General features: G+C 33.0%; 4 protein-coding genes and 1 long non-coding RNA gene across 5 annotated transcripts; 1 reads left to right on the top strand and 4 right to left on the bottom strand.

Moving 5' to 3' along the window:
- Positions 1 to 13,543: 13,543 nt before the first annotated feature.
- LOC123670208 (histone-lysine N-methyltransferase KMT5B) lies at positions 13,544 to 18,468 on the top strand. The gene is made up of 3 exons (XM_045603717.1): positions 13,544 to 14,149; positions 14,245 to 14,574; positions 14,656 to 18,468. The coding sequence occupies exons 2-3, from the start codon at positions 14,254 to 14,256 to the stop codon at positions 16,432 to 16,434; spliced, it is 2,100 nt and encodes a 699-aa protein (XP_045459673.1). The 5' UTR covers positions 13,544 to 14,149; positions 14,245 to 14,253; the 3' UTR covers positions 16,435 to 18,468.
- A 4,251-nt stretch (positions 18,469 to 22,719) lies between these two features.
- On the bottom strand, positions 22,720 to 24,358 carry LOC123670207 (RING-box protein 1A). Its single transcript, XM_045603716.1, has 5 exons — positions 24,123 to 24,358; positions 23,997 to 24,024; positions 23,295 to 23,416; positions 23,136 to 23,221; positions 22,720 to 23,047 (listed from the first exon to the last, which is right to left on the bottom strand). Exons 1-5 carry the CDS (start codon positions 24,213 to 24,215, stop codon positions 23,035 to 23,037), a joined length of 342 nt encoding a protein of 113 aa, XP_045459672.1. The 5' UTR covers positions 24,216 to 24,358; the 3' UTR covers positions 22,720 to 23,034.
- A 1,190-nt stretch (positions 24,359 to 25,548) lies between these two features.
- LOC123669900 lies at positions 25,549 to 26,607 on the bottom strand. Its single transcript, XR_006745822.1, has 2 exons — positions 26,537 to 26,607; positions 25,549 to 26,210 (listed from the first exon to the last, which is right to left on the bottom strand). It is a non-coding gene; the product is annotated as an uncharacterized LOC123669900 (long non-coding RNA).
- Positions 26,608 to 26,699: 92 nt separating this feature from the next.
- On the bottom strand, positions 26,700 to 35,979 carry LOC123670398 (proton channel OtopLc-like). Its single transcript, XM_045603896.1, has 10 exons — positions 35,789 to 35,979; positions 33,827 to 33,940; positions 33,085 to 33,202; positions 32,906 to 32,993; positions 29,965 to 30,173; positions 28,795 to 29,229; positions 28,095 to 28,301; positions 27,784 to 28,007; positions 27,302 to 27,497; positions 26,700 to 26,885 (listed from the first exon to the last, which is right to left on the bottom strand). The coding sequence occupies exons 1-10, from the start codon at positions 35,977 to 35,979 to the stop codon at positions 26,703 to 26,705; spliced, it is 1,965 nt and encodes a 654-aa protein (XP_045459852.1). The 3' UTR covers positions 26,700 to 26,702.
- Positions 35,980 to 36,710: 731 nt separating this feature from the next.
- Positions 36,711 to 46,209, bottom strand: LOC123669898 (proton channel OtopLc-like). Its single transcript, XM_045603416.1, has 13 exons — positions 46,106 to 46,209; positions 44,060 to 44,221; positions 43,666 to 43,827; positions 42,101 to 42,215; positions 41,406 to 41,508; positions 40,952 to 41,068; positions 40,327 to 40,778; positions 40,146 to 40,245; positions 38,848 to 39,020; positions 38,658 to 38,772; positions 38,417 to 38,571; positions 37,436 to 37,582; positions 36,711 to 36,920 (listed from the first exon to the last, which is right to left on the bottom strand). Exons 1-13 carry the CDS (start codon positions 46,207 to 46,209, stop codon positions 36,747 to 36,749), a joined length of 2,079 nt encoding a protein of 692 aa, XP_045459372.1. The 3' UTR covers positions 36,711 to 36,746.
- Positions 46,210 to 67,222: the final 21,013 nt, after the last annotated feature.

Raw genomic sequence — 67,222 nt, 5'->3', positions numbered from 1 at the left:
GTTGCGGGACGATTCCTGTCGTGAAACAAGCATTAATGATATTCAGAAAATTTTGTTTAGCTTTATCATTTAAATTTAATACGAATGAATAGGGAACACCATCTTCCCCAGGAGTAGAGTCTTTAAGGCCGTTCAATGCGCATTCTAATTCAGCGAAAGAGAATGGTGCGTCCATAGTATTAGAAACAGACGGAATTATGGGAGTTGGAAAGCTGTCCTTGAAAGGAACATAAGGAGGGGCGAGTTTGTCTGTGAAATCGTTAAGCCATGCCACTGGATCATTGGATGTGGGATTAGCGCAATTAATGGATCGACGAAATTTCTTAAGATTCAACCAAACTATATGTGCGGGAGATCTGGGGGAAAGGGACTCACAGAACTTAATCCAGCTACTTTTTTTCTTCTTACGGAAAACCTTTTTACACTTTGCCTCGATATGACGATATTTGATGAAATTTTCAACAGTCATAGATAGTGTGTACGCTTGTTCTGCTTCTGTTCTTTCCCTTATCAAAAAGCTACATTCCTCATCCCACCAGGGAGTGGAAGGGTAGTAAATTTTTTTATTAAAATTAATTTTGTTAAAATATTTGTCAGCTGAAGAAATGAGAGCATTATAGAAATGGTTGTAATAAAAAAAGATATTTTTATCATCTACAAAATCCGGAAGACAATCTAACATGCTATCAACAGATGCGGCATAAGAATGCCAGTCTGGATTGTGGAGTTTATACTTTTTAAGGGAAGGGACTGTAGTGGAAAGTGGTGGGGAGCTTAGAATGAGAGAGAGAAGGATAGGATAATGATCGCTGCCGTAGGTAGATGATAGAGTCTTCCAGGAAATTCGGGAAGAAAGAGCAGTAGAGGATAGGGACAGATCAACAGCAGACATGGTATTCTGATTAGGGCAAACCCTGCGCGTCGGCGATCCATCATTGAGTATGCAAAGGTTTACATCGTCAACAATGTCCAGCAACACTTGGGCAAACCCATCACAAGAATGGCAACCCCACAAAGTGTGGTGAGTGTTGAAATCTCCCATGATAATGATAGGACTAGGGAGGGAAGAGAATATGGATCGTAATTCCGGGCCAAGAGAAGAGCGAGGATGAGGGATATACAGAGATAGGAAAGAAATGTTGAAGGCTCTAATGGCAACGGCATTTAAATTAGGACTGAGGGAGGGAAGAGGGATTTGGAAGAAGGGAGTGGAGTGCCGGACAAGAATGGCACTACCCGCATACCCATCATTCCTGTCATCCCTCAAACAGGTGAAACCTGGAACCCGGAACCGGGAACCTGGAACCAACCATGTTTCAGCGATGGCAATAATGATGGGTTTGTGAAGATTAATTAATAAAAGGAGTTCATGTAGTTTAGGACGTAGGCTTTGGCTATTCCATTGAAGGAAGTTGATTTGAGCCATTGGTAAGGGAATCTAAAATATAGGATAAATGAGAGGCAACGTTGGTCGGTATTGTCGAGTCAGTATACTTAGTGGCAATGGAAATGAAAATTTGGGTGAGACTTTGTAAAAGATTGAGATTAAGAGTAGGAGAGGAGGGATCTTTATTTGAGATAAGGGCGCAGCCGTTGGGTTGGGAAGTGGGGCAATTAGAAATAATAGAATCATGAGCCTGTTTGTTGAACCCTTTTCCCAAAGCAGGTCGGGGACGAGGAGTTCGGGAATCTGTTTTTCTATATGAATGGTAAGATGAAGAGGTAGGTACAATAGGTGGAGTAGGACTGGTCCTTTGGGGGATAGAGGGGGAGTATTTGATTTGAGAAAACATTTCTTTGGCTACTTCTGCATAGGATCTAGTGGAAGGGGGGATACGGGAGGATGCTTCCAAGTATGAAATGCTCTCCCGTGCCATTATGACCTTGATGGATTGCTGACGAGAAAACTCTGGACAGGACTTATTGATAGTAAAATGTTTGCCTGAACAGTGTAAACATGTCGCATTATCTTCAGAAACCTCACATGACTCACCAGTATGAGGCTGCGCACATTTATAGCATCTAGGCTTTGACCTACACTGAGTTTTTATGTGACCATAACGACAGCAGCTGAGACATTGGATTGTCGGGAACTTATAAATTTCCACGGGAAGGGATGTATGGTAGGAATATATTTTTTCTGGGAGCATTTGCCCCCTGAAAGTCAGGACAACAGATTGAGTAGGTACCCAAGTAACAGTACCTTCGCTTATTGTTTTTCTATTTAGACGTCGGGCCTTCATGACCTGTCCACAACCGGAGGGAAGCTCCAAGGACTCAACTAGTTCCTGCATAGACCAGTCTACTGGTACGCCTTTAACCAAGCCGATTCTAGTGATGTTGTATGTCGGTACAGTAGTTTTATATTTACACAAGTCGAGAACCGGATTAGATAAAAAAGAGTTGGCTGCTTCTGCAGAAGTAAATTGTACAGAAATTTTATTTCGTCCAACGTTCTTAACGCCGTCATTAACAACGGATTTAATTTTATTTGTATGTAAGAACTGACCAAATTTAATGGCTCGGATCGTAGTTCCTGAGGCTGGGTCTGAGACTTCTCGTGAGACATGGACTATGAAAGGACCTTTGTCGTCCTCTGCGTAGCTCTTAGGAGCTTCGGAAAAAGAGGGGTGAACATAAACGGTCTGTATAGAGGGAATAGCGGCTGTAGGATCGCTTATAGTTATTTTTGGAGAGGGATTAGTGGACAGATCATCGGCTGCTAGACGTTTTCGAGAACTCTGAGGATCACCAGGGTCCGGTGGATCCGGAGGTCTGTCTAGGTCCATTATAATTAAAAGAAAGAAAGAAAAAAAAATTAGTTAGAAAAAAATAATTTGATTATTCTAGTTAAAATACAAAAAAAAAGCACTTACCAGGACTTACAAATGATACTAGAAACTAATACAACTAATTACCCACTATTTTAACTAAAAAATTTACAATAAATCCTAATAAAAATAAATTAAGCGACAACAATCTCACTAATACGTGTGTCAACCATCAATTCGCGCCAAAAAAAAAAAAAACTATAGGTATACTCATTACTCTTACTACTTGACAGTTGACAGCCTCGAGCCTTGACATGTGTCATAGGCCGCGCTCCACTAAGCGTCCGCAACGCCAACAGTGCCCATTCTATCGTAATAGTATCGTTCCACACATATGTATGCTTACAAAATTTGATAGAAATTCATTCAGTAGTTCATGGAGCATAGTAGTTTCAGAGCTACATACAGATAGTAGCGCCACCTACCGAGTCCAATTGAGATAAAAACTACCTACCATACCTTCCAAGTCAGACAAAATTACAGATGCTTACAAAATTTGATAAAAATTGGTTCAGTAGTTTCGGTGTTACATACATTTAAAATTTTCATTGTTAACGCCCACCCCCGTAATCCTTATTGGGCATGAATTATCTATCCTAAAATCCGCTCATCGATTATTTCTACATCACATATCGGAGATTCGTACCAAATTTGGAGTCGATAGCTTAAAAACGGGAATTTTCCATTGCTAACGCCCCCGCAACAATATATTAGGTAATGTGAAATAGCTAGTTAATACCATTTTTACTTTATGTAAATTACATTAATTACAAGATCAATTTAATCATTAATAACTTACGTAAAATGTGCCCTAATATCGATACCTCGGGGCTCAAAGGGCGTAAGCACCAATACGCGATTTTACAGGAGAGCAAAAAAAACTAAAAAAAAAAAATATTTTCGACATAACTTTCTCGATTATTGTCCTAAATAAACCATTCTAGGACCAAAAGTTTTATTTTTTTTTTTTGATGCAGAACTTTGTATAATTATATTTCAAATAAATTTAAAAGTAACGTTTTAAAGTCTATACGCCTCGGAAAATACCTACCCCACCCCAGCCTGCAAAATAATGATATTTGTAATAAAAAAAATACTAATTGATAGATTTTGAATTGCTCAATTCAACTACGTTGTCCTTTTAAATTGCTCACCTCAAATTATATAATTAAAAATCAAAATTTAAAAAAAAAATCAAATATTTTCAAACTCCTATATCTTTCGATGTATACAATCTTTTAAATTGCTCAAAGTGTTAAAAAACTGCTCAAGTTGCATTTATAATTGCTCAAGTATAGTTTGGAACAGATCCACTTCCCTTAATTTTTAAATAAATATAAATAGTTTGAACAAATAAAATATTGATATTTGTAAAAAAAAATACTAATCGATACATTTTCAATAGCTCAATTCGACTACGTTGTCCTTTTAAATTGCTCACCTCAAATTATTTAATTACAAATCAAAAAAGTCGTTGAAAAAAATTCATTTATCAATATTTTCAAACTCCTATATCTTTTGATGTATACAATATTTTAAATTGCTCAAAGTGTTAAAGAACTGCTCAAGTTGCATTTATAATTGCTCAAGTACAGTTTGGAACAGCTCCACTTTCCTTAATTTTTAAATAAATATAAATAGTTTGAACAAATAAAATAATGATATTTGTAAAAAAAAAATGGAACTTGATATAAATGCAACTTGAGCAGGCTTTTAACACGTTGAGCAATTTAAAATATTGTATACATCAAAAGATATAGGAGTTTGAAAATATTGATAAATGAATTTTTTTCAACGACTTTTTTGATTTTTAATTATATAATTTGAAGTGAGCAATTTAAAAGGCCAACGTAGTTGAATTGAGCTATTGAAAATCGAACGATTAGCATCTTTTTATTACGAATATCCGCAATTTTTTTGGCTTCCCATCATTGTCTATGCGCATCTGCAGCGCTCACTTTATCGATATAAACGTTAAATTTGTTCCAACTTTATATAGGAGTTTGAAAATATTGGTAAAAGAATATTTTTCAACGACTTTTTTGATTTTTAATTAAATAATTTGAGGTGAGCAATTTAAAAGGACAACGTAGTTAAATCGAGCTATTGAAAATCTAACGATTAGCATCTTCTTATTACGAACATCCGCAATTTTTTTGCTTCGCATCAGTGTCTATGCGCACGCGCAGCGTTCACCTGTCTTATGATATAAACGTTAAATTAGTTCAAACTATTTATATTTATTTAAAAATTAAGGAAAGTGGAGCTGTTCCAAACTGTACTTGAGCAATTATAAATGCAACTTGAGCAGTTCTTTAACACTTTGAGCAATTTAAAATATTGTATACATCAAAAGATACAGGAGTTTGAAAATATTGATAAAAGAATATTTTTCAACGACTTTTTTGATTTGTAATTAAATAATTTGAGGTGAGCAATTTAAAAGGACAACGTAGTCGAATTGAGCTATTGAAAATGTATCGATTAGTATTTTTTTTTTTTTTACAAATATCATTATTTTATTTGTTCAAACTATTTATATTTATTTAAAAATTAAGGAAAGTGGAGCTGTTCAAATCTGTACTTGAGCAGTTATAAATGCAACTTCAGTAGGGTTTTAACACGTTGAGCAATTTAAAATATTGTATACATCAAAAGATATAGGAGTTTGAAAATATTGATAAATGAATTTTTTTCAACTTTTTTGATTTTTAATTATATAATTTGAAGTGAGCAATTTAAAAGGCCAACGTAGTTGAATTGAGCTATTGAAAATCGAACGATTAGCATCTTTTTATTACGAATATCCGCAATTTTTTTGGCTTCCCATCATTGTCTATGCGCATCTGCAGCGCTGACTTTATCGATATAAACGTTAAATTTGTTCCAACTTTATATATTTATTTAAAAATTAAGGAAAGTGGAGCTGTTCCAAACTGTACTTGAGCAATTATAAATGCAACTTGAGCAGTTCTTTAACACTTTGAGCAATTTAAAATATTGTATACATCAAAAGATATAGGAGTTTGAAAATATTGATAAATGAATTTTTTTCAACGACTTTTTTGATTTGTAATTAAATAATTTGAGGTGAGCAATTTAAAAGGACAACGTAGTCGAATTGAGCTATTGAAAATGTATCGATTAGTATTTTTTTTTACAAATATCAATATTTTATTTGTTCAAACTATTTATATTTATTTAAAAACTAGCTGTGCCCGCGGCTTCGCCCGCGTTGAAATCAGTGTGTCACAAACTTTTCCCGGTAAACTTCCAGTGAAACTCTCATTAAAATTGGCTTAGCCGTTCCGGACACCTTCCTCTTGAATCGCATGAAAATCCGTTCAGTAGATTTTGAGGCAATCGATCACATACACTTTTGGGGACTTTGTTTTATAATACACTAACTGTCGCTCCCGACTACATCCGCGTGGTTATGAAGATATGGATATTAAGATGTAGGCATTTTTTTATTTCAGTCACTTGAAATGCTTATTACACTGAGTAACTTTTTAAAAGTCACAATTTAGTATAATTTAATAGTTGTTTTTATAAAACCTCTCTATACACCACATTCTTAGTTTTATTTTCAGGCTGCAGTATAAATAACCTGTCGATGAACTTATAATTGCTGTATATGTTTCATACAAACTATCAACCCCAATTAAACCCCCTTAGTGGTGGAATATCGCAAAATCTCTCTCTACTCTTCTACTATAATCTACTAACTATAATCTACCTCCCTGCCAAATTTCATCTTTATCCATCCTAGATGGATGGACCCTCCAGCAGTTTTTGGGTTCTCGTGATGAGTGAGTCAGAGACCTTTCCCTTTTATATATATATAGATTACGATACATTGTTTGGACAACTCCTCACCATCTATAGAGCATATATTTTAAATTTCAAGTCTCTTACTTCAAAAACATAGGACTTTCATACAAACTTGCAACCCCCGTTTTACCCCCTTAGGGGTCGAGTTTGGTGAAATCCGTTCTCAGCGAGTGTCTACGCCCTATAAGGAACTTACCTGCCAAATGTCAAATTTGTAGCTGTCATAATTTCGGAGATTTCGTTATGAGTGAGTCAACCTACCATCCCCCGTTTTAAACCCAAAAGGGAGGTGATTTCTAAAAATACATTATTTGGACACCTCCTCACCATCTATAGAGCATACATTTTAAAATTCAAGTCGCTTACTTCAAAAACATAGGACTTTCATACAAAGTTCCAACCCCCGTTTTACCCCCTTAGGGGTCGAGTTTCATAAAATCCATTCTTAGCGGTAGTTGACGCCCTATAAGAAGTCTACCTACTAAATTCCTAGTTTGTAGGTGTCATAGTTTCGGAGATTTCGTGATCAGTGAGTCAACCTACGATCCCCCGTTTCAACCCCAAAAAGGAGTTGATTTCTAAAGATACATTATTCGGAGACCTTTTCATCATCTATAGAGCTTACATTTTAAATTTCAAGTTTCTTACTTCTAAAACATAGGACTTTCATACAAACTTCCAACCCCCGTTTTACCCCCTTAGGGGTCGAGTTTCGTGAAATCCGTTCTTAGCGGATGCCTACGTCTCATAAGGAGCCTACTTGCCAAATTTCAAGTTTGTAGGTGTTATAGTTTCGGAGATTTCGTGATGAGTGAGTGACCTTTCGCTTTTATATATATTATAGATTAAGGGAAGTGGATCTGTTCCAAACTATACTTGAGCAATTATAAATGCAACTTGAGCAGTTTTTTAACACTTTGAGCAATTTAAAAGATTGTATACATCGAAAGATATAGGAGTTTGAAAATATTTGATTTTTTTTTTAAATTTTGATTTTTAATTATATAATTTGAGGTGAGCAATTTAAAAGGACAACGTAGTTGAATTGAGCAATTCAAAATCTATCAATTAGTATTTTTTTTATTACAAATATCATTATTTTGCAGGCTGGGGTGGGGTAGGTTCGGAAAATCGAATGATTGGGGCGTTTACGCCCGAAAAATCAATGGATATTTGATTAGTGATGGTTGTAACCGTATATAAGTGTATAATCTATGGTTGTAACGGTCAATTTTCTCACTATTTCTATCAGTTTGTAGACAGCTGCTTTGTTTTCTTCATTTAGGTAATCGATTTAAGTGCAATTTTTATGAACTTTATTAACTTTTGTATATAATTATGTACTTTATTAACCTTTTTATAGATTTTATTACCATTTATCGACTCAGATAACTAATTAATTATACAAATACCTAATTATTGATTTTATCTATACTTAATAGCCTAACCTATCTAAAACCTATTCCAAAACTCATTTATTATAAAAAAAAAATGATAAATAAAATTCACTTGTTATTGAAAATATTGTTTATTAAACAAAGTAAGAAAAAGATTCTTATTTTTATATAATTTCAGTTGTAACGAAACATCTTATTAACGTAAAGCAGAATGAACGATTAAAACTAAATTGTACTGAAATGGCAAGTACTTAACTAGGTATCGCTACAAAATTTTGCGCTAATGTCTAATCTTCTGTTTAAAATGTATAGAAAATACAAGGAACTCTTGAGATCAATTATATATTATTTATGAAGTCTTTTGGTAAAAGTTATTAGGTAATCTTAAGTATTCCTACCTACTAAAACAGCAGACTCATTAAAATTTGACCATCCTTGAATAACGAATGTTTGACAAACATATTGATTATAAACAAATAATCTGTGAGGCTAATAAAACAACTGCTACCATTAAAAATCTATCTTACAATGAGAAAAATAAGTGGATAAACAAAATAAATTTCTGAATAGGATTCAGGGACAATGATAAATTCAATAATTTTTGCGTCACCTGCGTTACATATTATTTAATTTAATAATTAATTTAATTTTAGTCAATAATAGACTGTGGAACCATTAACATTACACATACATTTAATAAAATGACCAAAACTTAGGTACCTGCACTTACAAAACTAGAAATATTAAATTTGGTTAAAAATATTATCACACTATAACGTTTAACTTAAACATTAATGACCCTTAATCAAGAAATCACAATCACAAGCAAAGCTCTCGCAATCACATAATATATAGGTAGATATGGTTGACCAATTAAGGGATAATTGTTAGACGTATGTGTCATTTTATTTTAGAGTACATAAATGTTTAAGGGTGTATCTGGTAAGTTGATTCTTTAGAAATGGTTATGTTCGGGTTTAAGCACCTCGTAAGAATATTCGTATCATCTATGGTGTCGTTTACTCCCATCACGTTTATGATTATTAACAATGATTGCTGTTACGACACAAAAACTGAAAAAATATGTTTTATTTTCTACAAAAAATAGGTCACTTTTTGGCAAATAGGAAGACTTTAAATATACAGATCGATAGAGGAGAAAAAAATAAGTAGGGCTGCATTAAAAAGTCAATTTCGCGAAAATGGCGGTTACGCCCTTTGAGCCCCGAGGTATCGATATGTATATTATTTAACATGAACTTCATTGAATAGCAATAAAGTTCAAATTGACTCTACATTTTAGTTAAAAAACGTTTGCATGGAAAAAAGAAAAGGGCTATTGTTAGGGTTTTCCCGGAAATTATTCGAATTTTTCTCGCCGTAAAAACCACCCTTGGACTTCAACGAACATTTAAAAAAAAGAATTATTAAAATTGGTCCAGGCGCTGTTGAGTTATGCGCTTACTAACACATTTTGCGATTCATCTTTATATATAAGAAAGAATAATAAGAAAAATGTCCCTTTTCATTTTTACGAGCTAACAGAATATCGAAGTCTTGTAAATGCTTGACAAATTTTTTAAATAGTATGGATCATGAGCTTAGGATCAACGTGGTCACCCTACAGAAAGAGATAAAGAACATACGTGACGTAATTCAAGGTCAAATTTTTTGTCTTCAAAGCATTGTTTACGATGCAGCAGTGTTTTGTATAAACTTCTTGGTCTACCCCATCTACATTCCCAATCATCATCTATGTAGTGGAATGATCGATGTCGTTGTGGGCCTTAGGTGGTACGCACCCATAAAGCGTGATATGATATACATATATCAAATATCTTAAGAGCAATAAATTGATTGTACACTTATAAGGATTGCAAAGCCTTCTGAGGTTGCAACAGATTATTTGTAATCGGAAAAAAATAATATTTCTCTATAAATCTTAAAGCACTAGTTGATTCTAATATGAAGTTTACTAATATTTATTGTGGTGAGCCAGGATCTTTACATGATACTTGAGTTTTACGAAGATAACTTTTATATGAAGAACCACACAAAATATTTTTCAACAATTAAATATTATTAACGATATACCTATTAAAAAATATTCAATCAATGCCAACTTAAAGAAAAAATACTTGTTAATTTTCTGCTACTGAGTTGGTATCGATAGTACCGTTGTACGCATGACGCAAAAGCAGCAGAGTACATAAAGGTAAAAAGCAGTACTTTTGAATGTTTCCTCAGCAGCTTATCATGCTGCTCGTCATGATCTACAACGCCCTCCTGGCCGGTTGCTCGTTCCCCGATCGTATTGATATCGATTGCATATACGTAGAGGAAACTTACAGACAGTATAAAGACGTCCAATGCACGTCTTAACCGACCCTGACGATAGGATCATGGCGCTTAACGGCATATACACCACCACACACACGACATAAACACACCGCCCCCACCGCTGAGGGCGAGGTCCCGCGTTCCGAGGGCTCGCTCGCGCCTAGGCACTTAGCGGACCGTCCGTAAGCTATTTCAGCGCTTCGACGTTCTAAGCCGAGGTGCGATCTCGCTAGGAGACACCCTTAGGACGAGCGTTTTCCCTGAGCCCTCCTAGAGGGCTACCCTTCTTCCTTTGCGGCCGGTGTCTATAGTACCTGGCACCTTTTACCGGTGACGTCACCGTCCTTTTCTCGTAATTCCGTTTCGTGGTGTCGTGGTCATGTCTCACGGCCACGTACGGGACCGAGGGTCTTGCCTTAACCGGCTGGACTGCGAGGAAGAAAACCTCTATAAAAAATTAGCCCGAATCCAAAGCGGCGACACAGCGCAAGGGGATGCATGGCTGATCGGAGGTTCAGTCTCTACTGCGATCCCCGGCTCGATAGCACCGGCCAACACCCGAGTCGGATGATGACAGGGTTACCCAGGCACAGGGGGCACTGTCTCGGGTAGACTACCCCTTCCCCCATACTCGTGGGAACAAAATGGAAAAATGTACATCTAAGAATAGTTTTAGTGACGTATCGGAGGGTTTGGCTTCTCTCGATTCCGATGACAGCCTACCGGTTGGAAGGAGGGCTTCCAAAAAGCCCCGTCTGCTCATAGCTCCGTCGTCTTCAGGACGACGAGGGCCTTATGATAGTGGCGCTTGCGCGGAGGCACAAGGATAAAAAAGAGGAGGCGTCACGGCAAAGAGCGCTGGAGGCACAAGCGATGGAGGTTACTGAGGGTCACCGGGCGATAGGCCTGGATATAAGTGATGCCCGCACCGTCGACGTACTGGGCGCACAGGTTGCGAAGGACTTCAACCTTATACTAAAGGTGGCGACGAAGTCTTCAAATCTTAAAGGGACCTTCGTTAAGGCCCTGAAGGATGCGGGGGCTTCAATAACTGCCGCTGTTAAAGCGCTTAAGGAACGCACCTCCTCGGACGAGGTAGAAAAGCTCCAGCAGGAGAACATCCGTCTGAGGAGAGATCTTGAAAGGCTCAAGATCCAGATGGTGGAGCTCATCAAGGAGCGCTCTGCGCGGGCGGTACCCGTCCCTGCACAGGACCAGGAGGAAAAAGAGGAGGAACATCGGGCCTCAGTACTGGCGTCGGTCAGGCACATGCTCGATGCACGCCTCGCTGGCATTAAAGCGAGGCTCCCGCCAGCAAAAGCCAGTTTGCCCACAGCTGTCTGAACTGAGCAGAAGAGAGGCTGCGCCGGAAGTAGCTGCGCCTGTCCGCAAGCGCAGACGGCACCACAAAGGGCACCGGCTCCGAGCATACCCGCGGAATCGGTGACCATCGCTGAGGCCGAGGTGGCACCCGCTCCATCGCATGGTGACTGGGCCATCGTGACTAAAAAGAAGAGCAAGGCGAAGAAGAGCGCGAAAGCTTCTCCGTCGGATGTCGCCGGGGCTGCGCCAGTAGTACAGCATAAATGGCAAAAGAAGAAGCAGAGGCCCAAAAATCCTAGTTTGGTGACCCCCAAACGTCCTGCAGTGCTACTGCAGCTGGACGCGTTCGCAAAGGAAGAGGGGGTTACATATAGCCACCTCCTCCAGCGTGCTGCGGATACTATTAATCTGCAGGGCCTGGGAATAAAGGACTACATGCCGCTACAGGGGCCAGGCTTCTTGAGCTGGCGAAGGGGCAGACCCCGGACGACGCGAAGCGTCTGGCGGAGGAGCTGGACCGCGTCCTCGAGGGCGTGGCGAGGTTCGTCCAGCCCATAAATCTCGCGAGACTCCAGGTTTCTGGACTGGACGACTCCGTCACGAAGAAAATGGTGACCAAGGCAGTAGTTAAGGCCAAGGCAAGTTGTGAGAGTTGGCGAGATCGTGGCCGGACCAGGAGGGATGGGCACTTCAGTGCTTAGGTGCCCGATCTCTGCTGCGAAAACTCTGCCGGAGGCTGGCAGACTCCTTGTCGGCTGGAGCTCTGCCAAAGTTAAACTGCTGGAGGAGCGCCTACTGCGCTGCTACAAATGCATGGGAATTAGGCACACTCGCCCGACCTTTCCCTTCGTGGTGGACAGGAGCAGTCCGTGTTACCGGTGCGGTAAGGAGGGGCACATTGCACGCAACTGCACCGAGGCTCCTTGCTGCGCCGTGTGCACTAGCACCGGAAAACCAGCGTCACACACAATGGGGGGGTATTGTTGTCCCCCAAAGATTCGGCAGACGATTGGGTGCGTCCCCAGCAGCGGTAAAGCTGCGGAGGAGACTGCGGTGATGTCAGCGTAGGCTCCTCCTCCAACACCCTGATGTTATAGAGCGCTCTATGTGTCCGTGAGCGCTCTAAAAGCGAAGGCGGCCGCACAGCACTGGCGGCCATCTATTGGGGCGTCGCGGCGTATGCTAACGCGATCCCGTGGCGTCCTACTAGGATGACGAGGGCATTAGTGGGTAGTCTGGCGCGTTCTTTCTGACAGCCGCCCTACACTCCCGTTGCCTAAGAGTGGCGGGGTCAGTGCGCAAATTCATTTTCCAGTGTAAAAAAAAAAACAAAAAAAGGTATACATAATCCTGAACAACTTCGAGAAGGGTACCATCGACCGATACCGGTCTCGGTATGACTTGGTTGTTATTCATAACTTTTGTTTTGTCCAAGTTCATACCAAGACCAACACGTCAGGAGGACTCGTTTAGGCCGGCCAGCATTTGGCCTAGCTCATTCAATGTCTCCGCAAATATGACGATATCGTCGGCGAAACGAAGGTGAGAGGTGTATTCGCAGTTGACGTTGATGTCTCGTTCCCCCAAATCCAAGGTCTTATTGGTATCCTCCAGTGCATATGAATAATTATAAACATATAATTTTATTTAAAATTGGTTATTTTAATATTACAAATAAACACTCCAATTTTATTTATTCGTATATACTTAGATAAAGATTTTTAAGTTTTAACATTTGAATATCTCAACATTTATGAAGGAAGTAAACAATTAAGTTTCAATGTAAAAATAATTTATTAATTATTATTTGAAATTAAGCACACTACGGACTACCACATATTTATAGCCACATATTAGGACATAAACTTTAAAACAGTTTTATTTTATCAGAAGTGAGACTCTTATGATTTACATTGGATTCTTTGTAAATGCTATCTCTATGAATGAAGTGCAAGAAAACATGGTTGTTTTTCAGCGTTCGTTTGAGTTTTTGAACATTAAATATATATTATCAATTAAATAATAACGAATTAAAATGATTTAAATTAAACAAATATTAATTTAATTTTTTTATATGTATAAATTAGACGAATAACCTAGCGATCATTTTAAGTGTTATGAGAGTAGCGTTGTTAGTAGAAAAAAAAACATGAATTTTATGAACTTTCAATAATTTGAGTAAGTGTCCGTAACTGTGAAACGTTCACTTTATTGCATATCATTTAATTTTTGATAGAATTATGTGTTTCGGAAAGAGAAAACGAGAGAATTTTTGACGTGTCGCTTTTTTAAGTTTCGTGATCGTCCGCCATATTTGTCCTTTTATAAATTTTTGTGTTTCGGTTTGGCACTAATGCTTCGTATCCTTCTATGATAATTATTTTGCAGTTATGAATATATTTATCTGAATTAAAAACAAGGCAGGCAAGTGATAATTAAGTTAGAAAAAGATATGCAATGTGTTGTTTTTTTAGATAGTTTATTGTGCTAACTACAATAGTCGCGTCTTTGTTTTCTAGGTGTTCAGAATGGTTGTTGGATCCGCAAATTATCCAGGGAGGCAAGTGCTCCACAAAATGCAGCCAATGGGCATGACACCCCGCGAACTGTCTGAATACGATGACTTAGCTACAGCTCTCATAGTAGACCCCTATCTTGGAATCACTACACACAAAATGAATATTCGCTATAGACCGTTAAAAACAAATAAAGAAGAACTTAGAAACATCATTAAAGAATTTATTCAAACGCAAGATTACAATAAGGCATACACAAAACTTGCCTCTGGAGAATGGATGCCTAGGCATTTTAGCAAAAACAAACATCAACAAAATAAATTAAGAGATCATGTTAGTGATCATTTAATGGTTTTAATATGAATGACCATATCATATCTAAACTACATTAAGTAATTTAATTTTTGTTTCCAGATATATCGGTATCTTCGAGTTTTTGATAAAAAGGCTGGCTTTGTCATAGAGCCCTGTTATAGATATTCTTTAGAAGGTCGCGTCGGCGCTAAGATATCAACAACAAAAAAATTTTTTAAACATGAGAGGATTGACTTTTTGGTAGGATGTATCGCTGAAATGACTGAAGAAGAAGAAAAGCAATTACTGCATCCAGGAAAGAATGATTTTTCAGTGATGTATAGTTGTAGAAAAAATTGTGCTCAGTTGTGGTTGGGACCTGCCGCATATATAAATCATGACTGTCGGCCTACATGTACATTTGAAGCCACTGATCGTGGAAAGGCATTTGTTCGTGTGTTGAGAGATATTGAGGTTGGTGAAGAAATAACATGTTTTTATGGAGAAGATTTTTTCGGAAATGGAAATTGTTACTGTGAATGTGAAACATGTGAAAGAAGAGGTAAAGGAGCATTTTCTGTGCAAAATGAGCATAATGACGAGCAAGCTACAAGGTACAGATTTAGAGAAACTGATAATAGAATAAATAGAACTAAAGCAAAACAATCACAAAAGTCTAGCTGCAAAAATTCCGAAAAAACTCGAATATCCAATCGACAAGTTTCTAACATAGTGTCTCCATTGAGTATGAAAGAAATGAAGCAGAAAGGCTTGACAAAATATGATGCAGAACTTTTAATAGCTCAAGGTTGTATAGCGGATGTTGTTGATGGAGCTGTTAGTAAAGGAACTCAAGGTAGTCGAGAATCATCTGCTTCGAGCCGGGGTGAACGGTTACGACGACGGACTGACAGTGGCCGTGCAATAAATGGCACTTCTACGTCTACTTCCAATAATCAAAGTCGAGGTCAACAGTCTCGTTGTTGTAGTATTACTAGTTCACGTAGTAGTCCCGATTCCCATTCTGGCATAGTTTTAAGGAGTCATAAACGTCTTACTGATACATGTACTCAATCAACTTGTTCAAAACTTAGGAATTCTTCAAAAGTGAGTTCAGAAAGTAAAATAGAAAGAAGTGACAATGTATTTAAAACTGAACCTGATCAAACTAGTTTAGAACTGAATAATTTGTCTCATGAAAGCAAGTCTGTTCATGATCCTCAAAACGAAAACTGCGAAACTGAAACACAGGTGGTTACTTGTAGTGAAATAGAAATTTTAGAAACAGAGAACAAATGTGATATAAAAGAATCTCTGCAGCAAAACGTTGAGTTTCCTTCATTAGTTGCATCAGATACCTCTGAAACACAGAATTGTAATTCTAAAGAACAAGCTGTAGAAAATATTAAATGTATAAAAGATGATGCATGTGTAAAAAATGAAATATGTGATTTTAGAGAAAATGTTAATCCAAGTGAATCAAAAGATAGTAAAACAAGTCAGAATAATAAAGGTGAAGTTTCAAATAGAACTGAAGAAACCAAAAAGGAATGTGAGTTGGGACCACCATGGTTAGCTGATAATTCAAATAAAAGTAGTGAATGCCCTTGCACTCCACCAAGAAGAGGCTTGAAATTAACCCTCCGCGTCAAAAGGAGCCCTGTGGTTGAAGAAGTTATGGATTGCAGAGGTACGGTTGAAGCTCCGGAATATGAGGTCTTAAGGTTAGAAGGCGTTGATCCCGAAACTGCACGACGACTGAAGAAAAGACGCAGATCTAAAGAAAGGCATCGTAAACATAGTCCTATCCGTCCCCTGCCTCCTATGAAACGCTTAAGATTAATTTTTGGCAATGAAAGTCGTACTATTGACTTGCCCACTGCCATTTCGGCAGACTGACAGCCACATTATTATTGTGGTTATGATTCCACCGTTAATATTCAATTATTAGTTTAATTAATGTCACTGACTAGGATTATTTTTATCTAGTATTTATTTTGTGACGTAAAGTTTGAATTGATTGAAGTATTGTGATAGTTAACAAATTGTTTTGAAATAAGACTTTGAAATATTTATTGAAAAAAAATGTGTTATTTTCTTTGGAATAATAATCACAAAAAGTGTCTAAATTCAACATGACTATCAAGCATAACAATGGAGAATTTCAAGACACAATATGCATGATTTGTAATATTTCTACTGGGATGTATATAACTACTTTACTCAGCTTTAAATTTTTATGACAAAAGACTAATATTTTGTACCAATACACTACAAACATGGTCATACTCAACCTTTTTTTCCTTCGTTAATTATATTGTATGTAAAGTAGTGGAAAATAAATAAAGGTATTGCTTTTATACTATACTACTGAGACTGTTACTGTTAATGCTAATTCTGCAAAACATTTATGATACAGTCATGAGAAGATGTGTACACAGCAGGTGGATGGATGGTGGTAAATTAGTTTTATGAATGCTTAAACTTGTGTGAACACAGGTTGAGTATGGCTGGTATTACATAATCCTGAATGTTATTTATTCAGTACACTTGTTTAGGTTTGAAATTGTCTAAGATATTTAGGATGTGTATATTGTTAATATGTATAGATAAAATTGACAAGAATTCAGTGAATTTTGAGCTATATGATTAAGGATCAAAAGTACTGCCGGAATTACTCATATTATGTAATTTATATTAAAAAAAAAATTACAGTTATGCTAGTCTTACACTTAATTATTGAATCAGGTATGGAAGCTTTAACATAACATCATCCTCCTATTACAAAAAATGTGGTCAACAAATAATTGGTATGCAACTTTATGATTTTGCTTAGTAAATTATATGAATTGTTATTAATGCAAATTGATGATGTTTAAACGATTTTAATTAGTTCTAAGCATGCCAAGCTCAAAAATAAAAAATGTTGATCTTAAGTTTCATGTGTAATTCCGGCCTAATAAACCTTCATAATAATTGCAGATTCTGAAAAACTGTAAATGATGCGCATGAAAATTGAATATACAGTTTTAATATTAATTTATGGTTTTAATTTAGGTTGTGGTAGTTTACTATTTAAAACCAGTGAAATTACTTTTTTTCAAGTTCAGAATTGTATACATACATATCTATAACCTTTCGTTCACTTTAAACCTATTTAATTTCAGTCTAGGTGAATTTAGAGAGGGGTTACTTGTTAGATGCTTAATAATAGGTACATATACATTTTTAAGTTAGACAAAAAATGCGAACAATTTGAAAATATCTAAAACCATAATGTAAGCACTCTTAAAAAAACCAGGAAACTTCGTTGATGTACTGTAAATATGAAGAGCAGTGTTAGTTCAGAATACATTCCACAGAAAGGTAAATTTAAGGTTTTCCGATTTTTCACTAAAAATGTTGGTCACTAAAGTATTATTATGATTTAACATATTTTTAATATGTAAAATTAATTCTTTTGAATTTTGATTTTATTTATGGTGACTCAATTTAATAAAGTCTGCAACATTGTTTTAAATACTATTTATTTAAATAGATATTTAATCTAAGAGCTACTGCTAAATCACACTAGACTTAGTGATCCTTAGTGTATTGTAGTAAGATTTAGAAAATATTGGTCATTGTGACTTAGAGCAACATTATAGAAAGATATAAAAATATTAGTTAAGCATTTTAAAATTCAATCATGTCAATTTTAAAATCATAATGCGCATCATTTACTTAACATTGTAAAATAGAATTTACGGTGATGTATTTATATGTAAAATAAAACATACTTAACTGCTGGTAAATAAACTAGCTTTTGTGATATTCCTAGATGGAATAGTGTATGTAAAAATCCAGGTTAGATGAAATAATTGCATCTTGTTATCAAATTAGCCAATATGGAATATTTTCATTTAATTATGATAATAAAATGCCTCAACTCTTTTTTATAGTTTATTTGGATGATGATGGACGTGGGTGATTAATTTCTTTCGTCGATTTTATAAGCGGCGAGTAGATTTAATTTATCCCACAGCATGTACTTATACCATAGGTAAATTTAAAAAATCCATCTAATAAACGAAAAATGATATTAACGATTGAAAATTTAGCGTATTTGTAATTTTATCAACCAACTTCAAAAAAGAAGGATGTTCAAGGTTGGTTTTCTACTGTTTCTACCCAGTCGATGCGATGTACGACTTATTCTGAAGAACCATTCTTTAGTGCGTGTGGGTTGTGAAATGGTGGAAATATTTGTTTAAAAAAAATCTTAAAAGTCTTCATAATTCGCCATAAAACTTAAAAGAACAACCTCAAAGTTATGAGATTCTATGAGATTTCATAGACTCATAACTCGGTATATGAGAATTTGGTCTGCATTTGTCTTTGTTTTATGACATTTTTTTTCCATAGAGATAGGCCTCTTTCCCCATGTAGGGGAAGAATCTGAGTTTAATCCACCACGTTGCTTCACTGCGGGTTGGCGGATATATTCCATATTATTAACGATCGCTTTAAGGTATTTATGAAAACAATCGGGACCGACGGCTTTATGTGCTCTCCGAGGCACGGTGGGGAGACCCATTAGGACTAACGACTAGACCCGGAAATAAATATTTGTATAAACACAAATATCCACTCGCGAGCGGGAATCAAACCCGCGACCGTCGGTGGTTAGGATCCGCCAACTCGACACACGCACCTTTACACCAGAGCGGTCGTCTGATTTGACGTGAGAAATTCTGACTTGTCTGATATCATCTGTTAGACAATCCCATATTTCAGTATTCTGTCCTTCAGGACTGCAGTTTATATTATCAATTATTATTTCTGTATACCACTTCAGTTTCTCTAAATTGTACCATTCCTCACCAAACTGTTTTATAGCAAATTTGTGATATCTTTCTTCTTGCAATCTTTCAGCGGACGTTGTACTATATCTTAATCATCTAAAGACAAAGGCGATCGCTTGCCTCTTTTTTAATAATAATATAGAAAATTCTCTAACAGTTACGAATCTATAATTTTCATAGATCTTTATTGGGACAGTGTTTAAGCCACGAATGCTTTTCTTAAAGAGAAAAATTCTCTGCAAAGACTGTTCAGTACTATATCGCTCTTCCAAGCTCTTTATATCTCTACGAATCCAGTCTTCAGCCAGTATTTTTAAATGACCATATATATTGCTTAAAAATGTTGTAATATTCATTTTTATTAGTGATAACTGGTTTATTATTTATTTCTTTCTTCAGAAAAATATCATCTCTTTAAGGTGTGGTGGGGAGTCATTTGAAAGGTAGTATTGCAGCATGTGTATGACGACTGTTTTTATTCTGCCGATACGATACTCATATATTTGATTCCGTTTAAAAAAAATAAAGCATTAAGCAATGAAGTTAAAAGATAGTAAAAAACATTATGTACCTAAATGTAAATATCTCGTTTTGAGAAGATTAATCATAACCATCATAATTGTAAATATCCTTTTTTGTTATGAAATCAATTCGGCCTGAACGTTGTTATATTTTATGGGTTGAAATATCTCCTTTTGAAACAAAAACTCATTTTTGAAGTTACTTTACTTACACAATATCGCGTTTTATTAGGATCTAAATGATGAAATTGTGTGATTTAGCACATAGAAGTATAATGTACTAATGATTTAGCATTAAGAATGAGACTATAAACTCGGTTAAAAAAATATAAATATGTAAATATCCCCTTTTGTAAAGACACTCCTGATATGCGCAAGACGGACTAACAAAGTTCCTTGTCAATGAATGAATGAAATTTTATGTGCTAAGAATTTATTTTTGTCTTGTTTCTTCATATAACAAAATTTATAATAAAGTCCAGTACCCATATCCTTAAAATCCTTTTAACTATTTGTCGAGATTCTCAGGACGAAATAGATACATCGATGTTTTATTTTTTTTATGGCGAGATTTTTTTTTTATACAGAAGCTAGAAATGTACCACCACGTAATAGTAACTCGTACTAACAAGCGGGTACATGTGAAGATACTGTAATTTAGAAATTTATATATTAATTCGCTGATTGGCAACCGTGTCTATAGCATGATAGTCTCTTGGCGATTCTCTCTTGGTCCAGGGGCGCTGGTCAGCGCTGAATATTCTTGACGATAATTATACACCGATTTACGGATGATTGTGCGGCACGTAGCTTGGCTTAATAAATGCATCCAGCATATGCTATATAGCTGTTTGTATTACGCGTTGCAATACGGGACATTCAGGTTTTTAACAGACTTCCAAAAAAGGAGGAGGTTCTCAGTTCGACTGTATTTTTTTATTTTAGGTATGTTACTTCAGAACTTTTGACTGGGTGGGCCGATTTCGACGAATTTTTTTTGTAATCGAAAGGTGGTGGCGGTCGCGGTAGGTGGTGTGTGTCATTTGGTCCCATTTAAATTTATTTGAGATCTAACAACTACTTTTCGAGTTATATCTAATAATGCGTTTTTACTTGACTATTTTTTCGTCGACCTACGCTGTATTATACCGCATAACTTTTTACTGGTTTTACCGATTTTGATGATTTTTAATTTAATTGAAAGCTGATGTTTATCGTGTGGTCACATTTAAATTTTATCGAGATCTGATAAAAACTTTTTGCGTAATCTTTGATAACGCATATTTACTTTGACGACGCGTTGGCGCAGCGGTCACAGTACTGACTGTTGCGCTGGCGGTCGCGGGTTTGATCCCCGCTCACAACAGATATTTGTATTGGCCATACAGATGTTTGTCGTGGTCTGGGCGTTTGTGCATGTGTATTGTGTGTTTCCGGACCCCCAACACGGTAGAAAATCCTACTGGGGGCCGTTGAGTGTGAAGCGTTTATTTATATTTATTTACTTGACTATTTTTTCGTCTACCTACGTTGTATTACTTGTCGATGTAATTGAATTCGGTTTTTTTTTTCGTTTGCGAGCAAATACAATTATAGGACACAATAGTGATATAAATTATTTAAATTTTGATGAACCGTGGGTATCTTTTCTTGTTACAAGATTGTCTTTTACATTACTGGTAAACCAATACCACAATGTCTAGAGAAAGAAGTCAAATACTTAAACCAATAATAATTGTGTTTGCAGGCAAACGAAGAAAAACCGACTTCAATTATATCGACAAGTAATACAACGTAGGTAGACGAAAAAATAGTCAAGTAAATACGCATTATTAAAGATTACTCTAAAAGTTGTAATCAGATCTCGATGAAATTTAAATGTGACCACATAATGAACATCGGCTTTCGATTAAATTAAAAATAATTAAAATCGATACACCCAGTAAAACGTTATGCAAATTTTCGAGTTTCCCTCGATTTCTCTGGGATCCCATCATCAGATCCTGGTTTACTTATCATGGTACCCTAGGGATATCTCTTTTCCAACAACGAATTATCAAAATCGGTTCATAAACGACGTAGTTATCCCCGCATACATAAATATATATACACGGTCGAATTGAATAACCTATTCCTTTTTTTGAAGTCGGTTAAAAACGATTTAGGAATAATGTAAAAATATAATAGACAAAATAGACCAACTTTTAATATTCCTAGCCTTTGATTACTCCATAATCAGAACCAGATGGTAGTAATAAACGTTCTTTAACAAAAATGAAAATTAGTTTAAATAGTTCCTGATTTAAAGCAATAAATACTTGTTTTAATTACATAAGTGGAGGAGTTAGGAAAAAGCACCCAGTTATCCCTATCTACTTACTACTACTATCTACGAGATCTCTAATGCTCTCGTAACTCGGTATGCGAATATGATCTGCATTTGTCTATGTTTTATGAGATTTTTTCTATAGGGATGCTATTAACTATAAAAAAAAAAACGAGTGTGCTTTAGACCACATGACTGAAGTAAAATTTCTTTAGTTGCACCTACAATAATACACGAAACGTCACTCTCTCTTTCTATGTTCACAAACTTATATCTGCCTCTCAACTGTGTTCCCCTCGTCCGATCAGACTTTTCGTAACGTTCTCGTCACACATTCACTAGCTTACTCTCTAAGTCAAGCGTGCGTAAAGAAATTTTACTTCAAATAGATAACATTATAAGAAGTCACTTATTTTCTTGTCATATATTCGATAGAATAAAAAAAAAAAATTTGAAATATAGCTTGGTTGTCAGGTTGATATTAATAAATCTGTACAGGTTAAATGAGAATTTATATTAGTATTGATAAATAACAAAAACTTAGGAAAATTATTATTAAAGAGCAATATGACTTATTCTTTTTTAAATACAGGTAAATGCATTTTTTTTTGTCAAAATAATGTAATTAATTTTACTCTTTTTATAGATTACCTTTGCTACATGGATATCATAACAATTTTATAATATTAGCCAAATCAACACAAAAAACTAATTGGAGTAAATTTATTATTTAAAAACTTATTTTGTAAGACAAAATTGCTCATTAGATTCATAGACAGCATGGTCTTCAACATAGCTTGCTCTGGTTTTAATGTCCGTATCTGTAAAAAGAAATTTTCAATTTAGAGATTGTTTATAACTGAATCATAACTGTTCATAAAAAAAAGCAATTGGAAATGCATCACTTACTTTTGGAACTCCCACTCCCTATTATCCAGAGGGCATACTTGTCTAGTCTTTAACCATCGAGAAATACAATGGAAGTGGAATGCATGCTGAAAAATTTTACGTTTTTAGTACAAAGAATAACATTTTATTATATTTTATATCTTACGGTTATATACTTACATTACACACACCCCAAGCAACTGTGCATTCTTCACTAGTAGCAGAAGCTTGATTGGCTTGGCATTCTATGCATAAGTCCATTATGTGATTTCGGCAAATAGCACAATTGTCCACAACAATATCTAAAACATGGTAATATAAGTTTAAAATATACAACTACAAATACTTAGAAGTAATGTTAATTATAATGCTAAATTCCTAGAAATTATTACAACTTATACTTAAAAAGGAATAATAACTTATTGTTTTTGTTTCTGACATCCATTTGGAAAACTTCTATAAGAATTTAAAAAGACAATCTAAATAAAAAGCAAGACTATTATATAGCTATTAAAAAAAAAAAATAGTATGGTTAAGAGGGTAGATTGTAATATATAGTTAAAGATATTTCCATTGCTAAAGGTCAATCACTGGTTGTTGCTGTAAAAGTTTGACATATCTTTCCTTTTCACCATAAAAAAATTTCATCAGATCTTTGTATTTGCAAGTTGTATGTTATTAGTTGAGTTTTACCCTTTGCTGACAAAGTCGAAGCATAAGTAAGACACAATGACATGGAAACATAATTCAATACAACTAAGTAAATGCTCAATGTTAGTAAGTTATTAATCAAATATCCTTAAAGGCAATCAACTTTTTTTGACACGTATTTTAAATTTGGGTTTTTAGGGAATAAGGTTATTAAATTATAATAAAACATACCCCATGCCCATAACGCCACAGCATTCCACTGTAAGCAAGGAAATTTTAAAATTTAACGAAAAAATCTTTTACTGTTCTAAGAAACAATAGAAACATCAACAGTGAGTAAGCGAGATTGAATGTTACCTTTTTAACTTCAAATCTTTTCTTGTCTCCTTTACCACTACTGGAAGAAGCCATTTCTACTTCCTCTTCGTCAACATCCATTGCTGAAGCCATTTTTGTTGTAATATCTTATTTTTAAATAACAAATTCAACTTAAACTACAATTTGGGCAAATTTCAATATTTGTAAATGTTAGTCTGACAGTTCAGACTCGGAGTAAAACTACAACCACAGACAAAAACAATGACAATTCAAACAATGCTGCCAGTAGTCATTTAAAAATTGATAATATTTTAGTTTAGGCTAGTTCTCAAAAAAGTTGCACCTTTGAATTAATTTATCATTATAAAAAATATTGAGTATTTCTTTATGAAAATGTATTCTTAGTGTGCATATACAGAATTGATTAGAGGAAAGTAAATTTGAGTAGAGAAAGTAGTTGAGAGTCGAATATTAGTTAATAAAATATAGCTTCTTAAAAAAATTCTCCTTATAGGTTAAAGATATAGGAAATGAAATAGGAATATAGCAGAGTCCTGTAAGGTTAACATATTTTTTTTTAATTATCAAAAAGTAAGCAAAGCTCGAAGATTAATTATGACATTTAACGGTTACGGATTATATTTATTTCGGATTATCAGTTAGTTTACTTATTTATTTATTTATTAATACTGCACAATACATTACAGAACTGTTCAAAAGGCGGGCTTAATGCTAAAAGCATTATCTATCAGCCAACCTTAGGACGTACAAGAGCAGACGTTTGTAGGTGTGCAAAATTTAGTAGTAGTAAAATTCCCATTAAGAAGAAAAAAAGGGAGGAATAATAAGGTAACGTTAGTGACAATCGTTATATAAATATAACAATTGTTATATAGTTTCGGAAAGTTTCATTTTTTTTTAATTCTGAACCCTGGCTGTGTCGTTACGGCATTAAAGAATATAGCCACCCCATCTCTTCTCGTGGGTGTCGTAAGAGGCGACTAAGGGTAACAAAGTTCCACTACCACCTTGGAATTTATAAAGCCGACCGATGGCGGGACAACCATCCAATTGCTGTCTTTGAAATACACAGGCCGAAAACAGGTAGCAGCGTCTTCGGTGCGACAAAGCCAGCCCTGCGGTCACCAACCCGCCTGCCCAGCGTGGTGACTATGGGCAACACACATGAGTTCACGCCATTTTTGGCGCGAACTTATGGAGGCCTATGTCCAGCAGTGGACTGCGATGGGCTGAAGTGATGATGATGATGAAGTGATGAACCCCCTAAACATGGTTCTGGTCCTTTGTCTGCTATTACTCTTTTAATCCAGTTCAATCATTTACGCCTTTCGCACTTTCTTTCTGTATACTAATTTTCTTTCTTTCATTCATCCACATTCACCCGATGGGTAAGTTTCCATCTATGCTAATCTATTCTACTAGTACATCGTGGAAAATAAGTGGGTATAAAAGTTTTTAATTAATTTATTTTCTTAATTTTTGTTTATGTTTTTCATTATACCGTGTCTTTTAACTATTACAATGTATGATTACAAATGTTATTGGATTGAGGCAATGGATTGAGATTACTATTATTACATAAACATTTTGTATACTCCTTAAAAACTATTACTATAAATTACTACATTTTAACTATGGAGGATAAAATCTATTACATAGTACACTTAACATCTAATAGCAATCTTCTATTGTTATTTAAAACGAATTTAAATTTTACATAAAAATATATTCACTTAAAACTATTCATACATCATTACTTATAATTATCATATGTTACAGGAAATATAACAAACAGTACTATATTTACCTAACATAATTTCAAGTTCTTATTTCTATTATTTACCTCTATTACTAATTTTCTGCAATACTGTAGGAACTCGTCTCTACTGTTTTTATCTTTGAAAATTTCACTAAATACGTCTTTTGTCAGCTTCAGTCTAATTTAACTTTATACATGCAGCTTGTCATAATCAAGGTCAGGCTCTCTTGTCGTCCTCCTGACGTCGAAGACAGATTCTGGACATTCGAGTCGCAGACCCACGATGGACTCTCCTTACAGTTGAACCGGTGCAAGTATTCGGAGAATTCGCCATGCTCCGTCAACGCCTAGGTAACAAATATGTCCAATTTTATTTAGATCGTGATCCTGTGTGCGGCTAACGTGTCAGGAAAAAACACCCTGGTAGCATCGGCCGTTTCGCCGGCCTGATCTTGCTGATTCTATTCATCAAGCGATTGCACCCGTAGGCTCCAATATTAGAAATCACGCCAAATATTGCCAAACACTTTGCATCGTGGAAACCCCTAGCGAGACACCCCCAAATTTTTGTAATCTAACTAACATCATACTATAAATGCTTATTTTGAAAGTTACATAGTTTCGTAACATCTTTTCCTACGTAATTTTATTTTGGATTGAATTAAGGACCTACCTTGAATAAAAAATTTCTTGATAAAAGCATGAATAATACTTTTCCAAAATTACACGCATAGGATCTAAAATGCATTCTTGTTATGTTTAGTCTTGAATCCTATTTTTTAAAAATCTTAACTAAGTATTAAACGTTTCCTTAAAGGCAAATAAAATTAAATCAGTAATTATGCAACATGATAATCTTTTAATTCAATTTCATCATACATGGCACTATTTTCCTTTTTTACTTTATAAGAATTCTTCCATATTTCATAAAAGCATACTGTTGCTTGAAATCTGTAACACACTAAGAGAGGAACCGAAACGTGTGTAATAAGAGTCCAGGCCCAAACGCCGTAAAATTCCATCTGAAAAATATTTTTAATCATTATTGTTTTGCAAATAATATTTATTAAAATTAAAGAAGGCGATAGTCTGATATATGAAAATGAATATAAATATATATTATTGTTTCAAGAAAAAATTATTGTAACATTTGCCATGAAAATTGGTTTCTTTGTAGACAGTCGTAAACCCGTATTTATACAGGTCTTTTAATCGCGGGGCTATCAGTTTTAAAATATCTACATTAATATTATTAAGTTAAGCGTTTGTTTTTATGTTTGTTTGAATACGCGTATCTCAGGAACTACTAGTTCGAATTGAATTTTTTTTTTCGTGTGTGATCTTGGATAGTCCATTTACCAAGGAAGGCTAATGGCTTTACCTTACTACGTCTTTTTCTTAATTGAACGTAGACACAGCTGGCTATAAATAAAATTACCTGTAAAGGATGAAATTCTGCACGAGCATTTTTAACGCGATTGAGAAGCCAGAGAGCAAAATTGCCAACAAGGAGGAAGGTAATTAGTTGTCGGCCCGAACGATCTTTGTCTCCTGCGCAACGTCTTGACCATGCATCTAGGATTAGCAGAGTTTGACAAGAGCTTTGTATCACTGCAAATAGTGGAGCTATTATTCTGCAATAAGAAAGTATAAAGTTTAGTTATAAATCGAAGATCGAAAAGTGAAAAAATCTAGATGATGAGACTATAGTTGTTTCTAAAGTTTTTGCTCAATTTGTTTGAGGAATATAGCGTTAGCTAGTTCATTGAATCGTTTCACTCTTATACTAGTTTTTTTTTTACCATTAATTGTTTGTGGTTTATTAAACGTGTAACATAAAAATGATTTAAGCTAAGTAAAGGAGGTAGTTATAACTGAAATGAATTAGATTCGGATATTAATAACCAAAAAAACCTTTACCTAGTCGCACGTCTTTCTTCTGAAAATCGTTGTAAAAGAAATCCGGCGCCTATTATTTGAAAAAGGTAATATAGGTACACGCCACACTGTGTGACTAGTAACAGCGCGTTTTCTAGTGGCATTGTGATGGAAACGAGACGCAATGTTAGTGTACGCATTCGCTGCAAGCATGCTCCAGATCCCAATATCATCAATATGAATAACACTGTTTCCCAAATGTTTATCTAAAATTAACACAATAGTAAAAAAAGGGAACTAAATTACTTAATAATTAAAATTGGAATTCTAGTGGGACAAATGATTATAGTTACCTGAAGGAGTGCTAATTCGACATGTTTTTCTTTTTGGAAGAGGCCGTTAAAAAGCATTAAGCTAACTATGGTTCCAGCTAGGACCGCTACTCCCAAAAATAATCCTTTGTGAGCACTGCCGCAGTCCACCGAAAAGTGATTGTTAGACTTAATTTTGCCACAACATTGTTTTCTATTGTCCATATTTGAGTTAGGAGTTGCCACGCCCTTCTGAAAAAAAAAACTTAATTATTACAGCTGATTTTACTTAGGTCAATATTGTTTAAACGATTATTTTATTGGTTTAAGATAATTGTGTATTGAACGCAAACGAAAAAAAAAAACGACTTTAATTACATCGACAAGTAATACAACGTAAGTAGACGAAAAAAATTAACAAACGCACTAGTGATCACTACGATTTTCGAGGGTTTCCCGCGATTTCTCTGGGATCACATCATCAGATCCTAGTTTCTCTGATCATGGTACCACACTTATGATATCTCGACGAAGTTATCCCCGAACATACATAAATATATATACGTATATACGGCGTAATTGAGTAACCTCCTCCTTTTTTGAAGTTGGTTAAAAAGAAAAAAAATGTCGTATTTTCTGGCTTTATATATGTTAAAGATATTATAAATTTTTTTTTTGTTTCCATATTAAATCAATAATATTTCTTAATTTGGCATAAAGTAATTTAAAATAATTTATTTACCGATCCTGGCACGGTGCAGATATCGTTCCATATAACAACTATTATTATGGAGCACAGCAAGCTGTATTCAACCCCGCACGGTCTTAAATAAGGATTCATGGTTCTAATTAGAGGCGTTATCATGTCCGAGACATTACAACTCCAAGTTTCTATCCTTGCAGTTAAGTTTACATGAATTATTTGACTTTGAGATGTGTAATTATCATTCACATAGTCCTCTACTAAGGTTCTATTTACAACATCGTCAGTCATCATTACTTTTAGAGGTTCACGTATATTTGTATATCTTGAGACCGCTGATTGATTGTAAGCAACAGCATCGATATCATCCCTAGTTTCTTGAATGACGATGTTAAGCCACTCGCATACGTTGGTGGCTATTAGATGCATTAAACCAAATCGATCCAACACAACACCTCGCATTGGATCCAACAACTAAAAATTATGAATTGATTATTCATCATTATATCACAATATCCTGTTACATATTGATACATATCAATATCCTTAGTAAATTTTGATAAATTATTTATCTGTCTAAATCAATATGTACAACCAAATGTGGTAAATGGACCCAAGTAAAACCATAATATCTAGAACTCTAGGTATTAAGCGCCTAGTAACTATATTAAACGATCTGAGATAAAAAATAAAACTAAGATAATTTTATGCATCCCTCGAAAGCGTATATATTGTAGATTCTTATGAGATTATTGCTATTTCTGTCTTTTCCTTATTTATAGTATTAAATATTGGCTTCAACTTGATTCTATCTATTAATATACACATATCGCTTTAGCTTGTAATATCCCACTGCTGGGCACAGGTCTCTTTTCCCATGTAGGAGAAGGATCAGAGCTTAATCTACCACGCTGCTGCAATGCGGGTTGGTGCATATATTCGCTAACAGGTGTACATGATAACAACCGAGACTGTCAGCTTAGTTTGTGCTTTCCGAGGCATGGTAGGGAGACCCACAAGGAGTACACAAATACCCAAATCACGGCAAACATCTGTATGGCCAATACAAATATTCGTTATGTGCAGGGATCGAACCTGCAACCGTCAGTGCAACAGCCACAAACCAGTGCTGTGGCTGTTGCGCCAACGCATCGTCAGTTAATAATATACATAATACATATACAAATCCATGCAAATAACTATACTTACGTCAGTATATGAAAAAATAAAAACAGTTTGGGTAACCATAAAGACTATTCTAAGAACTGGCTTCAACGCAACTATGACCAGCTGACAATCGCCCGAGAGGTCGAAGTATCCGCCGAACTGTAGACACGAGTAAATAATAGAACCGACACCGAATCCTGCTACCCCCATGTGTAGATAAAAACTCCCGTAACGTGTCCGCCTTATCAAATCTGAAATGATATTTGTATAATTTTATATTATTTTTTTCTGTGTGCCTTTTTTGAATATGCCACCCCTAGTGGTGTGAAATGGAGAATATCTGTTTATGGATAGGATTTATGCAATTTTTATGTCAGTTTGTATTTACATTGTCAGCGTTTTCCTTATGGATGGGCAATGGGGCCTAAAAGTGATTGAAGGAGATTTGTTGTAGTTTGAATTATTATTAGTGAATAATAAAATTGTAATGTCTTATAACGGGGTTTAATAAGAGAATTATCAGAGTACGTTTTAGTCCATTTAAAAATCCTAGGCATTTTTAATACTTTATAGTTTATATTGTGTTATAATCTACTTCAGGATAAGAAAGTCCTTTTCAGTTTTTTACGTTCGCATTTTAAGGATATTACATCGATGAAACCCAAAACAAAACACCTCAGTTAAAAATTTTTTTTCGTTGAATGCATATGTGTTTATCATATAAAAATAAGTGTTATACTCGTATTTAAAATAGTGATAAATAAATTACACTTATTGTTTACATTTTTTGTAAACTTATCCCAATTTTAAAATATAATTGAAATATATAGGGCTTTTTTAGTTAAATTGTATTTTCTCTTTGTAACGGCATATCACTGGCTTTAACGGCATAATACTTATTTGAATTTTACATCAAAAAAGTCGTAATGACCTATTTAACAATTTATATTGTTTTAGTTTTTTATTTCCTTTTACATTTTTAAATAATAATAAAATAACACGATACTTTGCTATAGCCCCTCGAGAAGCACCCCGATTATGTCCGTGCGTATGCACTCGAGACGGGAATATCAATATCTCGACGACTTTTAATAACGAGTGGACTGTATGTGCGTTATTTTTTGTAAATAAATTCGAAAAGTTAGCAATTTTAATGATTTTTCAATTAAACGATATTGTAAATAGTACAAATAAAATACTACGTAGAAACTAAGTTTATAAATATATTTTTAAAGTAGTTGTACTTTTGTTTTGTTTTGAACTTATCATAGAGTAAGCCCGATTATGCCTAAACATAAAATCAAAAGTGAAGTGAAACATGGTCGAGATACTTCCTCTTCTTAAAATAATAACATACATCCTAAATATTTTCATGACTGACACTGATGACAACACTTACGTAAAGGTGAATGAAAATTCTTTCAAAATAATCAAGAAATAAAATAATAAATAAAAGATGTAGGTAACTCGTACATGATTTATAGAAATAAATAATACAATATAATAATGTAATATACTAAAACGCAAAAATAAATAAATAAATAAACAAAATTTCTTGTCTCTCAGAGAGCGTATAAAATAGGGTAATACAATGACAACGCTGCGCCTGCGACATATCTGTTTTTTTTTGCATAATCTTCAGTTTCTTCTTGTGTATGAAGTTTTATACGTATGCATGTTGATAGATGGTGCCCAACTAACAAATACTTGCAAACAAAAAAACAAAATATTTAAGGTCATTGAGCGATGTAATGCCCTTAACAACTGTACATTAGGTCGGGAAAAAAGTTTATTCGTATTTTATATAGTAATTAAAGTGTATAATTCAAAGTAAGATTTTATAAAATTTATTGTCATTAATTATAGGTAATATATATGTACCGACCATTTTTTTTTTCAATAACTTGCCGCCATCTCGTAGGTAGGTTGTTTTGTTTAAATGTAGAAATTTTGAGCTTCACTTCTCATTAAAAAACCGCTACAGGTAGTTTGACAAGTTCTCTTTTGAAGTTAATTTTACATTACCTATATAATCTGAAGAGACCAAAACAGATAAAAATCTGAAGGTTCAATAAGAATTCACAGTAGTGAGTCTGTAGAATAGTGGCAAAAGACATATGTAGTTGGGCGTTGTCGTGATGAAAGACGCAGTAGAGTTTTTCCTTCTTTAAAATGTACCGAATTTCTTCGTTGGACTCATCCATTTTAGCGGACAGAAAAACAAATGAAAAGTAGCGGGAAACTGTTTGTTACTTTTTTTATTTCATTTTTAAAACGTGACCTTTTCATTGTATCAAAACCAGCCAGTTACTAATAATAGGTACAACCAAAACGATTTTATTGAAACTTTTTACGAGAAAATGCGAAAAAACTTTTCCCCGACCTATATGTACCTACCTATAGTCTATGTTCGTATTAAATTTCATTTCTACGTAAGCTTATGTTCGGCGTTCCTATCTATTTTTATTTCTTTACTAGCTGTGCCTGCGACTTCGTCCGCGTGGAATTAAAAAACTATTGTTCATTCTCAGAGTTACAAAATAAATAAAGTTCAAATAAAAGTAGCCTAAGTTACTCCTTATTACATCAGCTATCGGCTAGTGAAAGTCTAGTCAAAATCGGTCCAGGCGTTTCAAAAATTAGCCGGAACAAACAGACAGATAGACAGACAAAAATTGTAAAAAATGTTATTTTGGTATATGTACAGTGTATTACCGTGTATTTGGTATATACACCCATATGCATTTAGTAAAAAGCGGTTATTTTAATATTACAAACAGATACTCCAATTTTATTTATTTATTTTGATTATTGATTGATGATGATTGACTAGCTAGCTGCCCGGACCGACTTCGTCATGTCAAAAATTAAAAGTAAAAACGTTATTTTCGTCCCACTGGTCCGAATTGATCGTGCCATTCTCGAGTTATGCGCTTAGTAACATTCATTTTTATTTATATAGATAAGCTATTGAACCACTTACCGTTTTTATTGTTTTTAGCCATTCGGAGATGATAGAAAGTGTATGCGAGGAAAAGTATACTGCCTACGTATAGGTACATTGTAAATATCTGCAATATAAATTAGAAAATCGATAATGGAGCATTATTTGTACACATAATTTATTCCAAATTCAAATATAATTATGTTAGCAAAACTTACATCAGATGCTATATTAGTGTAAATTTCATTTTGTATTGTGCTGGTCACTGGTAACGCTAATCCTAAAACTATTAATAATTTCGCATAAAACGCTGAGAGTACTACTGTCATTGATTCACTGAAACAACGTGATATATTGAATCAATTAATGAAATAGACTAAAACACATGGTAACCAAAATTAGTCTATATTATGTACCTAGATATATTCAACATGTGACAGAGACGGAAAATATGTTTAAATGCATGGATTACTTATTTTATATCGCTTTTCTCAACACTTGGAAAATTTATATTCTGGTACCTATTCGCTTTATGTACCACTAGCTGTCTCATCAAACTTTGTAACACCATTTTTTTTTCTAAATATTTCGATTTTTTTTTAATTTTCTTTTACACAAACATTGTCTTGACAATAACGAAAACAAAAAAGAATAATTACGCAATTGCGTTTCTATTCATATAGATTAAGTGCCTTCAGTAATTAAATAAATAATAAATAAACGCTTCATACTCAATGGCCCTCAGTAGGAATTTCTCCTGTGTCGGTGGTCCGGAAAGACACAAAATATACAAGCATAAACGCCCAGAAAACGACAAACATCTATATGGCCAATACAAATGTCTATCGTGAGCAGGGATCGAACTCGCGACCGCCAGCGCAACAGCCAGTGCTTTAACCGCTGCGCTAATGCGTCGTCAATAAAGTTGTAGTTATAAATATTTTGAAGTATTCCACTTACTCGCCATGTGAAAGCTGTTTTTTTAGAGGAGGCATAGATATAGCGTCTACACTAGAGCCGATGCTGCACGGTAGCACCACGCTTAACCTTGGCAGGTAGTTGGGAGGATGTTCACTGAAATTATATTTCGCAAGAAAATGTTTATTTTAGTTATTCAATTTCAATCTTGTTAACAATAAAAAGTATATAATATTAATTAAACTTTTGTAGGTAGGTATCACTAGTAACGCTGATACTGTTTAACGTATTGCTATCGTCCGCTAAGAAAATTAATTTGATTCATCAGCTTGGATGTTTTTCGTTAATTTAAAATTTAATTTATATTGGACAGCTCTGAAGTCATAAGTTATTGAATAAACAAATCATCAGTAATATCGTTTCTTAAACAGCGAAAGCATTGTGTAATGTACTAAAAAAAATATTTACAAAAGCTTAATTGGAAATCATTCTTTTTTACTAAATAATAGTCATTAATACACATGGAATACAGTCTTCATATCGCAGTGAACGTCTTTTATTTGTATCTGTTTAATAATAATGAACGGTATAATAAATACCTACATTTTCTAAGAGGGTAACTATATATTTTACAGTAAATATTTTATCCATATAAAATTACAAACTGAGTTGTTTTGTTTTTGGCAGCGCTTATCGACTAATAGTGAGTTTAATGAAGCGCTTCGTCGGACTCACCTTTCATCCTCAGGCACGGAGAGCAACGGCTCCGACCTCTCACGCCAATCCTTTACTGCGTTTTGATTGGATTTCTCCTTATTTTTAGACATCGTTTATCATTAACCCGCTTATTATATTTTAAAGACTTTTCCTTTTTAAACTTACGTAAATATATTATCTTGTTTTTAATCTATCGCTAAGTTTATATTTTAAAAAAATATTAAAACTCGTACGCACTGTTGTGAATACTGCAAGCGATAGTAGTGAACTGTACCGATACATTGTGACGATACACTTCTTACATATATGTATGTAAGTAATTAGTAATTGACAAATAATTCGTAATAAGGTTACTGAGTTAAAAGTATCAAGAAAGTAAAATTCATTTTAATATTATAATGTTTCTTTATTATAGCTTGTAGTAATAGTGTTTTCGCTTTGATTAATTAACAAATTATTAAAAAAAATCTTGTTTATTATCATCTAAGTTAATTAATGCTATATTGTTTTCTAATGTTTACGCGAATTTCACTCATTATAATGAAACAACTTTTTTCGGGATGTCCTCCCTTTGACCATAGTTGCTGTAGAGTATCCGAAACGTTGGGCATGTAGAAACTTAATAAACCGCGATGAAATCCGAACAAAATGTTTCATTATAATAATGCTATATTCAATATTTCTATGAAACCGATTTAAACATTAAATGTTACTAATATTAAAAATAAATAATGCTTTCTCTTGGAAAAAGACCTACAAATATAGTTGATTTCTTTGTATTTCATAATTAGATTTAAAAAATAAGCTTTATTAATTATTGCACTTTATATGCATTGGTTTATAAAATGTCCTTACGGCTAAATAATTAGCACTGTCGGTGTCACTTTCAGACGGCCGTCCTAACGAGGCACATTCGCCCTCCACCCGCTTCTTATCTTCAACACTACGCGATTAATTAGATGTCTACCTACCTCTAAGCGCTGCGATTCTTTGAATTACTCCTTGATCTAACTCCACTTATTAAATTTAAAATTGATTGAAAAAATTCACTGGCATAAGATTGAATATTAATTGATAATTGATGAAAGTTATCGAGATTGTTACAGATTGTGAATTATAAATAATATCTTTAACTAAAAAGTTTTTTATATTTTACAAAATTTTGATGATAATTCGAAATTGACACACAATAAAATATATCAATTTTATTTCGTAGTTAGTTTTTAATGTGAATAAAAATATTTAATTAAAATTGTGTTTAGCTTAGGTACTATAAATGTTACGAACCGACCGTATCGAATTTTCCTTTCTAGGCTTGTGTTGATTTGACGATTAGGGTGATAGTGGTGATGGGATCCTTTCTCGTAATAAAGAGACATTGATGTTGACGGTATGTTGTCATTCGCATCATTAGTCCTTTGATGTGTTAACGCTTTTAATGCTATCTTTTCGTTTAAAACATGCAAAATTGCAATCATTTAATTGCTAGTAATTTTAATGATTTTTTACATTATCATGAAAATATCTCCAAATTTGAGGTTTTTGTCGTTCAGGATATTACTTAGCATTTTTCTTCTGTAAACTCTTTCATTGCACTGTTGTATATTTATAATGAATACAGATTTTAGTTATAGGTTAGAGTGAACGAATTGGATGTATGTAGCGATTTCTTCTCTATTTTGTTTATGAAATGCATTTTCGGTATGCTCAAAGCGATGAAAAATGACATCTGGATCTAGATATTTTAAGATCCGTAAATCCTTATCTTTTCCAGAGTGTCATAAAATCCAAGGTTAAAATCGACGCCATAATCACTTACTGATGTTTTGAAAGCTAAATATTTGATCAAAATTTATTGCCGTTGACTCTAGCTATAAATACTTAATCAGTTTTAGATAAATATTTTTACATATATCATTTTTGACTGTTATGGTTAATATATTTAAGTAAATTATATCGGCATCGGCATGGAGTAAATGTAAACAATTAGCGAGTATTGTTGTTAGTTGATAGTCGTGACAGAGGGAAGCATTCGATGCGTTAAATGCTTCATCACGTTTGACGGAAAAATGACCAAACAATTTAAAACTTTACGTCTGCGGTCTGTTGGTTTTATTTTCTTCTTTGAGAAATGGTTCAATACAAAGCGACTCACAAAGACATTTTCAACTATAAATTTTTCCTTTCCTTTTTTAAATCATACAACCAATGTGTTTATTTTCTTTATTGAATTCTTAAATTAAGATTAAATATTTAAGTAAAGTGGTTTGTTCTTGAAGCAGTTCTTCCAAATTTCGAAAAGGCATATGGTGGAGTGGAAGCGGTAGAATATCGCCAGAGGCATGGAAACGTGTGTGATGATCGTCCACGCCCACGGACCATAGAAGGCGAGGTGAGCCGGTCGGAATTCCGCACGATTCTAGAAAAAAGAAAACAATTTAAAATGATACATAAAAATATTTGACTAAATATATCAAACACTACGTATAAAAATATAATGAAGGTAAGAAATAAGGATGTGAAAATGAAAATGAAAATTAAATATTTTAAGTATTGCTTAGAAATTTTATTGTTTTTAATGGCTAAAACTTGCAAACTTGCAAGTCGCCTTGAAAGATTATTTTTTAACGTCTTAACGAAAAATATTGAAGTGATTTTTTTAGTATAAATTTCATTTCCTCACATTCACGGCCCACCCTAGGATGAAATCCTGCGTCGGGGACCCCGATCATATATTATACAACACAGAAGAAGCCAAGACTATGGAATTATCTGTATGGCCATATAAATATTTATCATGTGCTGGATTGAAATTCAGCGCATCATCCAGTTGCTGTGACTACTGTGCTAGCGCGGAGTCAAACAAAGTATTTTATTTTAGATTCAGGAAAAAAGTTTTAATGATAAACGTCATTTTTACATATTTTTATTTACCTTTTCAAGCGTGTTAATTGCCCACATGGCCATGTTTGCAACGAGTAGGAAGGTGACTAGTTGTCGTCCTGGCTTTTTTCGTCTCTGTTCTGAGGTACTGCTTCGACGCCACCAAGCGTCGATAATAAACAAAGATTGCAGAATTGTCTGAAATACATTAAATTTATTACTTTCGTGTATATTGTGATTTCATGTGTTCACTTATTGAAATTATCATGTAAAGAAAATATAGATATTGTTTAAATCTGAAAGTTTCAGTAATGCTTATGGCCGCTCGTTTGGCATATAAATTCAAACATTAGTTGGAATGGATAGTACTAGTTTCTGTAAGTGTTCGTTGAACACGCTAATCTATAAGTTTCGATTTAGTTGATGGAACGATAGAAACAAAATATGTGCTTTTAATTTTAATGTGCGATATTAGCCCTTCATTTGGAATAGTTTAAATGAAAAATCTTAATTTACAATTTCGTCGTACCTTGGAGAGCACGATAAGCCGTCGGTCCCGGTTGTTATGATGTACACTTGATAGCGATCGTTACTCATAGTAGGGACTACATCTGCCAACTCACATTGGAGCAGCGTGATGGATTAAGTTCTGATCCTTCTCTTACATGGGAAAGAGGCCTAGCAGTGGGATATTACAGGCTGGGGTATATTGAAAAGTAATTTTAGTTTAAAAGTTATTAATTAATGTACTGGTATTTCTGCTCTTTTATTTTGATCTATAGCCGTTCGGACCCCTTCCAAGCTTCAGGCCGTTATTATTGCAAATTAGAATATTAATTCAAGAGTTATAAGAAAACTTGGGTCGACATGGCCGGATTAATGTTTTATTATACATAAATGTACTGTTTACTAACAATAAAGTTATTATGTGTTTAAAAGATAAGATAATTTGAAAAAAAAAAATGTAATAAAAGTGGCATAAAAAGAGCGATATGTTTTTTGTGTCAAAGTAAAAAAGATTAACTTGATTACCTGATTTAAAGATAAGAACTCTGAGAAAAAACCAGTGAGTCCTGCACTATTGCTGTAGTTCATCGTATGGTGACACCCAATCAGGCTAAACATGCAGTACACGAACATTCCAGACTGTGCAAGAATCAACAGTGATGTGTCTAACCCAAGAACAGCTGAAATTATAATAAATTAGACTACAGTCTGACATTTTTAAATATTTCAAGAAATAAGATGTTAATAATAAAAATTTATCATATACCCTGGGATTTTCTTTTGTAAGATAGCTCTCTCATTTGTTTTAGAGCAGTGGCCGATGCCAGTATAGACAGTGAATACAGTATTAACTCACAAATATTTACTTCAAATATCGCATCCTGTAATTGAATTTTACTGTAATTATTTCAATTAATTTGATTTTATAAGATTTCCATAAATAGATCTTATCTTACATTAACCGTGTTTGGATTGTTGACGAGTACAAAGAACATGATTAATGATATTATAGTGATAACAATAACAAGTATTCCTGCAAATAACCCGCGATGTGCGTGAGAGCAATCCACTGAGAAGTGATGTAATGTTGTTCGACTGCCGTGAGGAGAACTCACGCCCAACATGCCAGCTTAAATAAAGAGTTATTCATTTATAAATGTAATGTTAAAATGTAATGCTACAGCATATACATAATGTAATAAAATACTACAGACATATACAATAATAATAATACAACGAGTTTTTTCAGAAGTACAGCTAGAGTCCATAATATCAATAACGAAACTTTTAACTAATGCAGTATGTTTTTTCAATATTATATGACATTTTTATGATTAGATAAAATATAGAATATGTAACAATGTAGACTATTTAAGGGGACTCAGTGGTCTAGAAAAATAGTTATTTTTTTCCTATTTCGAAAGTATAGTATTTCGAAAATACACAGCTAAAATTCGGTGACGACATTTTCAGTATTTCATATTGTAAAAACTATTTAAAAGGTAAGTGCCAAAGCAATCGTTCGGTGCTTCGGTTTCTTTACCTGAGGGAGAGGAAAGGATAATATTTTAGCTTAGACAGCTGAAAAACTGCAGAAATAATGAGTTTAAAAGGAATGATGGTATACTATATGGTGCTGGAATAGCTGATTAATCGTAAGTATACGTTCAATTCTAATTTTCTTGCGAATTTCCTTGTCTAAAATTTTAAACGCGTTTATCTCAAAACAACTTTTTACTGTGTGGCGCGCGGCAAAAAAAAAAAAACAACTACTCGGTCTATTCGTTTCTAATATATTATTTTATATACTAACAGCTATCATAGGAAGAAAAATAAAATTTTGGCCTTGAATATTTTTATTTTTTACATACTAAACGTGATTTAAAAAGTAGAAATTTTCAGACTACAAATTTCAACAACGCGCCATTTCCTTAAAAAAAAAAAAAAAATTACGTCCTGCGATAGCTTATTTATAATGATTGAAAATCCGTTTTTTTTTTATGTCAGACCCATAGATGACCTAAATCGCGCGCCACCCAGGTTCTTTTTTTAGGAGACTAACTTCAACGCCATATTTAAAATAGTTAATTTTTTTTAATGTAATTACAATTTTTATATATTTAAATAGTAATAAAATAGTCCTTTAAAGGTTTCAAAAGTTTTGACTGTTATTTAGATATAGACCACCGAGTCTCCTTAAATGTTACCAGAAAGTAGTAACATTAAGAATAAGAGAGCTATGTAAGTATTTTACCAAACTGTTGTAAGATTTTTTCAGGGGTTACTGAGTTATTGCGAGATTTGTTTGGTTGGTAATTTAATTTTTTTTCAATGTCTTCCGGGGTGCATTTCACCTGAAAATAGATAGATATATAAATAAATACTTTTACCACAATAGTTTCCATTTCACGATTTTATCAACGTTTAAGTCTTACTTCTTTCCACATTTCATATAGAATAACGGCACATATGAGCGAATATTCAATAGTACAAGGAAAAAGAAAAGGTGATGCATTTTGTACCAGTGCACCCATTACGTTGGATCTTTTACATGGCATATCCTCCATTTCGCTGTGGCTGGCATTCGATTTTGAAGCTATCGAATGTTCTAGATGATGTATCTCGTGTTTTGTCTCTTGGACCAGAACATAGAGCCACTCGCACATATTTGTGGCTATCAAGTGCATAAGCCCAAATCGTTGTATCATTTTATGGCTTCCAGTCTTAATATCTTTATTTGTTAAAAATATAAACTGCATTTGAACAATTGTCAAGGCCATACGTAACGCCGGAGTTAGTGCGGAAAGGAATGATCGACAGCGATCCGTCATTTCAAAATATTCCCCAAATTCCAAACCGCTATATACCATTGATCCAATGCCAAATGCTGCAAAAAAGGTAATTAAAATCTATTCGCAGTATAGGTGGTACGCTTAAAAGTTCCGTAGTTACTTTTTCAGTATTTACTTGCAAATAAAAAAATTGCAAAAATATTTTTTTTTTTTTATTTATGGTATAGATATAAATCATGAGTTAAAAAAAACGGTTTAATAAATTTACCTATAGCCCCTAGCCTTAAATAAAAACTGCCGTAACGAGAAATAGTTTCTTTTTGTTTTGGTTTTTCATTGGGTGTTGCTTTTCCAGTGCTAAATTTTTCGTCTTTTTCAATAACTACTGAAAAAATTAGAATCGATTAGCGTAATTGCTGTATTTAGTCCGTTTTGGAAATATGAATACACGTTAGCGTTGTACCTTATTAATTTTTTTGATGGTTATGAGACAACATGTTAAGAATAAACAAGCAACAATTATACGAATAGTTAAAAACGTTAGTAGAATACGGACAAAAGAAGGTAATACTCCTTGCAGTGGTCATTATGCTAACAAGATGTGATTTTAATGTCACAGTTTGTTACGCAAATGTTACTAATTACTAAAGCTTAAATTTGATTTCGTTGTTTTACTAAATGCAAGACGTATTTAAGCTAACAAATGAATAACTTGTCCTCACCGTGACTATTTAATATTGTGTTGAATGTCCTTTCTCGTATTAGATTCGCATAAAGGAATATAACAAATAATAGTGAGACTAGGTAAAGATATAAGTAGAAACCCTGAAAAGGAATATTTTGTTAAACCAGTAAATTATGCAAACTAACAGTAGGAAAATTGGCTTGAATTATAGAATTAAACATTAAGTTGGTTGGATATGGCGAAATCTAACGTAATTAGTAAACATGATAATTAAGTTGATTGTTTCAGTGTAAGGTAAAAGGTACAAAGTTGCTCTGTTACTAGTATACTTATTTTTCATATGTACGATTTTTCGCTTAGACCGAATATAAAATCATCATATCAAAAATTTCGATCTAGCGGGTACATCGTTACATAGCTTAATTGTCTAGAGCACCGACACGGTCAGTCGGAGATGCAGGTTCGATCCCCGTTGGAACGGTCGATTTTTGATATGATATTAAAAAATACTTATTTCTTGATTAATTTAATGTATATAAATAAAATTTATATTTAATACTTTAATATATATTTAATATATATATTTAATACTTTAATATTTATTACTTTTACAGTACAAGTCCACTGATGATGAAAAAAGACTTCTTAATATGAAGTCAATGTTTTTGGTCTGTTTATTGTCATTTATAATTATTACGTTAACTTGTGTTTATAATAAACAAATTATATTACCCGGTAATAGGCATCTGGAACGCCATTCGCAATAACCTCAGTGACAGGAAATGCTAGTCCGAGCACGACTAGTAGTTTAGCATACAGTGCCGATAATGCCTTACTTAAGGCTTCGCTATAAAACGATAAAATTTTGTTAGAATCTTAATTAAGAGTTTATATAAAACTAAAAATTAAGTTCCAAAAAAGTGAAACAGTAACCGAATTTTTTATTAGTCTTTAATATTTAACTGATATTAAAAGTTCAATAAACACGTAAGAATTATAGTATTTTTTTAAAATATTTTTTGGCTTGTTTTTAATTTTTTTTTTTTTGTAATAAATAAAGCTTTGATGAATTTATTTATACATACATATGTGAATATATAGCTACTCTACGAGTAAAATAAATGATTTACTTTTGCACTTAATCGATTTTTGAACAAACAATCGTGACGTTGAAATAAATGAAAACTTTACATTGTGTCATTATCAAGATATGAGCGAGAGAATATTGAAATGATATTCATATTTTAATTACAATTGCGAGAAACATTTATAGTGAATATTCACAAAAGCATTGTCAGGTCACCTGTCTATATTAACAAATATAGTGTAGGCTTTTGAATGGCGTTGACGCGTTGAAGGTTGCTCACATTGTCAGAGACATAAAGTAGATATCAGTTACTTCGGAATCGATCTTTTCAATTGTTATAAATGTTTATCAAAGCATTTATTGAATATTTAACACTTGTCTTCCTACTCTATCTATTATTTTACTTTAATAAAATTCAATCTGAGAATGAGGTTGCCAACTCTAGAACACGTGTTACTTGTAATATCTAAGGCTACGCAGTCTATTTAGCTCTGGCAGAACCCGTATGATTAGTATTCTTTCGTCTCTATTGCTTTATTTTAAAAAGAGCCGATGAGTATTTAACATTGTTGATAATAAATGTTTACTGTTTTTATGCAGTTAAATCTAATACTTTAAACGAGCAATTCTTGTTTATATACAGTAAAAAGACAATAAATGCAGCTTTTTTAATCTAAGTATAGCACAGCTGGATTTTTAATAATCAATTAATTATAAAAAAAAATTAATAAAATTAATAATTATTAAAAAAAAAAAAATATGTAGCTATAATAATAAATAAAAACAAATAAAAAATAACTGTTTTGTTTTGTCTTATAATTCAAAATCTTAATTTTGAACTTTTTTGTTTCCTTTCAAAAATTAAAAGTGAAACTATTTAAAAATCGTCGAATCATCACACCTGAAACCGCTTTAGAATATAAGTATTACATACGATAAACAACTAAAATAAAATTGTGACCTAATAGTAACATTTGGAGTCTGTAATATATTTATTTAAATAGAATCCCAGAAAACGAAATCATTTCTCATCTCATATATTCGAATAATCTCAAATTGTATGTGTTACAGTCAAACAATCTAATCAATATTGTTTGAAATTTAACAACATATATGGATATGTCGTATATCGATGAATGACTCTTTATCTAGTTTATTACTGTATTATTATCTAGTTTATAATATTATTATTTAGATACTGCAGGCTTACTGTCCCAATAGTTCAGCTGCTGAAGGCGGTGACTCATGAGTGGAAGCGACGGAGGTTCGCGAGTGCGGTGTCATTTCGGACAAGAAGCGTCTCTGTGTCGCCGCGCATAATGCTAGTGCTTGCGATGGTCTGCGAAACGCTGCGATTATCGCCGATGGTCGCCTTGAATTTTTTTTTAAAGTTTTATTAATGTGTTACGAAGTAGGTATCAAATGAATTATAATTAAGTTATGATGCAGCTATTAAAGGAGTGGTTCACCTGATGTTAAGTGACTACTTCTACTAATAAGCATTTACAGCAGTTACAGAGCTGCCAGTAAAAAAAGTTAAAACAGTAATCATAGAAATTATTGAAAAATTATGTACTTATAAGTGTAGGGTTGTTATTTATTACCTTGTGTTCAGATTAGCAGCCAGCTTCACTTCGATATCGTTGGATACACCACGGCTGTTTGGTTGCGAATTTGAATTTTGCAAAAGTTGTTCGAGTCCTGGATTCACCATTGCTTTCGTACGTTCCCTTAGTTGCCGTATATCGGAATAGGACGACTCGTCACTGATTAAAAAGGCAAAATACTTCTTAAATTATATTGAAAAAACTTGTAGCTAAGTATATAAATGCTATTCATATATCTTTTTGAAAAATCCTAGATAAATGATAAGATTTAAGAGTATGAAAAGATCTATAGGTAGACAAGGAATGCAAGTAGTTTTGCAGCTGAGTGTGGGCGTCTAGCGTAGATGCACTAGTCAAGCTTGGAGCGTATTATGGGACACAAAGCGGTCTATCAAACGTTATAAATATTTTTGCAGCTTCTACAACGTTTCTGTACCCAAATCCCTCTTTGCGTATGCATTTCTTACAGCCATATCTTTTAGAGGATGTTTGAAGGCTTTGCATTGTATTTTAAATAAATATAATAAAAAGATGATACACAATATTTCACTGTTAGCGAATAATTTGTTAGAATTTATTTCTAAGTAAAGTTATTATTCATTTCCATTTTATTGCTCATATTATTATTATAGGTAATAGAATCTAACCTTTATATGGGTAGACAAGGCGAGTCATTAATATAGTTTATATTTTACTCCTATGTATAAATTAATTATTCACCAGGCATACATATGCATGTAATAAATACTGAATTTATAAATTAATTAAACAGAAATACAATCTTGGCGCTTAAAAAATATTGGCATAGCAAGCATCTACTTGCATGCATGTTCATTTTTCGAATTCTAGTTGCATAGTCCGTTAACTTACATTAAGGCGCGAAATTCTAAATATTCACGAACCACAGTTACTATACGCTGCTAGAGAACATTTTACAAGCAGACTTTAGATCATCAGTGAAACATGCCAAAAAAAAAAAAATTCCTGTTTTTAGGTGTTATATGCTCAATCTAAATTTCATGTAGCTATTTTTCATTACATTTTTTGAAATGACACGAGTCGTGGAACGCTTTTATTTAAAATATGTAATGAAAAATGTGTTATATCTCTGACTATTAATTGTATTGCCCCTTACTTTGTCATATAATCTGATGAGATTCTTTAATGGATTTTATCTTGGATCAAAAATATTACAAAATTCATTTTAAAAGTTGAGATTAAAAATGTTGACACATAATCAAAAAGGAAACATTTTGCGCCTATTTTTTTGTTTTTATTTTTTAAATATAACACTCTCTACAATGTAAGTTTGAATATTTTGGAGTATTGTATTGAACTATTTTGACGCCAAGACTGAGCCGGGAAGCCTCCGAACTGTGCATCTTTACCGGAAATATTTATATAAGATTTCACATATCCGTACGTCTCACTTGAATTTCAAAAATACGACTTATAATATTTTACTAAGATATTTGTTTATTTATTGATATAGGATTACACGTAGCAATGGGTCGTTTACATATATTAAAATATTAATAATATAAATACATGTACGTACATATCTCACTGTAATCTATGTTTTATTCACAATTAGTCAAAATATCCATGTGATTGATTTTTCCATACCAACTTTGTCGGGATGTCTTAAAATTTAATTATATGGTAAGTTAAATATGTTTTTCAGTAAAATATTTAAAGAAATACCATGGGATTTATAAGATATAAAATTCCGTTTATACAAAGAAGAAAGCGTGCAACTGATCGCGCAAAAGATAAGCGATAAACTTTAGTGAGAAGACAAAGAACTAAAAGGTACTTTAAAAGAAAATTTTAATTAAATTGCTTGCATGTATTAGCTTTGTGGCTGAGATCCAGACGGTAAATTAACACAATTATTAATTTTGTTTTATATCGAAAATCTTTTATATTAAACGATGTACACATATCATACGGTCGCTGGTGTTCGTGTATTTGACATGTCTTCATTAGCCGACAGTGATATATCGTTAATAATTAAATTGCGTAATAGTATAACAAACGTACCTGTCATTATCGTTCTCTTCTTGGACAGTGTCCATGTCGGTGACGATGACGCCCGGACGCGACTCGGTCGCTTCGCACAGTGGGACGCTTTTGCCTGGACTCATCTGTGTCGTCACAAAATTATCATCTAATCTTGTTGACAAATACAATAAAAATACTACTTTAATACAACTGAATTCTTATTGATAAAATATTTATTGTGCTAGATAAACATCTATTACAGAACTCAATTAAGAAAGTTACATTTTTTTAAGTTTCAAGTTTTCATTAGTAAAGAAATGTTTCAAAAAGATTTCCCGGCAATATACCTATCTATTAAATGTTTACTGGATTTTATCCTGCAGTATTTTTTCATTGCCCTAATCTTCAACGAAATACTGTAGCGCTCGGCGTTAGTAATTGAATTGACACGGCACATCCAAATTGCTTCAAACGAATGTTTTTATTTTTTTATTTTTGTTTCACTCCAACTTTATCTCAAGGTATATTACGGCTCAGATATGCGTTTTAAATGAATTTTAGTTAGATCTAGGCGGTTTTATGCAATACCTAGTGATGTTCAGAATGACATATAACTAGCAATTCTATAAAAATACATTTGCTTATATCAGGTAACCATTTTCAAATCCCCACTTCGATATGTCAATAAACTGAATATCACGCGTCACATAATGAGTGTTAAACAAATAGAGTGTTAAATTACTCTATTTGTACTGTGTATTTGGATTATGTACGTTTTTTATAAGGCATTAAAAATAAAAAGTTTGGACACAAAAATATATAAATAATAGTAATAAAGAAATAGAAACACTCAAAAAGGTTTTAAAATATATCGATTGACAATATATACGCTTAGCCTAGGTATGTAGGAGACGTATCAGAGCTTAATCCACCACGCTGCATCAATTCAGGTTGGCGGATATATTCGCTACACGCACACGCGCACGCGGCACGGTGAGAAGACCCACAAGGATTGCACAAACATCCAGACCACGACAAACAACTATATGGCCACTATAAATTTTGTCATGTGCGGGGATCGAGCCCGCAACTACCAGCGCAACAGCCACGAACCAGTGCCGTGACTGTTGCGCCAACGCGTCGTAACAATATATTTTAAGAACTAATTATTTGCTATTCTAATATCCTATTAATATTAATGGCTTGACAACAATTAGATTAAGGGCCTGTTTCACCAGTTGTGAATAATACTATTTGACGGATGACAGTATCCGATACTAAAAAGATTTAGATTCGTTATTCTTTTCACCATCGAATTCTATTATATAATCTAATTCTATATCGAATTATTTTATATATATGAGATATTTCTATTCGCATATAGCACGTTCATACATATCTTAAAGTTAAAATTTATTAATTGAGGAGAAATAGGTCCTACTGGTCTATGTACCTCCCGCTGCCAAAGTTATTTATATCCTCATCCGTCAAATAGCGTTATCCATAACTGGTGAAACAGGCTCTAAGATTTATTGACACCGTTATAGTATTACCATTGCGGTTAAAGCACAAATCACAAAAGCATACAAATTTGTTAGGTACTCACCTTCTTTTCGAAATCGTTTCTTAAAAACATCAAAAATAATATTAGATTTACTTTTTAATGTTTATTTTAATAAAAACAAAGATTAAAGAGTAAGTTTGTTTGTCTTGTGTCCGCCGGGCGGTCCGCTCTAAGGTTGTTAGGTTGTTGAATAAGTTTCTGAATTAAGAGAACTGAAAGTTTTCTCATCTCGAGATTACAGCAAAGTGTTTACCGTTTGGCTGTAGGATGCGGCCGCGACGCCGACACCCTCCTAGTCACGTCTCATAATATTCTACTCGATATTTTTATAGTCCATTACATTTTATATTTCTGGCCATTAAACATAATAGTTTATTAATAGAAAATCGTAAAAAAAAAATTAGTTCTATAATTACCGCTGTTACAATTTTTTTTCATATGTACATGTACATTTTTTTGTATGTACACGGTCGTCTGTTCCTAAGGTAAGCAACTTAATGCTTGTGTCATAGTTGACCGACAGCTAATTTTTTAATAAATATTTATAGAAATAACTCTCTGCTACAAACTGTGCTCGTGGGCTAGTCGAATTACATTGTTGAAATGTAAATTAGTTTTTGAAATTACAGATAAGGAAATGAGAAATGTTACATTTTAAATTTGAAAATCTTAAACTGCGTATTTTTAATAGTTAGATAAATTATCATGTTGCAGGTCTAAAAATATATACTTCGATAAAATATCGACATCGTTCTTCCCTAGTAACGACATTCTTGATATTTTCATAAAATATTTGCGTGAGTGTATCGCACCTGATGCTTTAAATGTCACTGCACTCTAAACTCGTTGTGATTTACGTAAACAAAAAGCTGCTGTCATATATACACGTGTAAGATTAACTATATGATATGACGACTACCCGTATTATATATAACTTTGTGTTATTTAAAATATACAATACATATTGCAGTATGTACTGCAAAAATAACTTGAAAAGGAAAGCATAATATTAATGTTTTCATCAAACAACAAAAAACGTGTTTGAAATGGAAATCAAAACGTATGTACAAATTGACGTAAAATCGACTTACTAAAAATATGTATTTATATCTACTGGGAAATCATATTATTCTAACTAGCATAATAATTTTTATTTCACACTAAATCTGAAAGTACACAGTTATTTCAATGATTGAATGGTGAAAAATAAATAATGAAAAAATGTTTTTTAAGTAAATTCATTACAGCCTATACAGTCCACTGCTGGACATAGGCCTCCACAAGTTTACGCCAAAAATAACGTGAACTCATGTGTTTTGCCCATAGTCACCACGCTGGGCAGGCGGGTTGGTGAGCGCAGTACTGGCTTTGTCGGATTCGGCCTGTGTATTTCAAAGCCAGCAGTTGGATGGTTATCCCGCCATCGGTCGGCTTCTCAAGTTCCAAGGTGGTTGTGGAACCTTGTTATCCCTTAGTCGCCTCTTACGACACCCACGGGAAGAGAGGGGGTGGCTAAATTCTTTAGTACCGTAGCCACACAGTACAAGTACAGTACAGTACTTTAAGTAAATTGGTATTTCATAATTCTTAGTAACATTTATGGGGAAAAATAAAAAAAGTAATTTCGTTCCTACACGCATAATAGGAATTTCATTTTAGTTGTCAAATACTCATGTTTAATTTAAAAAAATGTTTATTAGTTCTACTGGGTATATATTATTATCACCTTTCATTTTAATTTTGTTTAAATAAAAGCGAAATTATGAAATAAAATAAATAAACTGCGGCAAAAAGACAAATACGAAAGCTTTGGAAATAATGTCCATCCCTTTTATTTATTTTGTGAGTGGCGTAGCACACCTATATGAAAATGAAAAAGCTTTTAATTTATTAAGATATCGCGTTTTATAGCTGGATTAAAAGTAACGAAACAGTTATATAATTATATAATTAGAGTTGGACCGCGGGTCGACACTTGATGAAAAATTCTTATTTATCTGAGCAATAAAGTTTAAATAAATTTGCTTAAATGCACGCAGAGGCTCCTGTAGTACGGGGCATGCAGGGGGCCGTATAATCGCTACGCTAGTACGGTGGTAGGTACGCCACAATAAGAGACACAAATTATGTTACAAATAATAACTTTTAATTTAAGAAAATGACAGTGAATTTATTTATGAATGTAGTATTTAAATATAAGTTACTTACATATAATATTTTATTTTATTTGAGATTGTAACCAATTGTACGAGATGATTTATCCAGTATACAATCTGATCGATTCACTGAGCATATACTAGTAGTAGTTATCTTTAAATTTTGATTTTATATATTTATAATGTTGGAACACAATTTCGTAAAAATATATATTTTTTAATTTATTGTCAATTTTTAAATAAATATTAACTCATATTTTGATAAGTTTTACTTGATATGCTAATACTTGGTCTCCACTTACTAGTCGATGTGATATGATGATGGAGACTATTTGTTTTCATTGGATGCTCGAGTATTGAGCATTGCAAACAAATCACTCCAAACCAGTTAGCACCTTGCTTCGTGATCGGTCGCAATTTGCACTACTTTTGCTGTTTGTCTGTAAATAATCTGTTTCGATAGTATGACCTACGTTGTCACAGCTACGTAATGTGTTTTTTGGTTAATTTTGGTTTGATATGAAATTTGATTAACATGTACGTTACATGGATATTATGAAGTGTCACGCTTTTTTGGTTAAATTCTTCCAATTAACGTTTATATTGCAATAATGTTGCGTAATACCTATTTTCCGGTAACAATATTTTAAATATAGTAATTAGTAAATCATTTTTCCATATATCCTATTCTATAATATATTTTAATAATTGATGTCGTTATTTAACATTTGCCTATAGTTTAGAACATGAAGATATATTTTATATCAGTTTCACATTAATTTATTGTATTTTGTAAGAGGAATAAGTGACCATTTAATAAACACTAGATGAAGATTGAACATTGTGTAGGTTTAATCCAATTTTGCTTAAGCGTAGACTTAAGTAAGTTATCTTCATTACTTAGTCTGCAGGTTTTTTACATTAACAATTAGGTTATATGCCAACTTCCTTATTTTACTTGTTTTTTGTTTTACTTTTTTAATGTAATAACATTTATAAAAAGTTAATATTTTATGTATATTATATAAATTATAAAACAACATAATATTAAGCAAAACACATATATAGATCAATTCTAAGACACAAATTATTATTAAAAGTAAAATAATAAAAAAAATACACAAGTAAAATACAATAAGTATGCGATTTAGCTAATTTTTTTTCTATGTTAACCGAAATGAAAGCTTCTATAAATAAATAAAAAAACATTAAACAAATTAATCACAATATTTTTCTGATTTTAGATATTAGTGGGACAAATTTATTGGGAACGATAGTAGCATTAAAATTTACTAAATATGTATTTACCTATCTACTTTTAAATTAAATTTAGTGCTAAAAAAACGAGAACAAAATTTCCGACAACTTTATTCGGCGTTGACAACGTTGAAGTGAAACGAGGACTTACAAAGCTACGGATTTTTCGCCATGCGACTAGCTGACTCACCAGTGGACATGTTCAAAGAGCTTTGTTGTCCACCACAGTGTTATTGCATGTCACCAAACTGGAACTTTCGCGTCACCCAATGTGTTTTTACGCTTAATCCTTAAATTACTTAATGAAGTAAATTTATTTATTATTTAATACCTAAATAAAGTAAGTCTAATAAAAAAATTATTATTAAACGAAGTGTTCGTTCCTCATTTCCTATTTAAAGAACATCCTATTTAAAGAACGACAAATAACAATAAATTATTATAAGTTTTAAGAACTATGAAGATGCACACATTTGGATCATTGATTCGGATAAAATCAATGGTGGCCATTATCTTATATTTAATTACTTCTGCGGATACAGTAGTCCTTGCTGTAAGAAGAAATGAAGAAAAGTGTTTGCAGTAAAACACAGGTGTTCATGGGTGGTCACTACCTGGAGTCTTATGCCCTCAACAGCATCGGGATTGAAAACGTTTTGTTTTGTGTTTGAAAACCAAGCACGAATCGGGTCAAAACTACCACTTTACTATACAACAGTACTTTCCAAATTAATTTTGAAAACAACCATTTCTTAAGCGAGATAAATCTTAATTGTAACTAAATTAGATTAATTGAATCTTTCCTTTTGTAACCATCTAAAACATGTTTATAAATATTTATTCTACATTCTACAAGTACACAAAAACCGTCACGCTAATGCCGCGTAAAATTTATTTTGTAAAACAAATTTTAAATTTTTTACTCCTCTTTGACGTTCAAAGTTATTCGAGTTAATTCAATTTATTGTCTCTCTTAAAACGAAACTCTGCCGTAATGTTATTTGTTGGCTTCAACGACGCTTGTTGACATGCCCCAAAAAGCGAATGCAGGAGCGCACCGACATGGCTAAGTGATACGATACACGTTCAATATGTTTCATTAGGGAGCACCGTGCTCACTTATTCAATCATATCGGCAGCGAGGCGCGCTTGCCGCCATCCGACGAAGCCAATGCAAGCCTCTCCGTGTACTTCACTCTATTGTTATATAATCAGTTTTTCCGGTTCAAAATATTGTACACTCAATTTCAGCAAGCGTACAGATAAATAATGTCTTCCGACGGAGCTTATATTGCGGTCTTTTACTTCGTTTAATATTTAGGCCGATCTTCTTAAGCTTTTCTTTCACAAATGTTTTTTCCATATAATATAATATGCGAGGTTTAACTTGCGTTTTACTGTTAGTTTTTTTTTCTAGAAAAACAAATAGTTTTACAGTTAGGTATAAGCTAACCTTCTTCGATAAACAGAAACCCCAATAGATTTTCTGGGGCACAAAAAGAAATTAGACAAGTACCTATTCTGATAATGAGCGTGTTTCAAACAACCAAATAAATAAGCATAATAATAATTTTAGTATAGACAATAAAGAGTAATTAAAAAGCAATATTGTTAGAAACTGTAGCATTTATTTTTCCTTCAATCCGCGGGCGTCGAATGCGGAACGTTTCCGTCGCGTCACTTCTGAGAAGGAACCACTTCTCGAACGCTGTCTGCGTCCTGTGTTACAGGAAATGGTAATTACCGCCTAATCTCGCCTGAAGCGTAGGGCGGCCCGACGTCCGGATATGAACTTCCGTTATGAACAATTTAGCGCGCGAAATTGGACGACGGTACGTCCTGCATTCACCTGAATCAGGTGACGCGACACACACGTGTCTACTGTCTATGCACTCAAAGCTTGCACTTTGCAGTCATTGCGCCCCATTCATTGCTGCGATTTGCGCTCACGAATAAGTTAACAAGCCCAGCCTTACTGAATATGAATCGCATAAAACCTTTTAAAATGCAATGTCAAGGAAACTCCATTTTACACAATTTTGAAGTGTATAATAGAACTATAAAAATACTAGCTTTTACCCGCGACGTCGCTCGCATTGATTTTTTTTAAATAAAAAGTATTCAATGTTACTTTTAATACACAAAAACAATGTATTTGCAATGTAAATTGTATCTAGCTATATCTATGTTATCTATACATTACACTATACAAATAAATATAATTGTGTTTGCTCGCAAACGAAAAAAAACCGACTTCAATTACATCGACGAGTAATACAACGTAGATCGACGAAAAAATAGTCAAGTAACTACGCGTTATCAAAGATTACTCAAAAAGTAGTTATCAGATCTCAATAAAATTTATATGTGACCGCATGACAAACATCAGCTTTCGATTAAATTAAAAATTATTAAAATCGGTACACCCAGTAAAAAGTTATTGCGAATTTTCAAGAGTTTCCCTCGACTTTTCTGGGATTCCATCATCAGATCCTGGTTTTCTTATCATGGTACTAAACTAGAGATATCTTCTTTACAACAAAAAAAAGAATTATCAAAATCGGTACACCCAGTAAAAAGTTATTGCAAATTTTCAAGAGTTTCCCTCGATTTCTCTGGGATTCCATCATCAGATCATGGTTTCCTTATCATGGTACTAAACTAGGGATATCTCCTTTCCAACAAAAAAAGAATTATCAAAATCGGTACATCCATTAGAAAGTTATGCGGTATAATACAACGTAGGTTGACGAAAAAAGCGTCAAGTAAAAACGCATTATTAGATATAACTCGAAAAGTAGTTGTTAGATCTCAAATAAATTTAAATGGGACCAATCGACACACACCGCCTTTTGATACAAAAAAAAAAAAATTGTCGAAATCGGTCCATACGGTCAAAAGTTCTGATGTAACATACATTAAAAAAAAATACAGTCGAATTGAGAACCTCCTCCGTTTTTGGAAGTCGGTTAAAAATTGGAGTGTCTGTTTGTAATATTAACATAACTGCTTTTTACTAAACGTATATGAATGTATCTATGGTACATATACTAAAATAACATTTTTTACAATTTTCGTCTGTCTTTCTGTCTGTCTGTTTGTTCCGGTTAATCTCTGAAACGGCTGAACCAATTTTGACGGGACTTTCATTGGCAGATATCTGGTGTAATAAGGAATAACTAAGGCTTATTTTATTTAAGAAACTTATTTATTTTATTACTCTGCGAATAATTGTTGATGTCCACGCGGAAAAAGTCGCGGGCACAGCTAGTACTTTTCAAAAGTATTTTATTGAAGTTCTGTACTTCAATAATATAAAGGTAAATATGAATCCATGCTGAAAAATTTAATCCAACTGTAGAAACCAGTAAAAGTTAATCTTTCTTTAATTTAGATATAAAAAATATCTTTCACACAAAAGTATTTTTTGTTACCTTTTATTTGTCACATGGCAGAGAATCATTATACCTGTCTAATAATGCGCATTTACTTGAATACCTTTTCGTCGACCTACGATGTGTTTATACCTCGTAACTGTAATAGGTGTACTAATGATGATGATTTTTATTTTAATCGAAAGCTAATGCTTGTCTCGTGGTTCTATAAAAATTTGATCGAGATCCGATGACTACTTTTGAAGTAATCTTTTGATAACACACATTTACTTAACTATTTTTTGTCTACCTACGTTGCATTACTTGTAGATGTAATAGAATTCTGTTTTTTTTGTTTGCGAACACAATTTATTATTACGTGCTTAATGAGTTATAAACACACGAACTACAAATCAATTTTGCTTTTTTTCCTATTTTTATTTCATAATCATTCTTACATTAAAAAAAAACTTGTAAATATAAGTGTAATGTTAGTAACAGAACACAACACTATGTTAAAAATATTATAAACTTGGTAATTGAAAGTAAAATGATTTAATGACTAATTTTTATATCAAGCACACAAAAATAAATTTTAATTTTGTTCTAGTCTTATTTCTTACTTATAATACATACTTATAATTTTATGAAATGTCTGTTCTGTTTAACAATTTACAATCATTGGTTCTATGTTGATATTGAGCTTTGGTTTACTATCATCAAACTTTTCTATTTGTTTTGTATAAGCTTTTAATAATATACTAGCATCCTTCCTCGGCTTTGCACGGGTATTTAACAAAAATTTCAAGACATTTTGTCCTTATTTTTTTTTTGAAAATATGATACAACCAATATCATCCGAAGATAGTGTAGCTTCCCAACAGTGATTTTTTTTTCAAATCGGTTCAGTAGTTTAGGAACCTATTCAATGCAAACAAACAAACAATTAAATCTTTCCTCTTTATAAAATTAGTATAGAAATTGCTTAGTGTATATTTATTCGATATATTTCGAATTCGCAATAAATACAAGTTCTATACTGATTCAGAAGTGACATAGGTTATTAAATATAGTAGCAATAAAGAAGCTATAATAAATATGAAAGTGAGCAAAACCGCTACGAAACCTAACGCCTAATAAAAAGAAATAGATAAATTTGATTTGTTGTTTTTAGACCTCAAGGAATTGAATATGTATTGTTGTATAGAAGTTGACTCGCTTTCCCACAATTATATACATAGTTACGTTGGTTTATTTATTTATTTTACATTTTGGTAAAGTTATAAACTGAAATAGGTTCTAATTTCTGTATTTCAAATAGATTTAACTCTGAATATTGAACGTTATACAAATTATGATCACAATTCGACTATAGCTAATGATCGCCATTCATCGTGATCTGCATTGATATGGAGCTATTATTACTTGGAGCTACAAGCCTCGACCATCGGTCAGACATTTGTCAATGGAAGTTTATCGATACCTACCATCTCAACCTTATCATCTAATCATAGACTATTCCCGCTTATATATTTGCCCATGATACTCTCTATATTACGCAGGGAAGTTGATGTAACTAATTAATCAAAAATATATACAGATTTTTGTTAACCTATTTCCAACACTAACTTGTATGTTTTAAAGCTATGTAGATTATTTGATGTTAATGATTTTAATGTTCATATGACCAAATCGACTAAAATAAAAAGCAAAGTTAATCCGCTTTTGAAGCGAGCAGTGGAGTTAATAAAATGTCGATTTATTCGCGTAATTAACTTATCGCCGTGGATGATGCGATAAAAATCAGTACAACAAAATGGCACTAGTCGAAATGCAATGGAATTGAGGAAAATGATTTTGATATTCAGAGAGCGAGAAACGAACAGGCGCGGCGGCCGGTTATTGTCGGCTCTCATACAGCCTCCAAATGGACTACGCTCGTTCAATTTCGATACTTTTACAACACAATAGGCGAGAGTAAGGCGTGTGCGCTCACCTGTCAAATTAAAAAAGCACTTGAATATTCAAAATAAACTAGGTAAAGTGAGTATGGAGATACTATACAATGGGAGTTTTAATTTTTGTGAAGGTAATTGAATTCTATTCAACCATTGGATACTAAAGTTGAAAATAAAATTTTATTATAGTTCTTTTAATCCATCAAACTGTTAAAAACGAAAACCGTTAAAAATTCATTCCGGTGCACTTCAAACTCTACTGTGTTATTTAGATAGTTGTAACTTTATTGAGACAATATTGAGTAAGGTTTTGCGAGTGCACTCACTATCCGATAAAGTTTAATAATTTAATAAATTTTGAGAGCAGTTGGAAGTACTGCGGTATTTTACACTGTTATTGAATATTGACTTCTTCTTTCTATATATCTATACAAATAAATAAAATTGGAGTGTTTGTTTGTAATATTAAAATAACTGCTTTTTATGAAATGCATATGTATACACGGTCCATATACAAAAATATTATTTTTACAATTTTTTTTCTGTTTATCTGCTTGTTCCGGCTAATCTCTGAAACGGCTGAGAACTTTTGATTAGGTGTAACGATTTTGAAGATTTTTACCGATTTTGATTATTCTTATTTTGATCGAAATATGATGCTTGTATTGTGGTTTCATTTAAATTTTTTGAGTAATCTTTGATAACGCGTTTTCACTTGACTATTTTTTCGTCTACCTACGTTGTAAATGTAATACTTGTTGATGTAATTGAAGTCGGTTTTTTTCGTTTGCGAGCAAAAACAATTATTAATACACAATAATAATGATCGACACTGGTATTTTGGATTTATAATCTTTATATTTTATGTTTATATTCCTGCGTTTGTTCTTGTAACAATATGTATCTTAGCTTTGTATGATAGTGACGATACAAACTTCATGGTATGGTAAGATACGAACCTAACTCGATCTTCACCGAGCTAATAATAGAATGAAACATAGTTTATAATAAATATAGTATATTAGATAATATATTAAAAATGGGTTGCCTATAAAAACCCTGGACTGACTATTTTTAACTATTTTGTAAGAAAAATTTGACTTGATAGTATGAAACGTATAGAATGTGCAGCCGTTGGGTTGCCTATTATTATTTTTTTTGACGAACTATTGGGTTGTCAGGTATGTAGAAGATAACTGGCATTGACATACCTGTTTATAACTATAGGCAACACAACGGGTGCATATTGGGTGCGTTCCACTAAGGACCCACAACGTTATCGACCGCGACAGCTGAAATTGCCGTTCCACTAACTTAAAAATGTCGCGGGCGTTGTAAGCGAATTTTAAAAGTGGAACGCATATTTGAACGCTGTCAGGTGTCAGCTGTGTGCTCGCAATATGGCAGCATAGTGAAAACATGCTGCTGTAGGGGTTGTGAGTAAATATTTCGCATGAATTGGAGTAAAACTGAATTCAACATGGATTCCCGGGGAGTTATTGTTGCGCTTTTGCTGAATCGAATGAGACATAACATTCACAATTTGACATTTACAGTTGGTTTTTTAAAATTCCCGCCAACGTTTTGCTGAAAGTCTTCTCTGACCTACTTATATTTTGTGGGCGAAGTGGGCGCAATGTGGTCGGGAACAGTGGCATCATCTATGACGTCGAGTGATCGCTCATGATGACCACGGGCCTTAGGTGGAACGGTGAAAAGGGCGTTGCGGTCGTTGCGGTCGCGGTGCACCCAATCTATACGCGTCATACTTTCAAGACAGATTAAAAAATTCTTATTATCTTGATGTTGCAATTTCAATTAAAATGTTTTTTTAATAAGAATTAAAAATAGGTAGTCTAGGATTTTTTTAGGCAACCCATTTTTAATATATTACCTAATATACTAAATTTATTATAAAGTATGTATTATTCTATTATCAGCTCGGTGAAGATCGACTTAGGTTCGGATCTTCTACCGTCATTAGTTATGCGTTTTCAGTAGCGACTTGTAATACGAGTTAAAAAAATTAAAATTGACACGTTGATTCTAAAACGTTTTACAATAATAGATTCAAAAAAAAATTAAATAAAAGCAAGGTATCGACCCATATTAATAACATGTATTGTCAAAAACTGTACCTATTACATTTTGACAATACAATCACACTCTTTTAATTAACAAAAAATCTGTTGAGTAAATAACAATAAAATTACAGTTTATCAATTTTTCATTCCACGAGTAGATTATTTGTTGACAAATACATTTTTATTTTAAGAGAATTTTTCTTTGATCCACACATTCGTTCATGGATACCTGAACCTCGTACAAAATTGAAGCGCGTCCTTCAAGCTCCCGGGTTAAAAATAATAGGTCTGCAAAAATATAATTCAAATGGACTTTTGTTTTTACAGACTGGATAATTTCTTGTTTACTCCAGATTAACTAATTATAATGACACAACTTTTTCGGATTTTATCGCGGCTTTTAAGTTTTTTAGATACCCGACGTTTCGGATACTTTACAGCAACCGTGGTCATGGGAGGACTGACGTTCGGATAAACCGCGATAAAATCGGAAAAAGTTCTTTTATTATAACTAGTGAAATTCTCGCAATAATTAGAAAGCATTACAGATTAACTCAATTTGTATGGTAGTCATGAACAATATTTTTACCCGACTGCCAAGGAAGGGTTATGTTTTTCGCGCGTATCTTGTATATATGTATGTAATATTCTTTACTACGTCATATTTCCAAAACCACTGAACGAATTTACATAATTGAGGTATCGTTAGGTTCGTCTTAGCTGCCCAAGTGTTCTTAGATAGGTGATATTAAAAAAAAATCAAACATGGCGGCTGCGCGAAGTCATTGTGGTTAATGAAAAAAAATTTTTTTTCTCGAATACTACAATATGGGTATCAAATTGAAGGGCACAATACGAGGATTTTAAAAAGGTATATCATGATTATTATTACCGTAATGCTAATAAAGAAATACAATATTAAAGTTTGAAAAATGTGGACATTGCTCTTTCCCACACCTATGCCATGCCAAACTCGCCTCCTAGGCGACGATCAACTTCGGGGTGTAGCCTTTCTAATAAAATACAATGATTAAAAAAAACATACAATTAAAATTACAAATAACAATTAATAAATGTCACACCAATTTACAATTACATTAATAAAATCAATAACAAATACATAATACCAAATACAAACAAATAATTTTAATAATAATTTCATTATATTAAAACTAATAGTTGTTGACTTAAGCAGTCACCTATTTGCTAAAGGTCAGGCTTACGTTGCTTTGAGCAGAGTGAGATCTTTCTCCGGGCTTGCTATCAGTTCTCTTGACCCAAAAAAATTACTTAATCAACCACATGATGTAAACTGTTTTAATGAATTGAACCGATTACGTAATTTGTCTGACTAAAAAGACATAAATAAAATAATAATTTAAAACATAGACATAAATAAAATAATAATAAAAAACAAAAAACCCGCCTGCGTGAAGAACAACTAATAGAAAATCAACTGAAAAAGCTGGAACAAGATAAAAATCCAATATGCACACAAAGTCAGCGAAATAAATAGAAACAATATCAAACATTTTGTGCTGTACATTTAAAATATATTAATACGGTACTCCTTCGAAACTTTATGCAACGTCGTAGATAATATGCAGTCGGAGGCATGAAATTGAAGGATAAGTCAAATCATTCTCTCTTTGTGCATGTCTCCGTATGTATAACCAATATTATGTATAACCAATGTGATAATCAAAAAGCAGCTTCGAATCGACGTAGACACCAAGATCCTTGACAATGTTAACTCTCAAAATGACCCCCCCCCCCCACACACAATTTATACGCAAAATCAATAACTAATCTTTTTCTATTAAACGTTATTACGTTACATTTTTCAAATTTAGAAATAAGGAATTATTTAAACAATAGGAGCTGAAAGAGTCAAGATCTTCCTGCAAACACAAGCAGTCCTGAGGGGTTTTGATTTTTTATATATATTTTATTGTCATCAGCATACAGTAAAAATTTTAAGTGTTTGAAAACTTAATTGATATCATTGATGTAAATATTAAAAAGCTATGGACCCAAGTGTGGACCCAAGTGTTAAGTTATTCACATTAGGAGACAATAATGGATACGTTGATTGCAGGTTAACCATCACACAACTGAAACCTAGCGGCCTTGAAGAGAGGGGCGCCGATAGATATTTGGTTATTGGTCTAAATTAAAACTCAATATGGTTTAAGCTTTCACAGTCACTATGAACGCTTTTGATTTTACTATTTTATTTATTATTTTCTTGTCTACATAAATACTTATAATGTATAAATACACTTAAGTATACGTTCAATACCCTCAATACCTTAAAGAACGGTTCACATATCTTTGCAATCCCCATGAACGTTCCCTTAGACCTGATTCCAATTTACTTCTAAAAGTTCCTTCCCATACATACATCCTCCTTCTATTCTAATTTCTTTACTGCTAAAGCTGTCTGCCTTTGGAATTCTCTTCCGCTTGCATTAAGACGTGCTTCTACTCCAGCCTGTTTTAAGTAATGTCTAAAGAAGTATTATATGTCCCTTTACATATAACAATATTCCGAATTTAAACATACATATTTTATTCATACATATCTATTTCACATTTATACACGTATATTATACTATCTTGATTATTTATGTATGGATACTTGTATGTATTTGTGATTATTTATGTATGGATATTTGTATATGTGTATGCGTATGAATTAATGAATCTATCATACACTATTTTTATTCCTCCTTAAGAATATTGTACACTTCCTATCCGTCACTACTATATCGTGTCCTGTGCTCAAAGGTTATCTCTGGAAGAAATCGCTCTTCAGCGATAAGATCGCCTTTGTACATCTTTTTTAGTTACTACTGTTTGTTTATATTTTGGTGTACAATAATGAATCATCATTACAGCCTATACAGTCCACTGCTGGACATAGGCCTCCACAAGTTTACGCCAAAAATAACGTGAACTCATGTGTTTTGCCCATAGTCACCACGCTGGGCAGGCGTACAATAATGAATATATTATTATTATTATTATTAAGTAATAATTAGATGCTTCACAACGGCAGATGTAGATTCAGACGCAGACATTAAAATTAACTTTCTTCTCGTCTTGATTCACAATAAATAATAATGGAAAAATTTTTTTTCGTCAAAGTGTAAAAATTCCGTTTCGTAGCTGTTTTAAAGCTCTCTTACTACTACAGTATGATGGTTGAGTTGTTGTTGTTAAAACACAAGACAACTAAAAATAAAGTAAAAAAAACAAGCTAACGAATATGAAAAATGATTTATCACATATAGGTATATAAATCAGAATAATTTTTACTTCTCTACCTTATTTTAAATTCATCCTTCTGTCTTGAAAGGAAATCCACCTGTAGCAGCAGTTCCTCGATACAATGCAAATGTTTGAAGTAAGTCTTGTAGCCGGTTTTGATGCTTCAAAGTCTTTTCATAATTTAGCCATACGCTTATCAAATGTTCCATTTATTTGAGTTGAAAATGTTAGTGCTCATATATAAATAAGGTATGCAGTAAATTATCTTTCAAAGTGGTGATCAAGAAGGTGTGCTTAATGTTCACAATTTGTATATTTGTTAAAAAAAAGTTATTGAAGATCATAGCTTTTTCTTACTATGTTATTCACTAATATACCTACGTAATACACTCAATAAACATTACTAAATAATTTTATTAGTGATATTACCATATGAAATAATTTAGAAAAAAGACTGACTAATTTCAAATATAGCAGAAAATAAAAAGATATATATAAATTATTATACAAACTGTATTTGGTAATTTATAATCTCTAGTACTTAGTAATTTTTCAAGAGACCCGGGGGCCTCATTTTTCTCACTTTGTTACAAAAGGTAGACGAAAACAAATCACTTAATAGACTTTATTAATTTGAACACCTTGTTTTTTATGTTTAGATTTTGGGACTTACAGCTAGGCTAAAAATGTTAGTCCCATAATACCCTATATCACAATCGACAATTCAATTATAAATTCCATTCTTAATTTCTATTTTAACATAAAACTATAAATTATCTGTGCTAATTCCGACGTTGGAGTCGCCAAAAGATCTTGAAAAATTTCTACAGAAATTATCATCATAATTATATTGATCATCATCATCATCATCATCATCATTTCAGTCTATTGCAGTCTACTGCAGGGCACAGGCCTCCACAAGTTCACGCCAAAAATGGCGTGAACTCATGTGTGTGGCCCATAGTCACCACTCTGGGCGGGTTGGCGTTGTCCCGCTGTTGCTGCCCGTCTTCGACCTGCGTATTTCAAAATCGGCAGTTGGATGGTTATTCCGCCATCGGTCGGTAGAACTGTGTTATCCCTTAGTCGCCTTTCCTCTTCTTCATCATCCATCATTTTTTTTTCAGAGTAACGTGTCCAGAACGACGTGGGTTAAATATGAATCAGAGAACCACGGGATACTAAGAGGCTGATACTGCATGGTTTTGAACCAGATTCCCTAACTTTTTGATCTCTGTCAAAATATTCACAAATTTTTTTAAGCATTCCGTTTTAAATTTTCCCATTGTTTCAGAATAATTTGATTTTACTTCTAATTGCCTCCCTTCTATTAAGGCTTCCTTTGCCAGCCAGTCAGCTTCCTCGTTTCTCGTAACTCCGATATGAGTTGGAACCTACTGCAATACAAGGGCAGCTCCTCCATCGGTATAAAGTGAATATCATCCAGTATGTTTCTTACAAATTCCTTGAATAGTAATGTGTCTCAAAATATTAAATCATAATTATCTTTTGAACTTTTAACACTATCTAAATTAGGTTTTGATGTATTTTCTACAACAATATTTGAAACACAAGTGTTTAGACTAAATGTTTCAACACAAGTTTTTGTTATATTTTAATATAGTTAAATGCATTTAAAGGTTTTTTGGTTTTTCATTAACTATGGTCTAGAACTGAACTAAGTTCCGAAATATACTGAATAGTTAGTCCCATGAGACAACGATAATTTTTTTAAACAAAACTTGATAAAGCAGTCTACGTAAGTCGCATCCTATAACATGTATAGCTGTAGATTTAATATATCCGCCAATTATTCTCATAGTTTTATTTTGTATTTTATTCAATTTATTTAAATAAGACTTGGCGGTATTGTCGTATAGAAATGAAGCATAATTTAACCTACTCCGTATAAGTAGTGATGTGTAAAATTTATGTAGATGTTGAGGGTGAATACCCCAACAAGGTCCTGATAATACTTTAAGTAATTGTAAAAATTTAACTGTTTTCTTACATATTCCATTAATGTGCTTTCCCCACCTTAGAGATCTGTGTAACCATATGCCTAAACATTTTACATATTTTCAAATTTGAACCATTAACGAAAATATTAACATCATTTCATTTGAGACCTCTGATATTTGTAATCGTAAATTGCTTGTTAGGCTTAAAAACCTTTTCATCCATTGCATTTTTCTCCACACTTCTGTTAGAAAAATACTTTCATCTAAGCTAGTTCAAAATTTGTGCCAATTATTTGAAGAAGTTTGCATTATTAGTGAATTTATTTGCACAACTACACTTTCTAAAATATTTAAGTTGGGTTTCGTCTTGAATTTTTGAGAGCTAGCCATATTTTGGCAACAATTTTAGATAAAAATTGGTTCCAATATTATATATACTGGTGTTTATAATCGGTATACTTTTTTCGGTAGCTGTTACCAATTGATTGATTAACCCATTGTATGCAGATTGAAATTTGGTAGATTCACAACACTCGGTAAATATTTTTCTTAATACCTTGTTATAAATTTTCCAGTTGGCCATTTTGTAATTTCCTTTGACCACAAATTTATGGTTTCTTCTAAGTAAGAGAAAACTTAATTATTAAATAATCGCTACTGAGGTTTTCATTGGTTCCAGTTGCGAATATTAATTGCAATGTCTGTAGAAGAAGAAGTTATATCGGATGATGAATTTTGCAGAATGTTGTTAACGCATTTTATCTTAGTTGAATTCCCGCCATTAACAAAAATTTAATTGTTTCGAAGAAAACTATTAAATATGTAGCCAGCCCTGGGGTCACCAACCCGCCTGCCCAGCGTGGTGACTATGGGCAACACACATGAGTTCACGCATTTTTGGCGCGAACTTGTGGAGGCCTATGTCCAGCAGTGGACTGCAATAGGCAGGAATGATGATGATGATGATGAAACTATTAAATATGTAATTGATTTCCTCAAGTATCATGTTTTTGAAACCAACCAGAGTATTGACCAATAAAGTCTTCAGCTATGATTGATTCTTTCGGAAATAAATAGAATAAATTATTCCTTCGTATTTATTCGTACTTATACTAGATGGACAACATACTGAGACAGTATTTTTTAAGTATTTACAATTATAAATTGTAACAAGTAGAAGTTATATTACTAACATTAATTTTGACTAGCCCGTTGGCGCAGTTTATAGTGGTCCTGCTTTCTGTTCTGCGGGTTGCGGGTTCGATTCCCGCCTGAGCCTGAGTGTAATATTTGTATATGTATTATTTTGTATTTATATATTCTTTCAATTTTACATTTAAATTTACTAATAAAATTTTATTTTTCGGTAAATTTTGTTCGGTAGTGAGTGACTTTATGTTTTATTATCTGTACCATCTACTGATTTCTCAATTAGTATATTTTCTTCTTCAAATCTAAATAAAAAAATTCTAAGAATATCTTTATTTGTATTATTTTTAATGAAAGTTTTTTTTAATTTGTCATATTAAAATTTAAGTGATTCCGTATTGCAAATTACTATCAGTAGACACTGGGTTCTCTAGAGAAGGTGAGTTATTGGAAATGATTACATCTCTGTATGATTTTTACTTACATTTATTATACTGAAATTTTCGCTGCTATTCACATTTTGTCTGTTATTTAATTCTGTTGATTTATTTGTATTTTGTTTAATAAAAAAGTCTAGAGCTTGCCTGTATGTATAATTCTTTTCACTCATTATGCTTCTAAATTTTTTTCTTTTACAAAATATAACACATTTTTTATCAAGCACCATGTGAAGACTACCCTAACAATTTAAATAAAATAATTCTGCTGTGTCACAATTTGGGTGGTCTTTTCCGCATTTTGGGCATTAAATTTTTTTTGTATTGGGCAAGATGTAGTAAGGTGACCAAATTACTAACATTCAGACCATTGAGTTACTGAAAAGTATATGGTTCAACCTTAAACCGCCACCCGTAACTTAAAATATCCGGGGGCAAGGAAGGGCTTTTAAAACTCAAACGTACTATTGTGCTAGGTACCCTCTCATTTTTTTTCGTTTAAGCGTCTTAGCCTAGTCATGGAAAGAATTTTTGCGTCACATTCAAATATTTCTTTTTCTTCTATATCTAATTCCATATCTTTTACAACACCATGCGTAATGTTAACTTGATTTGTTAAATAGCATCTGTATTTCAATTCACCGAATTTTTAACAATTTAACATTTTTTAGCATCAACTTTGTTACTAAGAGTAATTAGAGCTTTGTAGAGACCTTTATACTTTATTTTAATAATATATTTAAAGTCTATAGTCGTCACAAAATAAGAGGCCCGTTTGGACATAATAATGTCATCGAGACGTAAATAGCAAAGAAACCATACGACCCGGTATTCGGTACTCACGATAAATCGATTCAAGTTTGTATGAGTATTTGGTCGATTTGATTATGTATTTTAATTTAACTTAAACTTTAAAATTACTTAAACTATAATATACAAAAGGTCAATTAGTCTTTACTTTATATTGTTTTCTATTATTTACACGAAATTTAATCACTATAATGATACATTTTTTTTGGATTTTGTAGCAGTTGAATAGCCAAATCAAAATTATATTTACGACTTTGAGCGCCAAGCTCTTTTTGTCCAGTAAAGATCACGACACAACATTTAATTACGATTAAAATCGAATAAAGCTGGTGAAAGTCAGTAATTAATTATTTACAGCACTATTGATAAAAAAAGAAAGAGACTTAGAACGTAACTGTCTTTGAGATGTTTCGTAATAATTAGAAATTGCATGCTACTATAAAGTAAGCGCGAAAAGAATACTCCCAATATTAATATATTAATATATCATATTATTTAACGCGCCAATAAATGTACGTATTTGTTAAAAAACATTTTACGTTATTAACAATTCTTGTATACTTTCCTTTAAAAGCCTAAAGCGATTGACAAGCGCCTGATACATACGCATGTTTGAAAACATTGCTATTCTGAGACAGGCGCATAAAAACGATAACCAACCTCCTTTGTTTTTCCTAAACATCACAAACGTGATTTGTCCAAATAAAAAAAAGAGTTTAGGCTATATTAGTATCACATATATCATTTACTGGAATATTTTAATGAAGTATAATAAGGGTAAAAGTTAATAGTAAAATTAAAAAAAAAAATTTTTTTTTGAATGAAAACTTTCCGCGGCCCTTATGGAACATAGAAAAAAATAAATTAGCCGAATTGGTCGAGCCATTCTCAAGTTATGCGCTTAGCGACATTCATTTTTATTTATATAAGAAGATATATACAAGAAAAGATTTTGACTTTAGTTTTAAGATTATTATATATTATAAGCTATTATTTTGTTTTCCAACATACGTTTCTTATAGCAAACGGACTAGCAGCATATCCATCTAAAACCAAGTTCAGTCATTAATTTTCACTTTTAGATCCTTTGAAATGTATATTATATTTGTTATAGTATATAATTTGATTACCTT

This window comes from Melitaea cinxia, chromosome 4 (assembly GCF_905220565.1).
Source record: "Melitaea cinxia chromosome 4, ilMelCinx1.1, whole genome shotgun sequence".
In the NCBI taxonomy this organism is placed as follows: Eukaryota; Metazoa; Arthropoda; class Insecta; order Lepidoptera; family Nymphalidae; genus Melitaea; species Melitaea cinxia.
This window is presented reverse-complemented; position numbering and strand designations above follow the sequence as displayed.

What these genes read in the sequence shown, in the direction of transcription:
- LOC123670208 (XM_045603717.1), top strand. Translation starts at nt 14,254, where the DNA reads ATGGTTGTTGGATCCGCAAATTATCCAGGGAGGCAAGTGCTCCACAAA. An exon ending in AAAATAAATTAAGAGATCAT is followed by an intron (nt 14,575 to 14,655) that starts GTTAGTGATCAT and finishes TTTTGTTTCCAG; the next exon opens with ATATATCGGTATCTTCGAGT.
- LOC123670207 (XM_045603716.1), bottom strand. Translation starts at nt 24,215, where the DNA reads ATGGCTTCAGCAATGGATGTTGACGAAGAGGAAGTAGAAATGGCTTCT. An exon ending in AAAGATTTGAAGTTAAAAAG is followed by an intron (nt 24,025 to 24,122) that starts GTAACATTCAAT and finishes CCTTGCTTACAG; the next exon opens with TGGAATGCTGTGGCGTTATG. An exon ending in TGTGGCGTTATGGGCATGGG is followed by an intron (nt 23,417 to 23,996) that starts GTATGTTTTATT and finishes ACCATGTTTTAG; the next exon opens with ATATTGTTGTGGACAATTGT.
- LOC123670398 (XM_045603896.1), bottom strand. Translation starts at nt 35,979, where the DNA reads ATGATTGCAATTTTGCATGTTTTAAACGAAAAGATAGCATTAAAAGCG. An exon ending in GGCTAAAAACAATAAAAACG is followed by an intron (nt 30,174 to 32,905) that starts GTAAGTGGTTCA and finishes ATATCATTTCAG; the next exon opens with ATTTGATAAGGCGGACACGT. An exon ending in CAGAATTTCATCCTTTACAG is followed by an intron (nt 26,886 to 27,301) that starts GTAATTTTATTT and finishes AATATTTTTCAG; the next exon opens with ATGGAATTTTACGGCGTTTG.
- LOC123669898 (XM_045603416.1), bottom strand. Translation starts at nt 46,209, where the DNA reads ATGAGTCCAGGCAAAAGCGTCCCACTGTGCGAAGCGACCGAGTCGCGT. An exon ending in GCAGCTGAACTATTGGGACA is followed by an intron (nt 42,216 to 43,665) that starts GTAAGCCTGCAG and finishes ATCGTTTTATAG; the next exon opens with CGAAGCCTTAAGTAAGGCAT. An exon ending in ACAATCCAAACACGGTTAAT is followed by an intron (nt 38,773 to 38,847) that starts GTAAGATAAGAT and finishes ATTCAATTACAG; the next exon opens with GATGCGATATTTGAAGTAAA.